The sequence below is a fragment of the Nicotiana tabacum genome, chromosome 8 (genome assembly GCF_000715075.1).
Source record: "Nicotiana tabacum cultivar K326 chromosome 8, ASM71507v2, whole genome shotgun sequence".
NCBI classification, from domain to species: Eukaryota; Viridiplantae; Streptophyta; class Magnoliopsida; order Solanales; family Solanaceae; genus Nicotiana; species Nicotiana tabacum.
In genome coordinates this window covers 140,344,751-140,416,839 of record NC_134087.1, presented here as the reverse complement: position 1 = coordinate 140,416,839, position 72,089 = coordinate 140,344,751, and positions in this window count along the sequence as shown.

Sequence of the window (72,089 nt, the reverse complement as noted above, 5' to 3'; positions counted from 1 at the left end):
TACTTTGCTTTCCTTTACTTATTCAGATATCGTTTAAGTCAATTCTTCTTATTTATTCCATATTTGATTATTAGTAACCCGAGTTCTTCTAAGAATAAGCTTTGACTGAAATTCCTATTTTCTGGTTAAACCAATTGGTTCCGGTACCGGGAATCTGATAACCTTCTTCTTTCCAAATCGATGCTTTATCGAAACAATCATGTCGAATGTCAACGACAATAACCAACAAAATTTACCACTCCAAGGAGATATACAACATCAGCTGATCTAACAAGGTGACAGAACTCTACCCCATTCGCCACAACATTCTCCTCGACAATCACGAGAGAGGACTCCTGACAGATCTGAATCAAATAAAAATGATCAAGCTATCGATGAAGCTTTGAAAAAATTAATTGCTCAACAGGTCAGCAATGCTCTTCAGGCTTTTACCAACTAGTTGCCATTTGTACCGCCAACACCAACACCAAACAACAACACCCTAGAAAATCCTCGCTCAGGACTCGTTAATTCAGGCAGTGGCGGAGCTCCCAGCGAATCTCGTGATGGAGAGCCAGGTAACCCAGTTAATTTTGATTTACAAAATTTAGTACTAACTTTGCAGAAACAGCTCAAGGAGCAAAGCAACTGCATAGAGAAAATACCTGGAGTGCCACCGGTGATCAAGGGAGTAGATATGGACAAATATTCACAACAACTTTGGAAGCCAAGTGCTACTACTCTACCAATTTCGGAGAAATTCAAGATGCCCGATATTCCAAAATATGATGGAACAACTGATCCACGGGATTACGTAACTGCATTCAAAAGGGCAACGACTTGACCAGGCAAGAAATTGAATCAGTATTGGTCAAAAAATTCGGAGAAACACTCACTAAGGGAGCATTAACATGGTACTCTCTTTTACTCGAAAATTCTATAGATTCTTTTGTTGAGCTTGCAAATTCATTTATCAAAGCACACTTGGGAGCTCAAAAAGTTGAAAAAATAATGGAGGATATTTCAAAATAAAACAAGGAGATACGGAGTTGCTCAGGAAATTCGTAGACAGATTCCACCGTGAAAGGATGATGTTGCCACGTGTACCTGATAATTGGGCGGCTATGGCATTTGCCAGTAATCTAAATGAAAAAAATTCAGAAGCCACGAGGAGACTCAAGGAAAGTCTACGAGAATTTCCAGCAACAACATGGAATGACGTTTATAACAGGTACAACACAAAACTGCGAGTAGAAGTGGATACTATCACTTAGTCCCGAAAATATGAAAGGGTAAGTTCAAGACGAGCTGAAACTGAAAAAAGGTCGGTAAAAATAGGTACGAGCCTTACATGGGACCAGCAGGAAGGGACTCGCGTTCAAAATAAGAAAGCACGAGGTACGATCATAGATCAAGAGATATAGAGTCAGGTTCATCATCAAGGTTCAGAAAAGAATGAAACACGCGAGAGATGCGAGATGATGATAGAAGCTCGAAGTAAAAGATCGGCGGTTACAGTTTTAATGTTAGCACATCCGAATTGGTGGCTATTTTAAGGAGCATGGGAGACAAGGTACGGTGGCCAAAAGAAATGAGATCAAACACGAATAGATGAAATCCAGATTTTTGGTGCGAGTTTCACAACGATCACGGTCACAAAATGGTGGATTGTAGATTGTTGCAAGGTGAAGTTGAACATTTATTAAAATAAGGATATTTAACCGAATTGTTTAGTGAAAAGGGAAAGCAAGCATATATGAAGAATAGGCAGGAGCCCCCAAAACCTCCTTCATCAAAAAGGACGGTTAATGTCATAAGTGGAGGAGAAGAGATAAATGGCATAACATACACGACAGCTAAGAAAGTGTCAAAAATAACAGTTACACACGGGAAGCGAGTTTGACAAGTTCTGGAAGAAGATAGTATTACATTTGATGATGCAGATGCAGATGGCGTGCTAATCCCAAATAATGATGCACTGGTAATATCTTTACTTGTACATGACACTAATGTAAAATGAGTTTTGATTGATCTAGGAAGTTCCATGAATATCATTCTGTTAAGAGTGGTAAACGAGATGCAAGCTGATGATAAGATGATACCCAAGGCACACACCTTGTCTAGTTTTGACAACTCGAGCATCGTAACAAAAGGGGAGATAATACTCACCACATTTGCAGAAAGAGTGGTCAAAGATACAAAATTTTAGGTGGTAGAAATGGATATGGCCTACAATATGATTCTTGGCAGACCATGGATTCACGAAATGGACGTTGTTCCATCTACCTTGCATCAAGTTATCAAATTCCCATCACAATGGGGGATACGACAAATCCGTAGTGACCAACAAGCTTCATGGAGCATTAATTCTGTGGCAGATTCGAATGCAAAAAGTGACGAAAAATAGCAACCACAGAATGCAGTTGAGGATGCATCGACACGAACCTCAACTGAAGATGGGCAAACAGATGTAGATTCGAGGTCCGATACTATTCAGGAACCAGAGGAAAATGAAAATATCAAAACAACGATCGAGGAACTGGAGGGTGTAGTGCTATTTGTACATTGTCCAGACAGAAAAGTCTATATTGGAACCAACCTCAGCCCGGAAATGAAACGTAAGTTGATTGAATTTTTAAAGGCTAATGCAGATTTTTTTGCTTGGTCCCATTCAAATATGACAGGTATACCACCGGAGGTAATGACCCACAAATTAAATGAAGATCCATCGTACCCACCTGTCAATCAAAAGAAAAGGAAGCAAGGCTCCTTCAAGAACTAGGTGATTTAAGATGAGGAGCAAAAACTTTTAAAAATTGGGTCTATCCATGAGGTAAAGTATCCAGATTAGTTGGCTAATATTGTTGTAGTACCTAAAAAGAATGGTAAATGGAGAGTTTGTGTAGATTACACTGATCTAAATAAAGTTTGACCTAAAGATTCTTTTCCATTACCACACATAGATCAACTAATTAATGCTACTGCAGGGTATGAATTGTTAAGTTTTTAGATGCCTATTCAGGATATAATCAGATTAAAATGAATCCTCTAGATGAAGAAAAGACTTTCTTCATCACAGACAGGCGGACTTACTATTACAAAGTCATGCCATTCGGTTTAAAGAATGCTAGGGCCACATATCAAAGGCTGGTGATAAAAATGTTCCAAGAACACTTGGGCAAAACCATGGAAGTGTATATAGACGATATGTTGGTTAAATCACACCAAACAGGAGACCACATTCAACACCTGACTAAAATATTTCAGATTTTTTGCAAATTTAATATGAAGTTAAATCTTGAGAAATGTGCATTTGGCGTCTCATCAGGTAAGTTCTTGGGATTTCTTGTTTCTAACCATGGCATTGAAGTAAATCCTGCGCAGATTAAAGCTATTGAAGAAATTTCGGATATACTCACGAGCAAAAAAGAAGTACAAAGGCTAACAGGAAGAATAGCAGCCCTGGGCAGGTTTATTTCCAAGTCATCAGAAAAGTGCTTCAAATTCTTTTTAGCTTTAAAGAAGCAAAACCAATTTGAATGGTTTGAAGAGTGTCAACAAGCGCTTAATAATTTAAAGAATACCTGTCAAATCCACCACTGCTAACTAAACTAAAAGATGGGGAGAAATTGCTTGTATACCTTGCAGTTTCAGAAGTGGCGGTAAATGCTGTATTAGTTCGAGAAGACCAAGGTAAGCAATCACCGATTTATTATGTTAGCAAATCTTTTCTCGATGCTGAGACTCGATATCCTTATTTAGAGAAACTTGCATTAGCTTTGATTATGGCATCTAGGAAATTAAGACCTTATTTCTAATGTCATCCTATTTCCGTGGTAACTGCCTACTCCTTACGTAATATATTGCATAAACAATAGTTATCGGGTAGATTAGCCAAGTGGGCTATAAAACTAAGTGAATATGACATTACATATCAATGTAGAACTACAATAAAGTCACAGGTTTTAGCAGATTTCGTGGCAGATTTTAGCCAAGGGATACAGTTAGAAGCAGAAAAAGAACTGCAGATATTTAACGGATCTAATCCAGGTACATTGACCTTATTTACTAACGGTTCGTCAAATGTAAAAGGAACAGGTCTGGGCATTGTCCTGGTACCACCTACGGGTGAAACCATAAGACAAGTAATAAAGTTCCATCTAATCACTAATAATGAGGCAGAATATAAAGCTGTGATTGCAGGTTTAGAGTTGGCACAAAAGCTCGGAATAGAGCAGGTAGTAATCAAAAGCGACTCGCAGCTTGTTGTTAACCAGATGTAGGGGACTAATACAGCCAGAGAGGTGAGGATGTAGCAATACCTAGAAAAGGCACGGGATTTGGTCAGGCAATTTCAAACTTAGAAAGTCATGCAGATACCAAGATAAGAAAATGCCGAGGCAGATGCTTTAGCTAATCTTGCGTCTGCTGCAGAAGTAACAAATGAGAAAATGCTTCTGTGATTCATTTGTTTCATTTAGTACTTGATCAAGACAAAAACGAGGTAAATTACAATAATCTAACTTGGGATTGGAGGAACGACATTGTCAATTTTTTGTAGTATGGAATTTTACCTGAAGATAAGAAAAAGGCTCAAGCACTTCGTAAAAAAGCTGCTCGCTACTGTTTAAATCAAGGCAATCTTTATTGAAAAATGTTCGGTGGTCTTCTAGAAAGATACCTCGGGCCTTCTCAAACAAAGTACGTGATGAGAGAAATACACGAAGGACATTGTGGAAATCATGCTAGAGGAAGATCTTTGGTAAAAACCATGATTAGAGCTGGCTATTATTGGCCAAAAATGGAAAAAGACGCGGAAAATTTTGTGGCTAAATGTGACAAGTGCCAAAGATACGGTAACAACATGCATCGACCAGCTGAATTATTACATTCGGTCATTGAACTATGGCCTTTTATGAAGTGGGGGATGGATATCGTAGGTCCACTATCACAAGCCAAAGGCAAGGTGCACAAATCACAGAATTTTTCCAAAGTTGGAAAATTAAACGGATCACCTCAACGCCTTACCATCCGGTGGGTAATGGACAAGTTGAATCAACAAATAAAGTCATTATCAACAACTTGAAGAAAAGACTAAAAGAATCTAAAGGCAATTGGCCAGAAGTATTACTCGGAGTCTTGTGGGCTTATCGAACAACAGCGAAAACAAGTACGGGGGAAACATCATTTTCACTTGTATACGGGGCTGAAGCCTTAATTCCTGTCGAGATAGGGGAACCAAGCACGAGATATACTCAAGCTTCTAAAGAATCGAACAAAGAAGAGATGCAGATAAACCTAGATTTACTTGAAGAAAGAAGGGAAGCTGCATTAATAAGCATGGCAACACAAAAATAAGTTATTGAGCGGTATTACAATCGGAAAGCTCATCTGAGATAATTCAAGATTGGGGACTACGTACTCAAGAAATTTTTTCAATCCACGAGGGCAGCCAATGCAGGAAAGTTAAGTCCAACTTGGGAAGGGCCTTATAAGATTCATGGTATAGCAGGAAAAGGAGCATACAAGCTTGAAACATTGGATGGCAAGATTCTACCTTCAAATTGGAATGCTGTTCATCTAAAGAGATACTACTTCTAAGGAAAGGAAATACCCACGGGCAGGTATCCTCACTAACGATTTTTATTTTTGAATTATTAAAATTTTACTAACGATTTTAGATAATAGGAAGAAAGCTAGCCCGCACTAAATGATGAATTACGATCTGAAAGACACGTGGAAAGAACATACTTCCCAGTCTAGGGTTACAACTATTCTGATGGAAATCTAAATGGGTTAAGCAGTCTTCATCTAAAATCATACCTCTGAGTACCGTATGTTTTTCCTTTTCAGGAAAAGGACCGCATGGAAGGAATAATCAAGTGCTCGAGATTTCATACTTCAAAGCTCAAACCCTTGGGGGACTATATAATATACATATGATATATGTATAAGAAAAGCAAAGAAGACTAAAAACAATTAAATTTCAAGTCAAGCCTAAAAGTCTACTTATCAAATATCAAGTTCAGAGCAAAGTCGCGAGCCAATAACACAAGCCAGATCAAAAAAACCTGTGAAGAATACACTCATGGATATAGATTTTAAAATCTTATGATGTTTAGGTTAAAGCCAGTATTTAGCCATGGGTCATAAAGAAACCATTGGATTTTTTCTTTTTTTGCAAATCTGTTGCAAAGAAAACAGTTATGGAAGAGTAATAGAAGATATTTAAATACATGTAAGATGTTATTTAAACTTGGCAAAGTTCGGATAAAAACTTTATCAAAGTTATTTCAAGAAACATGTGTGTTCCTATTTTTTCTTTCGTATGTTTACACCATTATGAAGTTGAGACATCTTCTTCATTATGTGTTGTATATAAAATGGCCCTTTTTATAAATTCATGTTTGATTCAAGGATCCATGAAGTTAATAAAGCATTTCTAAAGATGCAAAAAGTCAAAAGGGTAAGACAAAAATCCACGAATTAAAAAGCAAGACCTTGGACTTATAAAAAACAAGGCAAATTATTAAAAGAGTATAGAAGAAACTCAAAAGAATTAAGTTAAAATGAAAACTTAATAATATTAAGTTAAAACTAAGTATAAACTTAGTTATAAACTGATTGTCTTTTTACAAAAAGCCCCGAAAAGACCTGGAGACTTTCTATCACCAAAAATATAACCCACAAAATGGGATCAGGGGTAAAACCACCACATATTCCACCAAAAAAGAAAAAAAAGGAGAGTCAAACTTCACAAATAAACTTTCACTATGGAGTAGAAGAAGGGTTCAAAACGGCATCATCAGCAACAGAAGGCTCGACTTGATCTGAAGGAGCTGGAACATCCACCGCACTAGGGTCAGCTTCAATGTGCTCGAGAGTATCAGCCATGGGAGAAGAGAAACTTTGGGCTTGCTGAGTTTTTTCAATGGTCTCTTTAATCTTTTCTAACTCAGCATCCAAGTTAAAGCCTTCTTGGCTAACCTCCATAAGTGTATCATGGTGTGTGTTCAATATAGCCCAACTTACTTCGACAACATCTTTGTCCTCAAGAGCCTCGTAGTCTCTCTCCCAATGGTCAATTTCACTTTTGAGCTCCTCCCCCTCAGCTAAAACAACATCATAAGAAGACTGTAAAGGGGCAAGTAAACTCTCTAAAAATTTGACCTTATCAGAAGACACACGTAGATCTTCTTGGGTCTGGGTAAGTGTTTGAACAAGTTTACCTGCATAAACCTCTTTCTCATTCAACAAGGCCTTCAAACCTCTGATCTCCTCGGTGGCTTTGGAGAGTGGTTCGGCAAATGATGATTTGAGGATATGTTTATCCTTGCCTGCCTGGTTAGAAGAAGTTTTTTCAACTGCTAACTCCAAAGCCATAACCCTCAACTGCTGCTCTAAGGTACATTTGTTTCCTTCTTAAACTTCCATCTCAAGCTGAAGACTTTCCTATTGTTCTTTCCAATTGTCTGCCTTAATTTGGTAATCATGCATCAACTGCTCTGTACGGGAAACCCTTTTCATCATCTCCGTACCAATGAGATTGATCTAAAAAAAGAGGGTAAGAATCTTAGTAAAAAGAGAATGGAAGAAAGCATGAAAAGAAATTAATACCTTCAGTGATGACTACACGATATCATTCATCCAAGTCAAAGAACTATGACTTTCTAGTTTGGACTTTTCAACCGGACCAATTAAGGGTTTCAACCATACGTCAGCCCGACCTGACTTTTTCAAAAGACTACCATCGGCAGGGACTTCAATGGTAATCTTCTTCATTACTCTACTTCCACTTGAAGAACCAACTTCAGCGTGAGAAACAGTAGTAATGGGGACTGTAGAGGAAGTCATAATAACTTGAAGTGGGGCAGAAATAGCAGTAGTAGAAACAGGTAGAGAACATTCCATTGGGACAGACACGGGGAAAGAGGCAAGAGGTACTTCATCAGACACCAAGTCAAAAACTTTCACTATCAAATCCACATGAAAAACGTTGTTCCTCAGAGTCACGAGCTGCCATACGAGTATCATCGTTAGAACTCACTAAGGTGGCTTCAACAGGCTCGGTCACGGGAATAGAACGGGGAGGAGTAGCTTCGTCATCCGAAAGGATGCGTCTTCTGGCCCGCAACCTTCTAACCAAAGAACTTCCATCCCGTTCTTCTTCCTCCTCAGAATCTTGGGACACATCAACTTTCCTTTTCGACGAAGAACTCAAGATTATCTCCTGAGATCTTGCCAAAGAAACTCTGGAAGCTACGATTGAATCAGCACTTACACCACGAATAGGAAACCCTGATAAAAAGAAGGGTCAAATATATTCTAAAGGAAAGGTGGACAAAAATAGAAAGGAAAAAGTAAGGTTTTTACCATGAGTTTTAACCTTCCAACCAAACCTGTTCGAAAGGTATTTCCAAGATCTAACCTCCACTGGAGCAATGGTCAACAATTTCTCTACCCAACCACGAAAATTGGGAATCTCGTCAACAGTTCCCATGGTCGCTGAAAAAGAGAAGCGAAATAGTCATGGGAAGAACAAACCCTTTCTAAAAAATGGGGAGGGGGGGGGGGAGAAAAGAAAAAAAGTTGTAAAGAAAATATACGTGCAAAATTCCACTTTTCAGGGAATGGTATATTTTCTTTACCTACTAACCCTATGGTAGGAGCAACAACAAATCTGGCGTACCAGCCACGGTCCTTGTCATCCTCAAGGCTGACTAAAACCCTCTTACTCCTCGCCACCAAAGTAAAGATCCCATGTTGGAACAGCTTAGGGTAGTAGAGGTGGATCAGATGAAAAAAGGTAAAAGGCAACTGAGCCAAGTACCTTAGACAAGCAACAACCCTTTACACAATGGGGCCAATATTTCCTAAACAAACATTGAAAAAATGACAGAACTCGATGATAACAGGATCAATGGGGGGTCTAAAATTTAGTGTAAAAGGATATAAATACACCCGAAAGAAAATCCAGCCATGTAGGATATGATCCTTTGATTTGCATTAGGAATTATGATTGGGAAGTCAGATTTTCAATGGCAATCTCTACGAACAATAGAGATTAAACCTTCAGCAATCTGAGAAGGGTAAACATCAGCACGATCAAGAGAGGACATAGAAGAAACCTGATTTCTAATTGACTCTCTATCAGTATAAAAAGAAAGTTCAGAGGGGATAATTTCATCTACTATGGGTTCACGAACTGGTTCATTAGAGTCTCTACTTCTGGCTGAAGATCTATGTGGAAGAGAACCCTTAGTTCTAGAAGAAGAAGGAGGTGTAGAACTAAGTGGAGGCAAAGAAGCACCTCGAATAGATGATGATCCTAAACTTCATAATTTTCCCCCTCTTCTGCTTCTAACAGGAGCAGGGGGAAGTTCATCAACAATAGGAACTCTTCGGGGATTAGAGTTCGAAGAAGACATGGTTGTACGAAGAAGAAAACAAGAATGAATATTCAAAGATGGGAAACTTTTATGAGAAAGAAAAGACAAAGGTTATATTTATACTCAAAAGCAAGCGTCAAACAAAAAAGGTAATGATGGGGACGTCATAATGAAAACTGTCACTTCATGATTGATGTAAGTCGGGAAAAAGCCTCAAAAGGCGCGCTGAAGGGTTGCAGAATCAATCAAAAGTCACCATGTGTCACGTACATTAAATGGAAGTGACATGCGAAGCGTCAGTTTTGGAGAAGTTATAATGATATGAAGAATGACGGTAAAAATTCCCGCTTTAATGAGATCCACTTCCCAAATATTCAATTGATGAATAAATGGCAAGTGGTGGGACTATCTGTATTGGGAAAAATCAAGTTAACATTTGGAATTAATTATGTGCTGATACGCCAAGACACATGGATCATTAAAAGAATGACAGCTGGAAAAGAATAGTTGAAGAGATACGAGCCTTAACAGGCATGAGGCAAAGATTCAAGAAAATAGGAAGGAACAGTTACTCGGACCTCTTGGTGATTTGAAAAGACATCGGAGGAATGAACCTAGATAGCAAAAAGTATAGATACGTATTATCCGTAATTAATGAGCATAGAATCTTCACGAAACAGTTACGATTGCCAATTATAACGTTACACTAAATGTCATTAATTGCTCATAATGGCTCTGTTATGAGAGAAAAGAAACCTATTACTTAGAAATAGCTATAAAAGGAGAGAAATAACATTTGTAAGGGGACAAAATATTATGGGAATACACTGATTTACTTTGCTTTCCTTTACTTCTTCAGCTATCGCTTAAGTCAATTCGTCTTATTTATTCCATATTTGATTATCAGAAACCCGAGTTCTTCTAAGAATAAGCTTTGACCGAAATTCCTATTTTCTGGTTAAACAATTATCAACTTTAAACCACAAATAGGATGGACACTCCATTAACCAGAATCCTACCACCCAACTCAATCCAGGAGAACATTGCAACATGCAACAAACCTTCTATACCTTTTGAAGACATCAGTTTCAAGTCGTGGTCAAAGCCATCACAACTCCTCGAAACCTATTTGCATAACCAAATCATTAGAATTGTTCCCCATAACTCAATAGAGCGCAAACTGCCAAACCCAAGAGTATTGCCACAAAATAACTGTGAAGCCCTATACACCAAAGGAACCGATCATTTTTACTACTATGTTGACCCAAATCACTACTAAGCTAACTGAACTTCTTCTGGTTCCTTATGTCTTACATTCAAGATTACACTTCTCTTACCCAATAGACTATGGTCCTTAATCTAAGCTTGCCCAAGTGATCCTAACATGGAAAGACATCGTCCTAAGACCCATAAGCCACTTTATTCCCACTCATGCACCCAATAGTACCGCAAACTAAAATGCCCGCTCTGAAGAGACCTTCTATGAATCTGAATTTATTTCTTTCATCTCTCTAATACTGAAATGTAGAATCAATAATGATATAGAAATAGCAGAAATATCGGCACCATCCAATGCAAATCTCAGATCTTAGCCACACACAATTATGGAAATCCTTAAATACCACATATGAATCTCAAATCCATTATAACCTTCTTGAGAGACATTCACTCTGCTCTACTCTCCAATGCACAACCAATACGAGTTGAATGACTTGTGCTCCACCAGCACCTGAATACCCAAAAAGAAGTAACCAAACTATTCCTTTTCCTTGCACACCAAATTCATAACAAAAATATCAAACCTGAATAATCCCAAGATCTCCATATACTCATAAAGTATAGTATATCATGCATCCAATAATTTCCTTACTTGAGTCATCTTTGAAGTTATCCCTTTCAAGTCATAATTAATCCACAAGCATCCCCTTAGTCCAGAAACTAATATAACACATGACCATACAATCTTATCGTCTATAGTAGCCCCCACTTGACTCGAAGTCACAGAACCCATCATCTAATAACCCACAATAATCTTCCTTCATAACTGGCATTATCTCGCACTGTTATTCGGATGAATTCTTCATAAGCTCATTTGGCATTAGTTATAAAATACTCCAAATCATCTGCCAAGTGTATAATCATCCTTGTGATAGTCGTGCAAACTTTCTCAAATGACCTGAACTCTAATCATAGTGCATACATCCCATTGGATAAGGGGAAAACTCTTCATAGAAACCTTATATGAATCACACAACCTCAGACCTCCTTGCAGGAGATAACCAACATATTTACCCTCAAGCCTACATCCTCTATGACCCTACCATGTTTACAACCACTGTTCAATCAATTAATCTTCCTGAGTATATACTCGTCAATAATATAAAAATCTACTTCATTTCTCAAATGAACAACTAAAATATCCACCAACACATTCATACTTAAGTCTATAAAACACATCAAGACAAAAATCAAGAATTCATAGCCCTTTGCATCCTAAGAAAATCCTTCCCGTGATATCCAACCATATAGGCATAGCCCTCAGTCACATAATACTCATCACATAGCTATATGTCCTCTCACTGAGCCATCAATCCCATTCCTAGGGACACTACCAAACATATAAGTTTAAATGCATGTACTTACACAACTGAAACTGCTGAGCCCAAGTTGCAGTCTAAACTAACCTCAAGTCCTCAAGAATGGCCTACCTTCACAATACAAAAACAGATCTCGCACCTCATCCACGACATCACAAGTCGTCGATGCACATACCGAGTGCTAACCATCATGTATGAGTGAATAGAAGAAATCAAATATTTAGGCTTCAAGCTGAATCAAGGACGCACGATAAGAAAAGAAAGAAAGTGAAGTTTCCTAGAGGCCCTGTAACCTCTTGAAGATAAGTATAGACGTCATCATACCGATCTGCAAGACTCTACTAAATACTTGCTCATGAATCGTAGAACCTTTAAACCTAGATCTCTGATACCAACTTCTCAAAACCCAAAATTTTACCTAGTCGTGATGACACCTAATCCCAACATGATAGTTAAGCCAAAACTATGAATGATATAACTCAAATGAAAGATCATCAATAACAATAGATAAGAATATTAATATCCATACAAAACACCCCAAGGATTGGTAGCAAGTCATGAACCACTAAGATTTAGATTTACAAGGCTGGTGAAAAAAATAAATACAAAATTTATATACATAAATAGAAGTATAATTCCTAAACTACCAAGAATAACCGGTAGCTATATTTGGAACACAGGCACGTCTTCAATTCCTGCTTCCGTCATCCAAAGCAGCTCAACTCCAAGATCTACACGCAAGGTGCAGAATTGTAGTATGAGTACAACGTGTTACATCTCGCATTTTTGTACGTTAAAATTTTATTTTCAGTTAACCGTTGTGGACTCGGGGATAAGATTATCTTGAGGTTAACGTATTTACGCTATTTATAACAAGCGATAAATAAATGCCATGAAGGATAAAGGGTACACAAATTAAAGAAAACGAGCTTCGTTGAAAGTGGCTGATTTGGGATAAAATACGGGTCCAACGATAATACTCGATAATTATGAACTAGTACCATACAAGGTACCATATGACCACGGTAGTATAATGTATGAAGGATATAACAAAAATAAGTAGAATTTTAAGTAATTTGTGGTAATTTTTAAATTATGCGGGTAATTAATTAATTACCGAGTAACAGAACATTACCCAGTTAACTAATAAGTGGATAAAAATTAATAATTATCTCAAAAAAAATGTGGCAGCCAACCACTTTACAAACAATGACTCATGGTCATGTTGGAGTAGGTGTCTACCTAAGCATTAATTGAAATTAATAAGCAAGAAACATTTAAGCATTTCCTAATTCAACTACATTAGAGATTAGAAGTTAAGTTTCATCATTTGGACAAAGGAGACTAACATCCCAAAATCTAGAAAAGCAAGAAACATTTTTGAGATCAGAAGCTAATTTTTATAGTACACAAAAACGTTAGAAGCAGAAACAATTTCGTCTAAAATTTCAAGGAATCCAGAGCCAAATTACGTTCAAGGATTCAGAAAGCAGAAGCTTAATCTGATTTTTTGAGTTCTAAGTTCAATCAACGAAGGTTCTCCAACAGAATATTATACGGAGTTTTCCCTACTCCAGGTATGTTTAGGCCATCCCTTCTTTCTTTTGGCATGGTCCAAATTATACAGAAGAAACGAGCAAACGCACAGTTTCCATAAATTACTCTATTCATAGAAATAGTAGGGGTGTCTATATTCTTGATTCCCCATGAGAATTATTATTATCTTCTGTTCATGGGTCTCAGAATAATACGTAGTTGAAAAAGTTTATCCAAAAGGAATATTGAGATTATTACATATTTTTCATGCATTTCACCCATTTATACATGTGCATTGACCCATGACCAAATGGCGTTATATACACATATATATGTAAATATATGTATATGGTATATGGGAAAAGGTTACGACGTTATATACGCACCACCACCTGATCAGCTGGTATATGTTGATGATGTTGCCCATAGTGGCTGAGACGATATGATGGGATGCCCTTAGTGGCTTGATGATATTATGTACACCCATACCTATGCATGACACGACATTTATATGCACGTGCATGACATTATAAATGTTTTAGAATTTACAAAGTTACTCAAATTTAAAGATGTGTTTCTTTATTCCATGTTTCACCTATGTCTTTTACGTATTAATTTTCATGTCTTACATACTCAGTACACTTTTCGAACTGACGCTCTATTTCATGGGGCCTTCATTTCATGCCCGCAGGTGCAGGTAGGCAAGCTGACGGTCCCCCTTCTTAGGATCCCTGATCAGCGAGAGGTGGCGTGCTCCACTTGATCCAAAGTTACTTTTGATTATGGTACGATACATTTGTGTGTATATATATATATATAGGTATGACGTTGCTCAGTCCCATCTTTGTACAATTATGTTTTTATTAGAGGTCTGTAGACAGTATGTCTAGTTGGGTTGTATGTGGCCTTGTCGGCTTTCAGTTTTGGATGTATAGTTGTCGATAGCAGCCTTGCCGGCTCACCCATTGTATTCTGCATGTATACGTACATATGCCTTAATGGCAGGTTTCCTTCATGTATGTCAATTTCGAAATGCAGTAGACATTATATAGGTTCATATCCTAGACGCATGTTTAGAGGTATTTGATAGGTAGGTCTCAGGTACCCATCGCGACCCATCGGTTTGGGTCGTGACAAAATGGGTATTAGAGCCATTCTGTCCTAAGGTTGTCTATTGACCATATCTAGTAGAGTCTTGTTTATGGGTGTGTTGTACACCACACTTATAGACAGGAGGCTACAGGACATATAGGATGTTATCCTCTCTTTCTATCTCAGATCGTGCGATACAAGAATTCAAGTTCCTAATGATATGTTATATTTTCAGTGATGCCTCTAAAGAGTACGGTCGCCTAAAAGGGAAAGTCTGTGGTTGGTGAGACTATTAAACGAGCGCCACAAGTTACCAGGGCTCCGGGAGAGTCTTATAGTGAGGTTCCATCTCAGACTTCACATACTCCGCCCTTTCTAGAAGAGTTTCGAGGGGCACCAGCTCCAGCGCCCGTCCCTGTACGTCCAGCTCCTCAGCTAGATGCACCGGGTCAGGAGATGAAAGATGCTATTTAGTTATTGACCCGATTAGTAACCTGTACAGGCTCGACATTAGGAAATAGGTATTGGTCATGTAGATAGGTCCATCAGTGCGAGGGTTCGTGACTTCATTAATTTAGACCCTCCGGTATTTACTAGAGCAGATCTAAATGAGGACCCTCAGGTATTTATTGATAGAGTGTAGAGGACATTAAAGGTAATGAAGGCCAATGCGACTGAGTTAGTTGAGCTAGCTTCCTATATACTCTGAGATGTTGCAGTTAATTGGTGTGAGTTTTGGGAATTGTCCAGAGGTGAGGATGCCCCTCCAGCAGTATAGAAGGAGTTTACAAAAGCTTTTATTCGTCATTATCTTCCACCAGAGCTTAGATGGGCCAGAGTTGATAGGTTCTTGACCCTTCGGCAGGGTAACATGAGTGTTCAGGAGTACAACCTTTAGTTTGATTCGTTGGCTAGGTATACTCCCACTATTGTATCTAAGATGGAGGATCGGGTGCACCGGTTCGTGATGGGGTTAGAGCCTCACTTGCTTAATGATTGTATGTCAGTATCACTTCAGCTAGACATGGATATTTCTCATATTCAGGCATACGCTCAGGGTGTACAGGAGCGTAAACAGAAATAGAGGGATGGTCGTGAGCATGATAGGGCCCAGAATAAGAGAGCGAGGTCTTCGGGTCCTTCTAGTGAGTTTCGAGGTGGTTAGAGGTAGCAGTACCCAAGGTATCCAGCCCAGCCATCAGCTAGCGCACCCCCTCAGTTTGGCGGTAAGAGATTTGATCGTTCCTCATATTCAGGGTTTGGTCAGAATTTTAGGGCCTCAAGTTCACAGTATAGGGGTGATCAATCAGATGAGACCGCCCTTGCCATGATGTGCTCAATATGGTAAGCAGCATACCGGGCAGTTCCGTATGAGATTAGGTATTTGTTATACTTGTGGTTACTGGGCCACGTTATGAGGGATTGTCCGATGAGAGGTGATGCAAGCATATCTCAGCCACCAGGATCTGTAGCTGGTTCATCATCATTAGTATGCCCCCCTAGGCAAGGTCCCCAAGCACCAATGAGTCGTGGTAGAGGCAGAGGCGGAGCATCTAGCTCAAGCAGCCCTCAGAACCGCATTTATGCATTAGTAGGACGACAGGACCAGGAGTCATCGCCCGATGTTGTTACAGGTATATTATCAGTCTCCTCCTATGATGTATATGCACTGATTGACCCAGGTTCCACCTTATCATACGTTCCTCTGTTGGTTGCTAGTAAGTTTGAAATAAAACCTGAATTGGTTAAATCGTTTGAGGTGTCTACACTTGTTGGGCACTTGGTGATAGCTAAGCAGGTATATAGGGGTTGTATAATAGTAGTTCATGGTTGACCTACCGTAGCTGACTTAATCGAGTTAGATATGGTAGAATTTGATGTTATAATGGGTATGGATTGGTTGGCTTCTTGTCATGCCAACGTTGATTGTAGATTGAAGATAGTCCGATTTTAATTTCTAGGAGAGCCTGTTTTGGAGTGGAAAAGTATAGCATCGCCGAGAGGAAGATTCATTTCCTATCTCAAAGCAAGGAAGATGATCAGAAAGGGCTGTATTTATCACTTAGTTCAAGTTTAGGATGTGAAAGTAGAGTCACAAACCATTCAGTCCATCCCTATGGTGAATGAGTTTCCCGATGAGCTTCCAGGTCTCTCGCCAGAGTGAGAAATTGAGTTTGCTATTGACCTACTACCATATACTCACCCAATATCTATTCCTCCCTATAAAATGGCCCCCGCAGAGCTAAAAGAGTTGAAAGAACAATTAAAGGACTTACTTGAAAAAGGCTTTATCAGACCTAGTACGCCACCGTGGGGAGCACTTGTTTTGTTTGTGAGAAAGAAAGATGGTTCCTTACGAATGTGTATTGATTATAGGCAGCTGAATAAGGTGACGATCAAGAATAAGTACCCGCTCCCAAGAATTGATGATTTATTTGATCAGTTACAAGGTGCCAAGTGTTTTTAAAAGATAGACTTGAGGTCCGGGGTACCATCAGGTAAGGGTTAAGGATGAAGATATTCCGAAGACAGCATTCAGGACTAGATATGGGCACTTTGAGTTTCGAGTTATGTCATTTAGTCTGACCAATGCCACAATAGTATTCATGGATTTGATGAACCGTGTGTTCATGCCTTTTTTAGATCTGTTCGTAATTGTATTTATCGATGATATATTGGTGTATTCTCGTTCAGAGGCTGATCATGCAGATCATCTGCATACTGTGCTCAGAGTTTTACAAGAAGGGAAGTTGTGTGCAAAATTTTCTAAATGTGAATTCTGGTTGAACTCTGTAGCTTTCCTTGGGCATGTTATTTTGGGTGAAGGCATCCGGGTGGATACATAAAAGATTGAGGCAGTAAAGACTTATCCTAGACCCACAACACCGACGGAGGTTCTTAGCTTTCTCGGTTTGGCAGGTTATTATAGGAGATTTGTGGAAGGACTTTCTTCCTTTTCAGCACCTTTAACAAAGTTGACTCAAAAGGGAGCAAAGTTTCAATGGACTGATGCTTGCGAACGGAGTTTCCAGGCCTTAAAGGACAGGTTAACTTCAGCACCAGTTTTAACGCTCCCAGAAGGGACCGATGGTTATGTTATCTATTGTGATGCTTCGGGCATTGGATTGGGTTGTGTGCTGATGTATCATGGTAAGGTTGTAGCTTATGCTTCTAGAAAACTACGAAAGAACTACCGGACCCATGATTTAAAGTTAGCTGAGGTGATTCATGCACTAAAGATGTGGAGGCACTACTTGTATGGCATTCATATTGATATCTATATAGATCATAAGAGCCTCCAGTACATCTTCAAGCAAAAGGAATTGAATCTACGTCAAAGGAGATGGTTAGAGCTACTTAAAGACTATGACGTTGATATTTTATACCATCCAGGGAAGGCGAACATAGTAGTTGACGCCCTCAGCCATAGATCTATGGGTAGCCTATCGTATTTATAGCCAGAAAGAGGGGAATAGCCCATGAGGTTCATCAGCTAGCTAGTCTTGGAGTTCGATTACTGGACTCAGGTGACATTGGAATTACTCTTCAGGATACGACAACATCCTCTTTAGTAACTGAAGTAAAGGAACGCCAATACGAGGATCCTGTGTTAGTTCATTATAGGGATACTACCCATCAGAAGGAGAAGATGCCATTTGAATTAAGAGAAGATGGGGTCCTCAGATATCGAGGACGATTATGTGTGCCTAATGTTGCAGTGCTGCGTCGGCAGGTTATGGGAGAAACTCACTATTCTCGTTATTCTATCCATCCAGGAGCAACAAAGATGTATCATGATATCAGGGAAGTGTATTGGTCGGACTGAATGAAAAAGGATATAGCGGAGTTTGTTGCTTAGTGTCCTAACTGTCAGCAGGTTAAGATTTAACATCAAAAACTTGGTGGGTTATTGCAAGCTATGGAGATTCCGACTTGGAAATGGGAAGTAATCATTATGGACTTCATCGTAGGCTTACCTCATATCCAGTGTAAGTTTGATTCGATATGGGTGATTGTTGATAGGCTTACAAAGTCATCCTATTTTCTACCCATTAGAACTATATATTCCTTAGAGGATTATACGAGGCTTTATATTAAGGAGATAGTACGACTGCATGGTGTCCCTGTATCTATTATATCGGATAGAGGAGCTCAATTTACATCTAACTTCTGAAGGTCCTTCCAAAATAGATTGGGGACTCAAGTAAGTCTTAGTATAACATTTCATCCCTAGACAGACGGACAGGTTGAGCGTACTATTCAAACACTGGAGGATATGTTACGAGCTTGTGTAATAGACTTCAAAGGTAGCTTGGATGATCATCTGCTGCTTATTGAGTTCGCATATAATAATAGTTACCATTCCAATATTCAGATGGCTCCATATGAAGCTTTTTACGGACGAAAGTGTAGGTCGCCTATAGGGTGGTTCGATGTTGGAGAATCTGGATTACATGGGCCAAACCTATTCAGCAAGCCATAGAAAAAGTAAAGCTTATCCGAGATCGACTATTGACAGCTCAGAGTCGTCAGAAGTCATATTCTCACTTGCGGCGATGAGATTTAGAGTTCGGGGTTGATGATTGGGTATTCTTAAAGGTGTCACCATAAAGGGTGTGATGAGGTTTGGCAAGAAAGGTAAAATTAGCACACAATATATTTGGCCTTATAGGATCATTCGGAGAGTGGGCCAAGTAGCTTATGAGTTAGAATTGCCTCGGGATTGGAGTCTGTCCATATGGTTTTTCACATATCTATGTTACAGAAGTGCATTGGCGATCCTACCTGAGTGGTACCCACGAATGATGTACAGATTATAGAAGACTTATCATACGAGAAAGTTCTGGTTGCCATCCTAGACCGACAAATCCGCAAGCTATGGAATAAGGAGGTAGCCTCCGTGTAAGTACTTTGGAGGAACAACAATGTGGAAGAAATGACTTGGGAGGCCGATGAAGACATAAAGTCTAGATATCCCTACTTATTTCCTCCTCCAGAGAAGGGTCCGACTGAGATGTCATAACCATAAGGTACGTGTATAACTTCTTGTGTTAGTTATTGTCGTTGGTCATGTGAAGCCATTGTCGTTATTCATAATTATGGTCCTTTATGTCGTTGGGTTATTAAACTTCTACGGGGAGAGTTGGTAGTGGTGTTGTTACAGAGGCGACCTTGCCAAAGTTATATAGATCATGGGGAGTTGAATATTCGAGGACAAATGTTTCTAAGGGGGGAATGATGTTACATCTCGCGTTTTCGTACATTAAAATTTCATTTTTCAGTTAACTGACGTGGACTCCGGGATGAGATTATCTTGAGGTTAACGTATTTACGCTATTTATAACAAGTGATAAATAAGTGTCATGAACGATAAAGGGTACACGAATTAAAGAAAATGAATTTCGTTGAAAGTGGCCGATTTGGGATAAAATACGGGTCGAGCGATAATACCCGATAATTATGAACTAGTACCATGCAAGGTACCATATAACCACGGTAGTATAATGTATAAAGTATATAAAAAATAAGTAGAATTTTAAGTAATTTGTAATAATTTTTAAATTATGCGAGTAATTGATTAATTATCGGGTAACGAAACATTACCCAGTTAACTAATAAGTGGATAAAAATTAATAATTATCTCAAAAGAAGTGGCAGCCAATCACTTTCCAATCAATGACTCATGGTCATGTTGGAGTAGGTGGCTACCTAAGCATTAATTGAAATTAATAAGCAAGAAACATTTAAGCATTTCCTAATTCAACTACATTAGAGATCAGAAGTTAAGTTTCATCATTTGGACAAAGGAGACTAACATCCCAAAATCTAGAAAAGCAAGAAACATTTATGAGATCAGAAGCTAATTTTCATAGTACACAAAAAAGTTAGAAGTAGAAACAATTTCGTCCAAAATTTCAAGGAATCCAGAGCCAAATTTCGTTCAAGGATTCAGAAAGCAGAAGCTTAATCCGATTTTTTGAGTTCTAATTTCAATCAACCAAGGTTCTCCAACGGAATATTATACGGAGTTTTTCCTACTCCAGGATGTTTAGGACATCCCTTCTTTCTTTTGGCATGGTCCAAATTATATAGAAGAAACGAGCAAACACACAGTTTTCATAAATTACTCTATTCATAGAAATAGTAGGGGTATCTATATTCTTGATTCCCCATGAGAATTATTATTTTCTTCTGTTCATGGGTCTCAGAATAATATGTAGTTGAAAAAGTTTATCTGGAAGGAATATTGAGATTATTACGTATTTTTCATGCATTTTACCCATTTATACATGTGCATTGACCCATGACCAGATGGCGTTATATGCGTGTTTATATGTAAATATATGTATATGGGATATGGGAAAAGGTTACGGCATTATATACACACCACCACCTGATCAGCTGGTGTATGTTGATGATGTTGCCCACAGTGGCCGAGACGATATGATGGGATGCCCTCAGTGGCTTGATGATGTTATGTACACCCATACCTATGCATGACACGACATTTATATGCACGTGCATGACATTATAAACGTTTCAGAATTTACAAAGTTATTCAGATTTAAAGATGTGTTTCTTTATTCCATGTTTCACCTATGTCTTTTACGTACTAATTTTCATGTCTTACATACTCAGTACATTTTTCATATTGACGCACTATTTCACAGGGCCTGTGTTTCATGCCCGTAGGTGTATGTAGGCAAGCTGACGGTCCCCCTTCTTAGGATCCCTGATCAGTGAGAGTTGGCGTGCTCCACTTGATCTGGAGCTGCTTTTGATTTTGATATATATATATATATATATATATATATATATATATATATATATATATATATATATGGGTATGATGTGGCTCAGCCCCGTCTTTGTACAGTTATGTTTCCATTAGAGGCCTGTAGATAGTATGTCTAGTTGGGTTGTATGTGGCCTTGTCGGTTTTCAGTTTTGGATGTATAGTTGTCTATAGCAGCCTTGCCGGCTCGCCGACTGTAGTCTGCATGTATACGTACATATGCCTTATTGGCAGGTTTCCTTCTAGTATGTTATTTTCATAATTCAGCAGATGTTATTCATGTTCATATCTTAGACGCATGCTTAGGGGTGTTTGACAGGTAGGACTCAGACACCCGTCACGGCCCATCGGTTTGGGTCGTGACACAACTGACCTTAAGTAGTCAGTAAGTATCCTGACTAACCTCTATGAAGTAGTAATGAGGTCTCAAGTTAAGGATATTCACTTTACATAACAAGTACAACTCAATGACATATATATGTACCTAACAACAATATCGAATTTAAGCATGTAATACAGGTACAACCAATTAGTTCACATAGAGAAGATATGCGCATGTCTCTTAACAGTTGTGCACATCAAAATGATATGCATTTGATATCAGATAACACGTCAACAATTTCATAGAGAGACAATATGCACAAGTACTGTACCAAAGTAACAGCTCAGCATATAGAGAAGATATATGTCTAACATCATCACATCATTAAAGCTTGCATATAGAGAAGATATGCGTAAAATATCAAGTAATCCGTCAACAGTTGAATATAGAGAAGATAGTCATGAATTAAACAAGTCAAGTTACATGGATCTACATATGGCAAAGATATGTATCGTGAATCGTCTCATCAAGTAAAGTAGCATATAGAGAAGATATGCATAAAAGGCATGTATACATTCCAGATCTAGCATATAGAGTAGATACACTGTAAAAATCATGTATATATCCAAGGAGTTTGCATATAGAGAAGATACACAAAATCCAACCACTGGCCTGATCGCGGCGAACTCAACCTTACACAACGGTAGAAGGAGCGGGCGCTAATACTTTTACCCGAATAGTGGTATCGGGTTCAATTTCCACAGGGAGCTTGGAATGGAGTTGCGTATTTGCTTAGACTAGGAATACGTGTTTGCTCCTAATTGTACTTCTACCATTTTTTGGGTTTTTGTTTAATCACTACTATTATCAACTACAAGTTTAAGCTAATTTATGCTAAAAGGGTATGTTCTAAGTTGTGATTAATATAGAGAAAGGCACTAGGGTCGTGGCATCACCTAGGTGGTTAACTAACGGGTAGAGGTTACTAATAATAGATTGACATATTTGGGATCAATGTTATAACCGTGCACATTTGTACTCACTCTCACACCTCTCGGTAGAGAGAGCGATTTTGCCCAATTGACTCTCTCGAGATCAATTGGGTAGGCCAATTAGACCAAGCAACTAGGGTTCAAGTAGGGTGATTACTCTCTCGAGGTTTAACCCATTAATTGGGACTACTATTTCTCATGGATCCACCCCAATTCCTTGTTGGGTCAATTCTGGGGTCATAGACTCTCTTTCTCAAGAAAGGTCAAGACCCACTAAGCTAGAATCAATGTTTGCAACCATCAATCCTTAATTAAACCATAAGATTAACCCAAATAACAAACACCCAATATCAATCTATCAGTAAGAAGCAATACCCATTAATTATCCACACTAGGGTTGAGCCACAACCCTAGCTAATGGGTTTAGCTAGACATAATTAAAGCAGAAAATGAAGAAATAGAAGATGAAACAACCATATTAATTAATTGCTAATGCTAAACTACAATAATCTATGATGAAACTAAGCTAAAAATGCCCAAGATAGGCCAAAACATAAGTCTCACGAGTGCAGAAGCTGTCAGTCATACAAAACTTGACCTAAAAATGGTAAAATGTTCTATTTATAGTGGGATGGAAAAACTGGACAAAAATGCCCCTGCGGGGTTAGTGCGGACCGCACAAAGATGGCACGCGGCCGCACTGGGTTGTTTGACCTCTGAATCTTGCTCTCTGGAAATGGTGATGCGGACCGCACAAAGTTGGGGTGCGGCCGCATGAAAACTGGCGCGGACCGCACAAAGTTGTTGTGCGGCCGCATGAAAGGTTTTGCAGCTTCTCTAAACTTCTATGGTGTGAGCCGCGTGACCATAGAGTGCGGCCGCATGGGAGGGAGCGCGGGTCGCATGAAGTTGGACGCGGCCGCGTGGTTTGCTTCTAGAAAATAATACTCTCTGAACTTATTGACGCGACCGCATAGCAAAATTGTACGGCCGCATGAGTGAGACGCGGGCCGCATGAATTGGGACGCGGCTGCATGGGGCATGGCTTGTAAGTTCACAGTCTTTGAACTTCTATGGTGCGACCGCATGACATGATGGTACGGTCCGCACCAAGTTCTGAATGTCTTCACTCTACTGATCTTTGGAACTTGAGCAGGTTTCACTCCAATTTGAGCCGATCTTTGACGATTTGTCACTTTATAGCTCAAACCTGCAATCAAGCGCAATCTGTATGCTTTTTTGGGACTATTTTGTAGCAATTTACACTCAAAGCGCAGGAAAGTATGGGTATAAAACATGTTAAAATCCTACTTATCAACTCCCCCAAACTTAAACCTTTGCTTGTCCTCAAGCGAACAAAACAAAACCCACCCCTCAAAGGCAACATCCAAGCAATTTCAGCTTATCCTAAAGTAACCTCAACAAGCGTCAATTGGGACTAACAATTGCCCTCAATGCGAATGCATCATTAACATATTTAAACTTTGAAAGCTTGTGGATCAAGTGTGACACAAGAGCTTCAAGAGTTGACACATTTCATCAAAGAACTTTTCTCAATTACCTTGGCCATTGTGGAACCCAAACTCAAACACCCTCAACTCTCCCTAAGCGAGCCTCACTGTTTTGAGTATTATCACACAAACTGAGGTTGATGGATTTCCACTAATCTCTCTCAAGGTAGAGGCCACAAGTCCGGATCTAAGTACCATATGTTTGCCCCTTATGTAAGTATCCACTAATGTAGGTTCCCTTCAACTCAAAATCATGTAGGGCTTTTATGGAGTCATTGTGAAGGCTTTTGGGTAAGGGTAGGACATAGTTTTGTTCAAGTGGGTTCAATATTCCCTTAAGCACTTCTTTTGATTCATTTCGGCACACTTTCTTGACTCATTTGAGTATTCACTTCTTTTTCAAGGGGTTAGAGAGACACATTGTCACCCTTTTTTATGCAATTCAACACATTTCTCCTTTTTTACTTTTTCCACACCCTTTTTCACTTTTGTTTTCTTTGAATCCCCTTTTTGACCTTATTCAATTGGGTCTTTATTTTTGTCTTATCTTTTCTTTTTCCTTTTGCTTTTGTACCTTTTTACCACATTGTTTTCTTTCTTGTCTCCCCCCCAAACTTAGACGTTTGCCATCTACTCAAGGGAAGATTTGGGTGCCATGAGAGGGTATCGTTAAGAACGGGTATAGGCTTGTAGCTTCGGTTCTTGAAAGAAGAAGGTTCAAGGCTCAAAAAGGGTTAACTAGGGATCATTTCATTGGTAGGTCATGGAATTTTTCAATCTTAGCATTTTGGATCAAGGAGAGCCTACAATCACTTCTCAAGCCAAATTTCACCTAAGATTTCGCCTCAACAAACATTCGGGGCAAGTTCTAGACCATCGGCTCGGGACCTGGACTCGCAAATCGAATTCTCACCACACACACTCAAGGATTGCTAAAGATGTCGAGTCGAGGGCCCACAACGACCTTAGTTACGATTCAAGCGCACAATGGTTCAATATGACCACATGATTACTATTTGGTCAACACAAGAATCTCAAGTCCACGACTTTCACCATCCTAAGCACAACATTATGTCTTTGACCATGGGATCAAAGGCAAATGTGTTAGGCCCAAGTGAAGCTTTGCTTGAGGTATCCTTGACTGCAAAACTTGAAAATAAAAAAAAAATGAAAAATCAAAAACGGACTCAAACCCTTAAGAAGGTTGTCACGCCATCTATCATTGGGAAGAGCCACCCGGTTCGCACAACACTCTACCCTTGGAAAGAACCATGGCATTAAGAAAACCAATGGCTTATTGCAAATGCCAAAACAAAAAAAAAAGGCTACGAGCTTACTATGAAGCTACAAATGAAAATTTTTAACGAAAATAAAAAAAACCCGAATGAATATGTACAATAGGGGAGTAGAATATACAACGGGGGGAATGAATATGTACATAAAGTAGAAAAGTATCTAGAATGAAAAGTTATATACATGCCAACTATCAACTAGCAACATAAGCTAAGAATCAAATAAATATGTACAGTCATCCCAAATGTATCAACCATCAAAATACAAAATAGTAGGGCGCACCCCCACGAATAAAAGCTGGCATTGTCCCCAATGCCAACTACCAAAATAAGCATATAAACAGAGAAAGGATATAGAGTGGCTCCTCAAGCCTGATCCGTCGTCATGGGCTGATAAGTGGTCTCCTAGTCCTCTATACTGGGACAGGGGCCGAGTCATGGACTGGCTGAACATCTGATGGAGCACTGGAAGTATCCTTCTGAACCTGTGCTACCTCTATTACAACACCCTCAGTGCTAGGAAGCTTCCTCTTCTTCCTTGGGTGCCTAGGCTTCTCCTCCTGCTGTGGCTACTGTACAACTACTGATGGTGGAGGTGCTGACTCATCAAAGAACAAGTCTAAAGGCAGCTGGTCTTCCTTTAGCTTGTCAACCTCAGCTCGGAGCTCCTTCACCTCATCCTTGGATGCCCGGGATTTTCTCATCTTTTTATGTTCTCGGGCAAGCTCCTTTAGAGCTTTGCCCTGTGCATCAACTGCCTTTGTCAAGGCAGCCTGAGTAGCCAAAATCTTCTCCTGGTTGGCCAGGAGTGTCTTCAATGTCTCCTCAATGGACTGAGGAATCTCAACTGTGGCTGGAACAGACTGGGCCGTAAGTGTGGTAGCCAAAGTGGACAACTTGGATGTCGAGACTGACATCCAGTTGTTCAAACTGGCTAATGTCTTTGCTAATTGCTGGGCCGTGAGGGGGTTGGATTTGGAGGTGGGAACCACTGGGCCAGCTGAAGAACTGGGACCCGTAGAGGAGGATGGGATGTCCGGAACAGTAGTGGCAGCGGGAGTGGGTGGCTCAACAGAGGCTTCTATCGCAACTGGCTCCTCAGACTGGCCAGTCGGGGCAGAGGTGGATGATTTTCCCTTCTTATCCCCCTTCGGTTTGTCCGGCCCCTGAATATTAAACCATAAGAATGGGGACACCGGTCGGACTTCAACATCGAAGGGGTATTTTTTTACCTTTGCATCTTCAAAGTACATTGTGAGGGTGTTCGGGTAGGGGTAGTTTCTGTCCATATCAATGCCAATGGATGTGATCACACTGTACATAACATTCCTCACATTGATGGGGAAACCTGCCATGATGGACGTAATGAGAACCGCTCGGGCGATTGGAATGGTTTGGTCATGGGACGAAGGGTCCAACCTGTTGCATACAAAAGTTAACCATCCTCTCGCCTCAAAATTAAGGTCCTTTCTCAGTATTTTCTTCCTCACCTGAATCCATTCCGGAATGGTACCCGGCTGAGCTAAGAACTGTGCCACCCAAGGATGAGCTTCCTCTTTCAATGCTAATTTCTCTCTGTACAAAGCGTCATCCTCCTCGTTGAAACCCAAATATTCATTCAACGCCTCTGCCGAAAACACTATCGTCTTATCCCGCACTTTGGTTGCAATTGACCCTTCTTTGGTGTGGGCTACATTGTAGTAGAATTCCTTCACCATATGTTCATTTACATCGATCAGCTCATCTTTAAAGAAATCCCACCCCACTCTAGTAAGAAATTGTTCATAGACTCTGGGAAGGAAGGGTAACAAATCCCGAGTGACTATTCTTCTTTCTAGAATCAGCTTCTTTTTTGGCCACACTTCCCGAAATTTATGAAAAGCTACCTCGCTGACAAATATGTCCTGCCATACAGCTGAGTTTCTACTTCTTTCAATTCCCCCAACTCTAGGTACCCCACTATCCGGGACCTCCTCATCATTCTTATTTTTGTCTTCTACACTCTCCCCGGATCTTGAAGCTGTGGGGGAGGTGGAGTATTTGGTACTGCCTGCTTCTGAGCCCTCAGACAACTCAGGTTGTATAACAATTGGAGCTTTAGCAGGGCCTGCGGGGGCTTTCCGCGAACTCGTTGAGAAATCCTGGGAGGGGAGGTACTCACTCCCCGACTGCTCTTCATCACTCACCACATGCTTTCTTGTTTTTAGCTTTGATTGGGGAGTGAGTTTCTTCAATTTAGCTTTACCTCCCCGGGAGGAGTCACCTCCTCGTCCGGGCTGTTTAGCTCCACGACCTCGTTGTTTAACCATTTTCTGCACACAAATAATTCTAACATTGTTAGTTCATACAGTTGCAGAGTTTAAGTATAGAACAGAAACACAGATAAAGAATAGCTGACAATAGTGCGGACCACACAAACTAGGCATGCGGACCGCATTGACCAACTTTGGAATTCAACACCTCTCTGATTAGGGATCACGCAGACCGCATGAACAGGGTGCGCGGCCGCATGGGAGCCAACGCGGTCTGCAAAAACTGGTCATGCGGTCGCATTGGCCATACTATTGAAAAGTGGTTCCCTCTGAACCTCACCCATGCGGACCGCGCAAACATGTCATGCGGCCGCATGGAGCATGGCGCGGACCGCACAAACCCGGCATGCGGCCGCGCCGAGAGAATCAACCTTTGGGCTTAAGGTTTACGCGGATCGCGTAACAGACTGATGCGGCCGCGTGGGGTATGGCGCGGACCGCACAAACAGGGTGCACGACCGCGCTGAGCTGAAAATACAGGGGCAACTAGGGCTTTAATTACTGGGCTCAAATCTTTCATGTTTTAGCATCCTACTTTGTCCCTACTCATTTATAACATGCCCATCATTTCAAAGAGCAACAAGAACACTATAGAACTATTCTAGTCATGAAAAAATAAAAATCAAAAAGAAAAAATTGAAGAAGTTATGACTAGGGGAACATGTATAAAGTTTAAATTAATGCTAAGTATAGAGTAATATGAGAGATATGTTACCAGGAAAGCGAAGAAATTCCGTTGATATTAACACTAAGAAGGATCTCTGAAGGTGAACAGTAACTTTTGGGGCTCAGGAGTGAATTTTGGCGAAAAGTTCTACTGAAGACCCTAATGGTCTATTTATAGGAAACAAAGGGGGGCCCATCACTTATCGTCCAGTGCGGCCGCGTGAACACGACCACGGGCCGCACTGGGGTTTAACCTTTTTACCTGAAGCTACAACGAAAGCACGTGGACCGCATGAAATGGGATGCGGCCGCATGAGTACTACGCGGGCCGCACAAAGTGGGACGCGACCGTGTGAACACAGTTCAGAGACTTGGCAATAATATCTTTGGCCGGTACGGACCGCGTAAAGTGGGATTGCGGCCGCGTCGGTCACTGTTCAGAGACTGTTGTTTTACACAGTTGTTTTTGCACTGGTTCAATCGCAATTCCTGCAACATCTCACAAACCATTAGCTCAAAAATCCTAATCTACCACAGAAATCAAAAAGAAAGAAAAAGACATGGGTTGCCTCCCAAGAAGCACCTGATTTAACGTCGCGACACGACGCATGTTACCATCAAAGTCACTTCAAATGAATGAGTGCCACCACGGTACTGTCATCAAACTTTCCCAAGTAATGCTTGACACGATGCCCATTGACCCGAAAAACTTCACCATTTTTGTTTTTGAGATCAATAGCACCAAATGGGGTTACACCGACAACTTCAAATGGACCACTCCACTTAGACTTAAGCTTTCCCGGAAATAACCTCAACCAGGAGTTGAAAAGAAGAACCATGTCACCAACTTTGAATTCCTTCCCCCGGGCATACTTATCGTGAAGATACTTCATCTTGTCCTTGTACAAGGACAAATTGGAGTAGGCATGAAATCTAAACTCGTCTAGCTTATTGAGTCGCTCAACCCGGAGATTCGCAGCAACATCCCATTCTAAGTTCAATTTTCTCAAGGCCCACATAGCCTTATGCTCCAATTCCATCGAGAGATGACAAGCTTTCCCAAACACCAACCGGTACAGAGACATACCAATCGGGGTCTTGTAAGCTGTCCGATAGGCCTAAAGAGCATCATCTAGTTTCTTTGACCAATCGGTTCTATTGGCATTGACAATTTTGGACAGTATATTCTTGATCTCTCGGTTGGAAACCTCAACTTGGCCACTCGCTGGAGGATGATAAGGAGTGGTCACCTTGTGATTTACACCATACTTGGCAAGCAATGAATCAAAAGCCCGGTTGCAAAAATGAGAGCCACCATCACTAATGATAGCATGTAGAGTGCCAAACCTTGTGAAGATACTCTTTTTCAAGAATGCCACCATACTTCGAGCTTCGTTGTTGGGCAAAGCGACAACTTCGACTTATTTCGACACATAATCAACCGCTACCAAGATATAGGTGTTCCCACAAGAACTCACAAATGGCCCCATAAAGTCGATACCCCACACATCAAAAATATCTACCTCTAGAATTGTGTTGAGAGGCATCTCATCCTTTTTAGAAATCCCACCGGTTCGTTGGCATTCATCACATCTCTTGACAAAATCACCGGCATCTTTAAACAAGGAGGGCCAATAGAAACCGCAACTAAGCACCTTAGAAGCCATCCTCACCCCGCCATGATGGCCACCATAGGGAGAGGAATGACAAGCCTCCAAAATACTCAATTGTTCTTCTTTCGGGACACACCGGCGAATCACACCATCGGTGCAAATCTTGAACAAATATGGCTCATACCAATACTAATCCAAACTATCCCGCTTGAGCTTCTTCCTTTGGTTAAAAGAGAGCTCATACGGGATTATACCGGTCACAAGATAATTTGCCACATCAGCAAACCACGACATATCATGCATAGATATCGCAAGGAGTTGTTCATCCGGGAATGCATCATTGATTTCAAGGCCGTCAGAAGGCCTCCCCTCTTCTTACAAGTGGGACAAGTGGTCCACCACTTGATTTTCACTTCCTTTTCGGTCCACAATTTCGAGATCAAACTCTTGAAGAAGAAGCACCCATCTCATCAACCTTGCTTTTGAATCTTTCTTGGCCATCAAATACCTAAGGGCGGCATGATCGGTATGGATAATTACTTTGGCCCCCATAAGGTACGGTCGGAACTTTTCCATGGCAAACACAGTAGCTAGCAATTTCTTCTTGGTGACTGTATAGTTTCTTTGAGCTTCATTCATCATCTTGCTTGAGTAGTACACCGGATGGAACGTCTTGTTGATTCTTTGGCCCAAGACCGCCCCTACCGCAACATCACTAGCGTCACACATGAGCTTAAATGGCAAGCTCCAATTAGGTGCGGTAATGATAGGGGTTGTTGTCAACTTGTGTTTTAGAAGCTTGAAAGCCTCCATGCACTTCTCATCAAAAACAAATTTGGCCTCCTTCTCTAACAACTTGCACAATGGATTAACTACCTTAGAGAAATTTTTGATGAACCTTCGGTAGAAACCCGCGTGCCCCAAAAAGCTCCTCACCCCTTTGACAGAAGTAGGGGGAGGTAACCTTAAAATGACTTCAATCTTGGCTTTGTCAACTTCAATACCTTTCTTCGAAATCTTATGACCCAATATAATACCCTCTTCTACCATAAAATGGCATTTTCCCCAATTGAGGACTAGGTTTGTATCTTCACATCGGGCCAACACTCGGTCCAAATTTGTCAAACATTCCTCAAAGGAGTTTCCCACCATGCTAAAATCATCCATAAAGACCTCCAATATATCTTCCACCACGTCAGTAAAAATTTCCATCATACATAGTTGAAAGGTCGCTGGGGCATTACACAATCCAAACGGCATCCTCGAAAATGCGAATGTGCCATTGGGGCAATGAGAATTTGATTGTACCCCGAATACCCATCTAAAAAGCAATAGAACGACCGACCCGCAAGACGATCAAGCATTTGGTTGAGGAACGGCAACGAGAAATGATCCTTTCGAGTCACCTTGTTAAGATTTCTATAGTCCATACAAACTCTCCATCCTGTCACCATCCGAGTAGGAATCAACTCATTGTTGGCATTGGTTACCACAGTCATCCCGCCCTTCTTCGGTATGCATTGCACCAGAGAAGTCCATGAGCTGTCAAAAATAGGATACACTACACCGGCGTCAAGCCACTTGATAACTTCCTTTTTGACCACTTCTTGCATAGCTTCGTTGAGTATCCTTTGGTGTTCAAGTGAGGGCCTCGCATCCTCCTCCAATATGATCTTATGCATGCAAAAGGCGGGGCTTATGCCTCGTATATCCGCCAATGTCCATCCAATTGCCCTCTTGCGCTTTTGTAGAACCGCCAAAGTGGCGTCAACTTGCACGTTAGTCAAACAAGACGAAAGAATAACAGGCAAAGTGAAATTAGGGCCCAAGTATTCATACCTGAGGTGAGGAGGAAATGGTTTAAACTCCAACACCAGCGGCTCCTCAATAGATGGCTTGGTTGGGGGAGTTTTGCGATTCTCAAGATCCAAAGATAACTTCCTAGGCTCATAAGAATACGAGCCCATACCATGCAAAGCATTTACACATTCAACTCTCCCAGCATCATCATCAACATCCATGTTCAAGAGAACGACTTCAAGTGGGTCTTCAACATTCACCATTGCACTTGTGTCATCCACTATCACTGTCGTGACAATGTCAACAAACGAGCACACCTCGGTGCTATTCGGTTGCCTCATAGATTTGAATGCGTGGAACACCACCTTTTCATCACCAACACGGAAGGTCAACTCTCCCGCCTCGACATCTACCAAAGCCTTCCCAGTAGCTAGGAAAGGTCTTCCAAGGATCATTGGAACCTTAAAATCCACCTCATAATCCAAGATAATGAAATCGGCCGGCAATATGAACTTATCAACACGAACAAGAACGTCATCAATAATTCCCAAAGGTCGCTTCATTGACCGGTCCACCATTTGAAGCCTCATAGAAGTTGGACGAGGTTGTCCGATTCCCAAGGTTTTGAAGACCGAATATGGAATTAAATTGATACTTGCCCCCAAGTCACAAAGGGCTTTTGCAAAGTCGGCACTTCCAATGGTACATGGGATAGTGAATGCACCGGGGTCCTCAAGTTTCGGAGCCATAGAATGTACAATTGCGCTCACTTAATGGATCATCTTGATTGTCTCACACTCCATTGATATCTTTTTTGTAACCAAATCTTTCATGAACTTTGCGTATCCCGTCATTTGCTCAAGTGCCTCCACCAAAGGCACGTTGATAGTCAAACTCTTCATCATCTCAATGAATTTCTTAAATTGGTTGTCACCCTTTTGCTTGGCCAACCATTGAGGATAGGGCGGAGGAGGTCGAGGTAAGGGTGCTCGAGCTTGGGCACCACCGGCTCGGGCATATCAATCACGTGTTCCCTAGACGAGTTCACGACCTCTTGTGTTTCTTCCTCAACCTCATGAACATCAATCCGCACATCATCTCTCACACTTGGTTCAACTACATCTTCAACCACCAAAGGTATTTCATTATCTCGTAACTCATCTTCATCCACCGTAACTTGGTTTCCTCTTGAGGCATGCATATTACCGCCTCTTCCACTTCGCGTTGTCACTGCCATCACATAATTATTGTGCCCACCCTTGGGGTTTACTACCGTATCACTTGGTAGAGCACCCTTTGGGCGAGTATTTAAAGACTGAGAGATTTGGCCTAATTGCACTTCCAAGTTCCAGATAGATGTGTTATGCGAAGCTAATTGGGCCTCGGAATCTTGGTTCTTTTTCATCATTTGCTTGAACATGCTTTCAATTCTCCCCATCTCGCTTCCAGACGAACTCGAACCTTGAGAAGGAAAGGGGGGTGGATTGTTCGGTTGTTGGTACATGGGGGGCCTTTGAAAGCCTTGCCCCCAGTTGCCTTGGTTCATGCCATTGTTCCACCCTCCTTGATTGTTGTTGTTGCCCCAATTATTGTTATTACCATGCCAATTTCCTTGGTTGCCTTGATTACCCCAATTGTTGTTTTGGTTGTTGTTATTCCAATTACCTCCGCCTTGTTGTTGATTGCCCCAATTACCTTGAGGACGCCATTGTTGGTTTGAAGAGTTACCTCTATTCCCTTGATAGTTGTTGACATATTGGACCTCTTCGCTTTGATCATCATAGCACTCATTTGAATAACCACCACCATCATTGTTGTTGTCATATTGTTCACAATTAGCTTGAGGTTGTTGTCCTCTTTGCCTCCTTTTCAACATAGAAACACCTTCCATTGCGTTGACTTGGCGTGGGTTTTGGACTTATTGCAATTGCGCCTTTGCCAATTGATTCATAGTTATTGTAAGCTCGGCAATAGCTTGGTCGTGATCGTGTAATTCCTTGTGCAAATGGATGACCGTGGGGTCACCTTGGGGCACGTTTGCTCGGCTTTGCCATGCCGAAGAGGTGTCGGCCATTTCATCAAGTACATCTCATGCCTCTTGGTAAGAAAGTTTCATAAAGTTCCCTCCGGTCAATTGGTTCACGATGCATTGATTTGTGGTGTTGATGCCCCGATAAAAGGTTTGTTGAATCATAGCCTCGGTCATATCGTTATTAGAGCACTCTTTCACCATTGTTCTATATATTTCCCATATCTCATGCAAAGGTTCCGTTGGCTCTTGCTTGAAAGCTAGAATTTCATCCCGAAGAGCTGCCATATGACTTGGAGAGAAGAACTTGGCAATAAATTTGTCCGCCAATTCATCCCATGTTGTAATAGAATGATTGGGAAGCCTTTCTAACCAATCCAATGCTTTACCCCGAAGAGAAAACGGGAAAAGCCTCAATCTCAACGCATCCTCAGACACGTTTGTCTGCTTGATACCCCAACATGTATCCATGAACCCCTTCAAATGCTTGTAGGCATTTTGATCGGAGGCACCCGTGAAATAACCTCTTTGCTCGAGCAAGGTCAGCATAACATTTGTGATTTGAAAGTTTCCCGCCCGGATTCGGGGAGGAACAATAGCACTGGCGTATCCTTGATTTGGTAAAACTCTGGGAGCCACTCTCGGCGGTGCCGGAGGAGGGTCTGGAATGTTGTTGTTGTCATTTGCATTTATATTGACATGTCGGCCTCTCCGTGGAAGTTAAGGTAAAACCTCATCTTGTTCTAGATCCTCTACCTCCTCCCCCGCTATCACATTGCCGAGAGGGTCATTTGCATTAAGAGCCATTGTACCTGATTGATCGACACAAACAAAATTAGTAAACAAGAAGGAAAGAGAAGCAAAACACAATTCTAGCTACACAAATAGTCAACACCGTAAGCTCCCCGGAAATGGCGCCAAAAAGTTGATCGCGGTGAACTCAACCTTACACAATGGTAGGAGGAGCGGGTGCTAATACTTTTACCCGAATAGTGGTATCGGGGTCAATTTTCACAGGGAGCTTGGAATGGAGTTGCGTATTTGTTTAGACTAGGAATGCGTGTTTGCTCCTAATTGTACTTCTACCATTTTTGGGTTTTTTTTAATCACTACTATTATCAACTACAAGTTTAAGCTAATTTATGCTAAAAGGGTATGTTCTAAGTTGTGATTAATATAGAGAAAGGCACTAGGGTCGTGGCATCACCTAGGTGGTTAACTAACGGGTAGAGGTTACTAATAATAGATTGACATATTTGGGATCAATGTTATAACCGTGCACATTTGTACTCACTCTCACACCTCTCGGTAGAGAGAGATTTTGCCCAATTGACTCTCTCGAGATCAATTGGGTAGGCCAATTAGACCAAGCAACTAGGGTTCAAGTAGGGTGATTACTCTCTCGAGGTTTAACCCGTTAATTGGGACTACCATTTCTCATGGATCCTCCCCAATTCCTTGTTGGGTCAATTCTGGGGTCATAAACTCTCTTTCTCAAGAAAGGTCAAGACTCACTAAGCTAGAATCAATGTTTGCAACCATCAATCCTTAATTAAACCATAATATTAACCCAAATAACAAACACTTAATATCAATCTATCAGTAAGAAGCAACACCCATTAATTACCCACTCTAGGGTTGAGCCACAACCCTAGCTAATGGGTTTAGCTAGATATAATTAAAGCAGAAAATGAAGAAATAGAAGATGAAACAACCATATTAATTAATTGCTAATGCTAAACTACAATAATCTATGATGAAACTAAGCTAAAAATGCCCAAGATAGGCCAAAACATAAGTCTCACGAGTGCAGCAGCTGTCAGTTATACAAAACTTGACCTAAAAATGGTAAAATGTTCTATTTATAGTGGGCTAGAAAAAATGGACAAAAATGCCCCTGCGGGGTTAGTGCGGACCGCACAAAGATGGCACGCGGACGCACTGGGTTGTTTGACCTCTGAATCTTGCTCTCTGAAAATGGTGATGCAGACTGCACAAAGTTGGGGTACGGCCGCATGAAAACTGGCACGGACCGCACAAAGTTGTTGTGCGGCCGCATGAAAGGTTTTGCAGCTTCTCTGAACTTTTATGGTACGGGCAGAGTGCGGCCGCATGGGAGGGATCACGGGCCGCATGAAGTTGGACGCGGCCGCGTGGTTTGCTTCTGGAATATAATACTCTCTGAACTTATTGGACGCGATCGCATAGCAAAATTGTGAGGTCGCATGAGTGAGACGCGGGCCGCATAAATTGGGACGCGGCCGCATGGGGCATGGCTTGTAAGTTCACAGTCTCTGAACTTCTATGGTGCGACCGCATGACATGATGGTGCGGTCCCCACCAAGTTCTTAATGTCTTCACTCTACTGATCTTTGGCACTTGAGCAGGTTTCACTCCAATTTGAGCCGATCTTTGACAATTTGTCACTTTATAGCTCAAACCTGCAATCAAGCGCAATCTGTAAGCTTTTTTGGGACTATTTTGTAGCAATTTACACTCAAAGCGCAGGCAAGTATGAGTATAAAACATGTTAAAATCCTACTTATCATGGCCCATTTTCCATAATCCGCGTGTACGTCATCAAGGAGAAACATAAGAGGACGACCCTAGGAGAATGGATCCTTATCTACACATTGTATGGACAAATTGCATGCATAATTATAACGACTACACGGACAACTCACGTGCCCATATCAGCTCAACCTGCACAGACAACTCATGTGTTGCAAATCTAGTCTATCACACAGAAAACATATACAAGAATGTATGTATAAAATCAACGAATAAAAAATGATGTACTCATTGGATAATAAATAGCACGTTAAGGTGTATACATATGCGAAGTGTACAAGTACAGCTCAGGCTAGGTAGCTATGCCATATAGCAACGAATATCATGTTCAAATAGGGAATCAATATCAACACATGATTTCTAGCATGATACACAGAGTTCACATAGTCATACAAACATATAAAGCATAATAGCAAGGAGCACAATATCCAAATTAAGGCATAGTACAACCTAAAGACTACTCTGGTCATGAATCATACTTATCACTTGTATATACGCTCATCACCTCCCATATATGTCGCTTGTCACACATTTCATATAGTTAAACAAAGTCATATCCTAAGGATTATTCCCTCAACAAGATTAGCAAGATACTTACCTCATCCAGGCTAGCCTTCAACCTCAAATCGTGTAGAAACCTCACTCTATCCCTCCAATCATGCAATTCGAGCCAATCATCAACCAAGAAAGTCAAACAATGCTATAGAAAGGGATCTCAATCCATAAAGCTTTGATCTTTAAAGAATTTCAAAAAGTCAACAAAAGTCAACCCGGGCCCGCATACCTGAAATCCTAAACCAATACCAAATGTCGATGAATCATAACCTATCAAGTCCAAAAATGTGATTAGATTCCAAAATCGAGTCCAAATCAATACACAAATCCTCAAAACATGCTCTCTTTAAGCAAACCCCAAATTTCATCTCAAAATTCCATATTTGGGGTGTTAATAATTTATGTAGATTATTAAAATAATACTATAAATGAGTAGAAATCACTTACTCCAAAGTCTTGTATGAAAATCTCCAAGCAAAATTTCCCCTCTCCAAGTCTAGGGTTCAAAATGTGAGAGAATGAGTCAAAATCCTGAAATAACATCTTAAATAAATCTGCCCAAGCAGTACCCTTTGTCACACCTCCTTTTTTACCACAACAGTAAGGGAGTGTATAAGGGAGTTTTTCCAATTAAAGGACAATCAAAATGGGATTTATTTATCTAAAGATTCAGAGTCGCCACTTGGGATAAAATATGGTGTCCCAAGTCACCGGTTTTGAATCCCGAATCGAGGAAAGGATTGACTCTGTTTTATAGTCCGCGAACACAGAAATCCAGGTAAGGAATTCTGTTAACCTGGGAGAAGGTGTTAGGCATTCCCGAGTTCCGTGGTTCTAGCACGGTCGCTCAACTGTTATATTCAGCTTAATTATCTGATTTTAAAACACTTTCAAACCTATGTGCCTTTTAGCTTTAAACCGCTTTTAATTGTTTTAAGGAAGATTTCAACGTCGTTTAAAACGTGACTTTGGATCGCGCCACATGAAATACACCCGCAATCCTAAAAATATTTTAGTCAACATTTTAAGATTTGGATTTGGGTCACATGAAATGCACACCCGAGTTTAAGGAGATAATATTATTAAAATACATGTCTAAAGCAACTACGCGTTTTACTTTGTGAGGGCCATGGAAATTTGCTAAATGGCGCGCCTCGAGTTCTAAGGATCAAAAATAATTAAATGAAGGTCATGCGTTTTGAGATTTTATTTGGCGCGGTACACCTCGAATCCAATTTTTAAAGGGAACTCGAACTAAGCTTTTGAGGGCCAATATCTTACTTAATATGGCATGCCTCAAATCTATTTTTAAGATCCCAACTAATAAATTAAGGAAGGCTTAATGGAATTCTAATTATTTTTAACTAAAGGTTCGACCTTACTTATCAACTAACACGCATCGTATTGAATGGCCAATCGATTAAAGGAAGGTTGCTTCGGCAACAACAACTAGACGAGCCTATTTGCAAATTCCTTCACGCTTGGGCCCAAAATGAGCCCAATTCTTAACGGGAGAAGGACATCCAAAGTAACATACAATCGAATCTAAGAATGAAACTTTCATTAACTGGGCCATCATTAGGCCCAACTTTCAGAACCAAACAATTGTACAAAAATCGATTAAATGCCAATCAACCAAGACAGTGTGAAACATGAAATTGAACTAACATTTTACTTCTGAATTTTTAACTATTTAGGCATAAATCCACTAGCTGGACATTCTGAATTTTAAACGCCAATTCCCAACTTAAACATGTTCAGAGGTAAATCAATGCATGCCTTTACTCTTAAAGTAACCTAGACCATTTTTCTTTTACCATGACTCTATGCTAACTACCACTTAAGAAAACAATCAACTGCCCATTGCATGAACACAACACTATGTTATAACATCCAAATGAATTACATAGCAGGAAGAGGTCTAATACATCCTACCCTACTTAACATGATTGAACGCAGAATCTAACTACTGATTCTATTAAACAGGTTTTCACCAAGCTTTTGTGACAGTTCAAGATCAAATACAATAATAAGAATTCAATTGTCAAAAACCAACATCTAACTATAAAATGCTTCATAGAAAATTTAGATTCCCACTAAGGTATAAACCAAATACAACTCTTAGAAGAGTATTATGAGCAACTGGCAAAATACAATGCATCAAATAAACTTTATAACCTCGTGATTCAGGAAAAAATGAAGCTAAGCTATGAATCAGAACATGTTGAGGCTATGTTTAAAGCTCCAAATTTCCATTTCATGCTTCAAGTCAAACCTTACATGAGGTAGAATTCAGAAACATGTACCTGAGTATAGCAAAATAGATCAGAAATTTAGTTTGAGATTAGGAGGAAACAACAACAGCAGAAAACAACAATGTAGTAGTGCAGAAACCAGCAACTCAAGCCAAGCCTTTTAAAACCCCAAACTCAAGACCATTTTCAACCAGCAATACCAAACAAAAACCCACCTACTTGATTTTAGTCTTTCAGAAATTCTGATGAACCAGAAGAAACAGAACCAGAAACCAGAAAACCAAATTTTCAACAAAATTTCACTGTTTTTTTTTCTCGAGCTGGGAAAAGACCCTCCACCGTTTCTTAATCTCCACCCTTTCTGAATAATCTCCCTTGAGCTTCAAGTAACAATGCCTTTATAGGCAAGCTTCTAGGGCCACAGAAAAAGTTCAGGTTTTGCACTTTTACCCTTTTGAAATTTTCAATTTTGTTGTTCAATCCTTAGTCTAAAAATCAGTTTTTCAGATTCATCCCAACACCCACCTTCTAGGCAGCTCCCCATTCAGTTATTAAAGATTCCCTAACTTAGAATTCCTAAAAGAACCCCCAGACCCTCTGTTTTTACCTCATCATACCAAGCAGATATAGGTGAAATTGAACCCAGGTTCAGCCGGACATGGGCTCAATCCTGACCCAATAACCTAAGCCACTCTTCCGAAGTGGGGTCTAAAAAGGGCCTCAAAACCCAAACAACAAGCATGACCCAAACTAAAACAATGTTTTATGACAAAGAAGAAAACAAAGCTTGAATGATTTCCAAAAACTAAACCTAAGCTAAGTGACTAATTAATAACACAAATAGGCATGGAATTGACTAATTTGTTAAATCTAAATGACCTAACTAAATTAAACTGTGTAATCAAAATAGAAGGCGAAATCAAAGGTTTAAAACATGACATTAATAAAATTAAGCAAATCACTGAAAATCAGAGAACAAAGTTTTTAAGATTTGAAAAAGAAAGCTAAATTGAACAAACGAACGCCACTCAATCTAGGCTCAGAAAATTGGTCGAATTTTAACCAAAGAAAAAGGAGAAGAAAAGAAGAGGAATAAAAGGTGAAGTAAAACTAAAACGAAAAAAAAATATGAAGGGAACTCACCGACTAGGCTCGAAGTCGATACTGGCATTCTGAGTTAGCCCAAAACAATGTCAATCACTTGTTCTTGGTCAAGAACAAGCGAACGTCATTATTTTGTGATAGAACAGCCTTGAACAAACAGGGAATTCGGAGTAGTAACCTTGCATGCATAGGTTCGACTTTAAGCTCTTAGGGCTCGACTCTTCGATTTGATATTCGAGGAGTTCCAGAGGTGTTTGAAGAAATCGGAGTGAGGATTTAGGATAAGGGAGAGAGGACAGTCCTAGGGTGTTAATTTGGGGTTGAACAGAGGTGGCGCCGCCACCGGAGAAAACGAGGGCGGCGCTAGGGTTTCGAGTTTTTATCTGAAATTCAGCAAATTTTGGGCGGATTTGAGGAGGAGCGTTCGAGGATTTGGACTATGGAGGGGGAGTAGAATACTTGGTATTAATTTCAGGGAGTTTGGACGTTGACCGGTGATTTTAGGGCGGAGTTCGGCGGAGTCTCTAAGGAGATGGGGTGAGATGAGGGAGATGCGTTTGATGGGGGATAGGCTTATGTCTGTTTTATATGAATGTGGGGTTCAGTTCCGGACCGTTTGATCAAATGAGATCAACGGTCCAGATCATGGGTGGTTTAAACGGGGTCGTTTGGTTTATTGGTAGGGCGGACCAGGTTGGACTCGGGTTTTGGGACCAATTTTAACGGGTAATGGGTGTTTAACACTTGGGCCTGGGAAAATTCAATTGTAGCAGCCCAAAATCGGGTTTCTTTTATTTTTCTTTTTTCAATTTCAAATCCTTTTCTTTTCAAATTAAAATAAAACCTAAATTAATTTTTAAACTAAATTAACCTACCCAATTAGATTAATCACTCATCCTAGTATTTACAATAATTAATTAAATCCTAAATTTAAAGAAAAACTATAGTTAAAATGCAAAAATGAACTCCTTTTTTGTGATTTTCATATTTTATAAAACAAACTAATTTACTATTTAATCTAAAAAATGTAACTTTAAATCCTAAATGAAGTGCTTGATATTTTTGCTATTTTCATGATTTAAATAAAATTAATTATGCACACAAATGTAAACAAATATGAAAATCGAGCAATTAATTCCTAAAAAAACAAATAATAAAAAGAAAAATCCTAATTTTGGAGATTCTGTAGGAGTAATTCATATAGGGCAAAAATCACGTGCTCACAGCTACCCCTCTTTGCTCGAAAACACGAAGAGTTTTCGTGCAAAGATAAAGTGAGCGAATACGAGCAATTTTTGCCCGTTTGAATACTCCGTGGGAAGCATTTTGAAAGGTTTGACCGCACCCTGCTTCCGAGGTTGCCTACATATCCTTGGCTATAAAGGAATCAAGTCAGTGTAGTTCGGGAAGTTTTGGTAGCTGGGACTACCATAAAGCTGTGATTTCACTGTTGCTGCTACTGCTACTGCTTACTGAACTCCCTTATTACACCATGATAAAATGAAAAAAAGCTAGACTAGACTATGATCTATGCATTACAAAAATCTTATCTATATCTTCAAACTTGATCTTGCAGTTCTTGTTGCCTTGTTGACTGGTATTCTCCTGGTGGAGCCCCCTTGTTGCCGCCTTAAATTGTAATCAGAGATGTTTTCCCTTTCTCAAGGTGGACGCCTGATTGCTGAAAACTTGAAATGTGTTCCCTTGTTTTTCAGGTGGGCGCCTGATTGCTGAACTTGAAAATGTATTCCCTTGTTCTCCAAGTGGGCGCCTGATTGCTGAATTTGAAAAATGTATTCCCTTGTTCTCCAGGTGGGCGCCTGATTGCCAAAACTTGAAATGTATTCCCTTGTTCTCCAGGTGGGCACCTGATTGCTGAACATGAAATGTATTCCCTTGTTCTCTAGGCGGGCGCCTGATTTCTACAAAATAAACAAAAACAAAGAAAATTCTCTGCTCCAGTTTGGTAGATGGGCACATATGTGATTGTAAACTAAATCATGTTACCAAATATCAGTAAGAACTTGAAAGCTAAAACTTGAATTGTACTCCCTTATTTTCCAGGTGGGCGCCTGATTGCTGAAACTTGAAAATGTATTCCCTTGTTCTCCAGGTGGGCGCCTGACTACTGAAACTTGAATGTATTCTCTCGTTCTTCAGGTGGGCGCCTGATTACCACAACTTGAAATGTATTCCCTTATTCTTCAGGTGGGCGCCTGATTACCAAAACTTGAAATGTATTCCCTTATTCTCCAGGTGGGCGCCTGATTACCAAAACTTGAAAAATGTATTCCCTTGTTCTCCTGGTGGGTGCTTGATTACCAAAACTTGAAATATATTCCCTTATTCTCCAGGTGGGCGCCTGATTACCAAAACTTGAAAAATGTATTCCCTTGTTCTCCAGGTGGGCGCCTGATTACTGAAACTTGAAATGTATTCCCTAATTCTCCAGGTGGATGCCTGATTTCAACAAAAATAGACAAAAACAAAGAAAATTTTCTGCCCCAGCTTAGTGGATAGGCACATATGTGAGTGTTAAACTAAATCATATTATCAGATATTACTGAGAATTCGATCCCATTATCCAGGAGGGTCCTGGCAGCTTCCAGTTAAACGACAGTTTTACATCTAAGGTATTACTTTCGCTACATCTTGTTATCTAAGAAGATCTTAAAACTACACCCCATTATCCAAGAGGGTCCTGAAAATCAAAAATCAAGTCTTATCTTAAGAGTGACAACTTTTATGGCTGAATTATACTACCCTACAGCAGAATTTACGCTAAATGTTGTTATCTAATCGAAATCTTAAAGGTAAGTCCCATTATTCAGGAGGGTCCTGAAAACTCCTAATTGAGTCCTATCTTGAACATGCAAACTTCTAAGGCAACTTATATTCCTTTGGGATACATTTATGCTAGATTATGCTATTTCTGAATTTTACACTAGGTCCATTTTCCAAGAGGATCCTGAAGTCTTTAAATTAAACCCCATTATCCAGGCGGGTCCTGAAAATATAAAAATAAACCCCCTTATCCAGGAGGGTCTTGAAAATTTAAAACTAAATCCCATCATCCATGAGGGTCCTGACAGCTTCCTACTTGAATCCTATTTCAAACATGCAAACTTGAAACCATCTTGCATTCCTTGGGGCGCACTTATGCTAGATCTTGCTACTCATGATCGTTTTGAATTTTAAACTAGGTCCCATTTTCCAGGAGGGTCCTGAAAATCAAAAATCAAACCTGTTTGTGACTGCTTTTCTTCACGGAGGGTTTCTTCGAACCAACCGAAATCTCCTGCCCCTATTTTAATCAAAGAAAAATTTTGTCAGTTTAAAATGTGGTGGTTAGTTAAGGGAATTCTTGCTGAACCGCTTGACTTTCTGACTATCTTTTAAACCCCATGACCCTGGATGACCCGAGTGTTCTAGATCCGAACCGTTGTTTCACACCTCTGACCCCTTTAACTGAACCTCTGCATCTCCCATGAAGTTACTAAATCATTCTGCCGATGGAACTTTTGCTGGCACTTTATCCTACTTTACATCAAGCTATATTTGGTATGCTCTGGCCGCACTGTGCTTTGCAATTGTGAAGCTGGTGGTGAGCTTTGAAATTCCTTCTTATTTGCTTAAACAGAACTGACATTGGGGACATCTTAGAGAAATAAACCCAAAAGAAATGAAATGCAATGACTTTCAGAGTTAAGGATAAGAAAATCCAAAACTAGAAGACTATCTGAAGGGGAAAAAGAAAAGAGACTTATCTGAGTGGAGCAGCTGGCAGCAATGATCATGACATGCATTTCGGATTAATCGGCCCAATCTGTCCGACCAATCAACTTTCAGTTGCTATACTTTGCTGCCCCGGAGTTTCCATAACCTGATTTCTTCACCAAAACTTTGACCTTGTTCGGCCTGCGGTGTCCTGAAGGGTTTTCTCCAACAAGCCTTTCTCATTTGTTCATCTTTCAACTCACTTTCGCCTTACGACGCCCGTGAGGGTTTTCACCAATAAGACTCTCTCATTTTTAATTTCTCTCAGCTCTCGTCGCCTTATGGTGCCCATGAGGGTTTTCACCAGTAAGACTCTCTCATTTTTATTTTTTCTCAGCTCCTGTCACCTTATGGTGCCCGTGAGGGTTTTCACCAATAATACTCTCTCATTTTCAATATTTTCTGCTTGGACCAGAGTGTTGCCCTTGATACGAATCACCTCCACTTGCTTGACTTGGAATCTCTCGAGAACTGATCGGAAGGTCTTTATTTGGACTGTAACGTGGGCTTTTGGATAGGGTTAGAAAGAAAGGATATCAAAGGCTCAAAACAATTCAAATGGGTTCAAAATTACAACTTTCGGAATTGGATTTCTGACAACAACCACAACTTCTGCCCCCAGTTTCTTGTTTGGGGACTTTTGGATTTTTATTTGATGGGACCGAACCGTGAGGCTACCTACGTATCCTTAAAAGGAATCAGGTCGAACGTAGTTCATGTCATAGAAATTACTTTGTTGTTGTGATTTTCTCTTTTCTCTTTCTTTTCTTTCTCTTTTTGCTTTCTTTTCTCTTTTTGTTGTTTTTTTTTCTTTCTCTTTTTCTCTTCTTCCTTTACTTATCTTTCACGTTTGTGTTTCTAATATTTGCTACTGATTCCGAAAGAGGGGTATGAAAGAAAATAAATAAGGCTCAAAGGGGGGTAACAAAGGATAAAGTGTTTAGATAGCAGAACAAAATGCCTTCGTCATTCCAAATCTTCAAAAATATGCCAAGTACAAATAAATATAAATTAACCAAAGAAAATCATACATAGTATCTCTTGACCGTGTCGAAATTGATGTCCATTTCTACACACTTGCCTTCTATATCTATTAAATACAAAGCTCCATTTAACAATACTCTAGTTACGATGAATGGCCCCTGCCAATTCGGGGCGAACTTGCCTTTGGCTTCAGCCTGATAAGGAAGAATGCGTTTCAATACTAACTGACCTACTTTAAACTTCCGTGGACGCACCTTCTTATTGTAGACTCTTGCCATTCTCTGTTGATACAACTGGTCATGACACACTGCTGCCAGTCTCGTCTCATCGATCAAACTTAATTGCTCCAGACGGGTTTTGACCCACTCATCATCATTAATTTCAGCTTCGACGACAATCCAAAGGGATGAGATTTCAATTTCTGCGGGTATTACCACCTCAGTGCCATATACCAACAAATAAGGAGTCATCCCTACTGAAGTACGGACAGTAGTGCGATAACCCAGCAATGCAAACGGCAGCTTTTCATGCCACTGCCTAGAACCCTCCACCATTTTTTGAAGTATCTTCTTTATATTCTTGTTGGCTGCCTCGACTGCTCCATTCGCCTTGGGGCGATATGGGGTGGAATTGCGATGTGTAATCTTAAACTGTTGACACACCTCTTTCATCAGATGACTATTGAGATTAGCCCCATTGTCTATAATGATCACCTTTGGTATCCCAAACTGGCAAATGATATTTGAGTGCACAAAATCAACCACCGCCTTCTTGGTTATAGAATTGAATGTTTTAGCCTCTACCCACTTGGTGAAATAGTCTATGGCCACCAGAACGAACCTGTGCCCGTTTGATGCTGATGGCTCAATTGGCCCAATGACATCCATGCCCCACGCAACAAAAGGCCACGGTGCAGACATCATGTGTAATTCAGATGGTGGAGAATGAATCAAATCTCCATGCACTTCGCACTGATGGCATTTACGCACGAAACTGATACAATCTCGCTCCATAGTGAGCCAATAATAAGCTGCTCGGAGAATCTTCTTTGCCAACACATACCCACTCATGTGTGGTCCACAGACTCCGAAATGTACTTCGGTCATGATATCCGTGGCCTGTTTGGCATCTATACATCTTAATAACCCGAGATCTGGAGTTTTTTTGTACAAAACTCCTCCACTGAAGAAAATACCGCTTGCCAACCGCCTAACTGTTCTCTTTTGATTACCTGTGGTTTGTACTAGATACACCCCCATCCTGATATATTCCTTGATATCGTGAAACCAAGGCTCCCCATCGAGCTCTTCTTCCACCACATTATAATAAGCATGCTGATCGTGGACTTGAATATGCAAAGGGTCCACATAAGCCTTATTCGAATGATGTAACATCGACGCCAGAGTAGCCAAAGCATCGGCAACCTTATTGTGGATCCTCGGAATATGCCTGAACTCTATTGATTGAAACCGTTGACAAAGATCATGCAAACATTGCTGGTACGGTATGAGTTTTACATCCCGTGTTTCCCATTCTCCTTGAATCTGGTACACCAGAAGGTCCGAGTCCCCCAAGACCAAGACTTCCTGGACACCCATGTCTATGGCTAACCTCAAACCTAGAATGCACGCCTCATACTCAGCCATGTTGTTAGTACAATAGAAACGAAGCTGAGCCGTAGCAGGGTAGTGATGCCCTGTTTCAGAAATGAGTACCGCTCCTATCCCAACGCCTTTCATGTTAGCATCCCCATCAAAGAAAAGTTTCCATCCTAGCTTTTCAACCTGTTCCAACTCATCAATGTGCATTACCTCTTCATCAAGGAAATAAGTCTTCAAAGGTTCGTATTCTTCATCCACAGGATTCTCAGCTAAATGGTCGGCCAATGCCTGTGCTTTCATCGCAGTCCGAGTCACGTAGAAAATGTCAAATTCTATGAGCAAAATCTGTCACTTTGCGAGCCTTCCCGTGGGCATAGGCTTCTGGAAAAATACTTCAATGGATCCAATAGAGAGATGAGGTAAGTAGTATAAGATGACAAATAATGTTTCAACTTCTGGGCTACCCAAGTTAGGGCACAACATGTCCTCTCAAGATGAGTGTACTTAACCTCGTAAGATGTGAACTTCTTGCTAGGATAATATATGGCCTGCTCCTTCCTGCCAGTGATATCATGCTGGCCCAATAAATATCCAAATGAATTGTCCAAGACCGTCAAATACAGAATCAAAGGTCTCCCTGGCTATGGCGGGACCAACACAGGTGGGTTTGACAAGTACCCCTTTATCTTATCAAATGCTTCCTAACATTCATCTGTCCACTTGACCGCAACATCTTTCTTTAACAGTTTGAAGATAGGCTCACAAGTTGTCGTGAGCTGAGCAATAAACCGGCTGATGTAATTCAATCTCCCCAACAGACTCATCACCTCAGTTTTGTTCTTTGGGGGTGGCAGCTCCTGGATAGCTTTGATCTTTGACGGGTCTAATTCAATACCTCAGCGGCTGACTATGAATCCCAACAACTTTCCAGATAGAACACCGAACACGTATTTTGCAGGATTGAGCTTGAGGTTGTACCTGCGAACCCTTTGGAAGAACTTTCTCAGATCTCTGACATGGTCAGACTGCTTTCTAGACTTGACAATTACATCATCCACATAAACCTCGATCTCCCTGTGTATCATGTCGTGGAATATGGTCGTCATTGCCCTCATATAGGTTGCCCCAGCATTTTTCAAACCAAATGGCATAACCCGATAGCAGTACGTTCCTCATGGCGTGATGAATGCCGTCTTTTCTGCGTCTTCCTCATCCATTAAGATCTGGTGGTAGCCCGCATAAGAATCCACAAAAGAACCAATCTCATGTTTGGCACAATTATCGATCAATATATGGATGTTCGGCAATGGGAAGTTATCCTTGGGACTTGCCTTGTTGAGATCTCGATAATCAACACACACCCTGGTCTTACCATCCTTCTTCGGCACAGGCACAACATTGGCTAACCAGGTGGGATATCGGGTGACCCGAATGACTTTGGCCTTAAACTGTTTGGTGACCTCTTCCTTAATCTTCATGCTCATATCAGCTTTAAATTTCCTCAGCTTCTGCTTGACAGGAGGGAATGTCGGGTCAGTAGGCAATTTGTGAACCACCAAATCAGTGCTTAAACCTGGCATGTCGTCGTATGACCATGCAAAAATATCTTTGTACTCAAGTAATGCTTTAATTATCTTTTCCCTGGGTTGAGGTTCAAGATGGATACTTATCTTAGTTTCTCTAATATTATCTGGGTCCCCTAAATTGATTGTTTCTATGTCACTCAGGTTAGGCCTGGGTTTTTCCTCAAAATGGCTTAGTTCTTTACTAATCTCTTCAAAGGCATCATCCTCATCATATTCCGATTCATCATCCCACTCTATTTCTTGAATTACTATTTCAGAATTAGATTGACTTTTAAAACTAGGCCGGAGATTCCTCATGCATGTCATATCATTGAAGCCGGCATAAAAAGAACTGTACAAGAAAGAAAAGAAAAAAACAAAAATAAAACATCAGGAAGGAGGAAAAGGGAAATTTCATTTCATTGAAATTAAAGATAACAAGGTTTATACATCCAAATGGACGGAACATAGAATCTGAATTACAACCCTGGAATAATCCAGATAAACTGAAGGAAAATCAAAGCAAACTACCAAAACTCCTTCCTGGTGGGGAGAGGAGTAGTTTCCCAATTGTTAATCTTTGCACTGGGCCCCACAAACTGCACATCTGCTTTACTCGAACCCTCTCCATCTTCCAACATGTTCACATCGGTGAATAACCTCTCGAATTTTTCAATCAAATCTCCATCCACATTAACCACTGAACTGGAAACCGTCGTCACTGGGCGCTTTCTGGTACCAGGCCTGACAAATGATCTGGAAAGACACGGGCCCGGCTTTGGAAGGGCCCATGCCTTCTGTTTCATTTTTCTGGCTCTTCTTACATCTACGACTGTGGGCTTGAATCCCAAACCAAATGTATCCAAGTTTTTAGGAAGAGAAACTGGCTGTACGATACCTTGTAGAGATGCACCCAAACCCTTGCCCGGTACAAAACCATTTTCAACATTTCAACGGCTACCATGACTGATGTAGCAGCTACCCTTGGAGTTGGCACGCATTTCCCTTCCGGAATTTTCTCTATCGATACCGTGTCAAAAACCTGATAAACCCATGGCCTCTTGTCGTCTTCAAACTCTATGAACGGAACAATGGCGTCACTGGGAACACACAAATTATCTTCTCCATGCACAACAATTTCCTGTCTATCCCATTCAAACTTGACCATTTGATGCAAAGTAGAAGGGTCCGCTTTAGCAGCATGAATCCAGGGTCGACCTAGCAGCAGATTGTAAGAAATAGCCACATCAAGCACCTAGAATTCCATAGTAAATTCAACTGGCCCTATTGTAAGCTCAAGCACTATGTCCCCGACTGAATCTTTCCCTCCACCGTCGAATCCCCGAACGCAGATACTGTTCTTGTGAATTCTTTCATCATCCTCCTTCAACTTGTTCAGAGTGGAGAGGGGGCAAATGTTCGCACTGGAACCATTGTCAACCAGTACCCGAGTAACCACGGAATCTTCGCATTTCACCGTCAGATAGAGGGCTCTATTGTGCTCAGTACCCTCCACGAGCAACTCATCATCAGAAAAAGTGACTCTGTTTACTTCAAATATCTTGTTAGCTATCTTCTCCAAGTGGTTTACTGAGATTTTGTCAGGAACGTGGGCCTCATTCAGGATCTTCATCAAGGCCCGACGGTGCTTGTCTGAATGGATCAATAATAACAATAATGAAATCTGAGCCAGTGTTTTCCTCAACTGCTCCACAATGGAATAATCCTGCACTTTCATCTTTCTCAAGAATTCCTCTGCTTCTTCCTCGGTCACAGCTTTCTTCGCCAATACTGGGTTATATTTAGAGGTCCTAGATTTTCTCAACTCTTCGGGGGCAAAGCATCTCCCCAATCGAGTCAAACTATGGGTCTCACATACTTCTTCTTTAACTTCTTTCCCCTTGTAAGTCACTGTCACTCGTTCATAATTCCACGAGACTGTCCTACTGTTGACTATTGGTAATTGAGTTACTGGCTTGATAATGACAGGGTCTATGTGGGCACCTTCCAAAATTACCACAGGCTTGTTCGCCATTCCTGGCACAACCACTTTCGCTCCTTTATGTTTCCCTGCAACGTCACTTGAGGACCCTTTCTTGACCACCACAGATGGTTCACTTTTTGTCCTGTTCAACTTGATCACAGACTTCTCACTTGTCAACTTTTCAAACGGCCTGACATCACTGGACCAAATCATCATGACAGTTTGCGAAGGCTTCTTAGGCTCCCCTCCCTTATGCACTATCTCTATCATATTTGTCTCATGATGGGCTGGCAATGGGTTCTGGTTAATATTAGGTGCCTCCTGAGCTTGGACCTCAATCCGATTAGTATCAATGAGCTCTTGAATAGTTGTTTTCAATAGCCAGCACTTCTTTGTTTCGTGACCCAGAGCACCAGAACAATATTCGCAACTCACAGAGTGATCAAGATTCCTCGGGGGAGGATTTGGCAATTTTGGCTCGATCGGACTCAGCATACCCAATTGTTTCAACCGGTGGAATAAACTGGTATAGGATTCTCCCAATGGAGTGAAAGTCTTCTTCTTCCGCAATCTCTCATTTTTGGTGGCCTGATTGGGCCTGAAACCTGTTCTAGGGGGGTTTCTGTAGGCTTTTGGGGGTGGATAGGTATTTTGTGGAGCTGGGTATGTATTTTGTGGGACTGGCGCACGCCATTGTGCGTGCGCGGGAGGTTGAGTGTATGTTTGTGCGTGATGGACAGAAAAATGGGGATCTGGCGGTGGGTAGTAGTGTCGTGGTGGGCTATATGGAGTGTGGTGGTAAATTTGGTGATAGGTTCGAAGCTGGTTGTAGTAATGTGAAGGGCCCCTGGATCCGGCCCAAGCTCCCGACTCAATTGTTGTAACATCCTCTTTCTTCTTCTTCCTGAGTACACCCCCAGTACCGTTTTGAATGGCCTGGGTGGTTGCTTTAATTGCTGAGTAGCTCATGATTTTATTAGACTTGAGTCCCTCTTCTACCATGCCTCCCATTTTTACAACCTCATTAAAGGACTTGCCTACTACTGACACCAAGTGACCAAAATAAGTGGGCTCCAAGGCCTGCAAGAAATAATCAACCATCTCGCTTTCTTTCATCGGAGGGTCAACCTTCGCTGCTTGCTCCCTCCAACGGAATCCATATTCCCTGAAACTCTCACCAGGCTTTTTCTCAATCTTCGTCAATGACAAACGGTCTAGGATAATCTTAAGATTGTACTGAAAATGACAGGCGAAGGCTTGGGCCAAATTGTCTCATGTGTACCACCGATGGTGATCTTGTCTGGTATACCATTCCAATGCCGATCCGCTCAGACTTTGGCTGAAATATACCATCAATAATTCATCTCTTCTGCCTGCCCCTCTCATCTTACTGCAAAATCCTCTTACCCAGGAATGCCACTATGAAAGCTAATCCTCTCCGAGCTTCCCACTTGTCTTGGTTTCCCGCGTGAGTAAGACCGGTATCTGGCATTTCAAAACCACGAGGATTCCCGTAACGTCGATACAAAAAGTAGAAGGTACAGAATCCTTTGGCCAAATTTCCGACTCGAATGTCTCGACTGATGCTTAACAAGTCCAAAAATTTGTGAGGGGTTACTGTTCTCAGTGCCACCGAGTATTGACTTCTAAGATTCCCTTCGAAACCGGCATAGCCTGCTATCTCTTCCAGTGTAGGAGTTAACTCGAAATCAACAAAGTGGATTACATTATGTGCTAGGTCCCAAAATGGTATCAAGGCCTCAATCACGTCTTTTCTTGGCTTAACCTTCAAGAGCCCGATAAGACCACCCAACGCTTTTGTAACCACCTTTATGCTATCTTCCCCCAAATCATGCCACCAAATATGTAGCTCCAAAGGGATCTCTTCGCGGACTGAGAAAAGTTCATTTTGAATTGTGCTCATCCTGCACATTTATTAAGATGATTTTAATTAAAAGAAAACTATGACTCATTTTGACTTAAGAGAAATGACCATTTTTTTTTCAAACTTTTCACAAAATATCCGGCCTTGCCAATACGGCCTTTCAGCACTTCGAAAACGAAGATTTTAAGGATGTGTCGGCTAACCAGCCAAAACCTTTAAAAGTGACTAAAGGTGGTTGTTCTTGCAAAAACAGCCTTCCGGCGCCCTTTTAGGGACATTCAGCTATTTCTGACAAGAATGGCATCACCCTAATTATTTTCAAATTAAAGTAAAATTTTGTTCTTTTGGGCTATTTTTGCAAAAACGAAGTTGGACCCGATGGGGGTTGCCTACGTATCTCACACCCTGTGAGAATCAAACTGGTGTAGTTCGGGCAAATAAAACAAACTATTTTTGAAAACAAAACTCTTCTTTTTTTTCATTTGTAATTTCGTTTTTTTTTTCAAAAATTCGGCAGAGTTTCAGTACTATCCGAACATTGGTTTTTCTCAAAACAGGTGATTAACTCTCTTAACCCTCTACACTGCTATTTCTCTTTTCTCGACTTTTTCCAATATTAATAAGTCAGTCAGCATGCAAGTCTGAAGCAAATAAATGCACAAGTAGCAAGTAAGATGCATCAGGATGGTCTTTTTCATTTTTGGTATACCTGTCCTAGACAGACCCAACCCCTGTGTTGAGTCTCCGAAGTTAAATGCGCATGATGCAAGCAAACGTTCCTACTAGGGATCCGACATGAGGTCTTATTATACTAGGTTCAAAACCTGGGTTTATTGTTCTAGACCTGGCTTACCCGAGCGGACAGCTCGAGCCGAGAGGGGGAGCGTATCGGGAATACAGAAGCTTCACCGGCTTTGCAACTTGTCCGAACCTCGTTCTAAATTTGGGATATGACTCTAACAGAAAAGAAGTCACACGAAGTGCACACTTCTTCATGAATTAGAAGACTCAGAGAGAAGAGGATTTTGCAACAGTTTATATACAGTTCACGGAATATCAAAGCAATAAAAGCAATCAATTAGCACATTAGGCCCAAATCATATAACAAAATTAGATAATGGATAAAGCCAACTATAACAATTATTCTAAGCTCGAATTCTTGAACCCTGAACCAGAGATTCTGGGTTCGATCCCCAGCAGAGTTGTCAGAGCTGTCATACCTCTTTTTTTACCACACCCGTAAGGGAGTGTATAAGGGAGTTTTTCCAATTAAAGGACAATCGAAACGGGATTTATTTATCTAAATATTCAGAGTCACCACTTGGGATAAATTATGGTGTCCCAAGTCACCGGTTTTGAATCCCGAATCGAGGAAAGGATTGACTCTGTTTTACAATCCGCGAACACAAAAATTCGGGTAAGGAATTCTGTTAACCCAGGACAAGGTTTTAGGCATTCCCGAGTTCCATGGTTCTAGCACGGTCGCTCAACTATTATATTCAGCTTAATTATCTGATTTTAAAACACTTTTAAACCTATGTGCCTTTTAGCTTTAAACCGCTTTTAATTGTTTTAAGGAAGATTTCAACGTCGTATAAAACGTGCCTTTGGATCGCGCCACATGAAATGCACCCGCAATCCTAAACACATTTTAGTCAACATTTTAAGATTTGGATTTGGGTCACATGAAATGCACACCCGAGTTTAAGGAGATAATATTATTAAAATACGTGTCTAAAGCAACTACGCGTTTTACTTTGCGAGGGCCATGGAAATTTTCTAAATGGCGCGCCTCGAGTTCTAAGGATAAAAAATAATTAAATGAAGGTCATGCGTTTTGAGATTTTATTTGGCACGGTACACCTCGAATCCAATTTTTAAAGGGAACTCGAACTAAGCTTTTGAGGGCCATAACTATATCTTACTTAATATGGCACGCCTCAAATCTATTTTTAAGAGCCCAACTAATTAATTAAGGAAGGCTTAATGGAATTCTAATTATTTTTAACTAAAGGTTCGACCTTACTTATCAACTAACACGCATCCTATTGAATGACCAATCGATTAAAGGAAGGTTGCTTCGGCAACGACAACTAAACGATCCAATTTGCAAATGCCTTCATGCTTAGGCCCAAAATGAGCCCAATTCTTAACGGGAGAAGGACGTCCAAAGTAACATACAATCAAATTTGAGAATGAAACTTTCATTAACTGGGCCATCATTAGGCCCAACTTTCAGAACCAAACAATTGTACAAAAATCGATTAAATGCCAATCAACCAAGACAGTGTGAAACACGAAATTGAACTAACATTTTACTTCTGAATTTTTAACTATTTAGGCATAAATCCACTAGCTGGACATTCTGAATTTTAAACACCAATTCCCAACTTAAACATGTTCAGAGGTAAATCAATGCATGCCTTTACTCTTAAAGTAACCTAGACCATTTTTCTTTTATCATGACTCTATGCTAACTACCACTTAAGAAAACAATCAGCTGCTCATTGCATGAACACAACACTATGTTATAACATCCAAATGAATTACATAGCAGGAAGAGGTCTAATACAGCCTACCCTACTTAACATGATTGAACACAGAATCTAACTACTGATTCGATTAAACAGGTTTTCACCAAGCTTTTGTGACAGTTCAAGATCAAATATAATAATAAGAATTCAATTGTCAAAAACCAACATCTAACTATAAAATGCTTGGTAGAAAATTTAGATTCCCACTAAGGTATAAACCAAATACAACTCTTAGAAGAGTATTATGAGCAGCTGGCAAAATACAATGCATCAAATAGACTTTATAAACTCGTGATTCAGGAAAAAATGAAGCTAAGCTATGAATCAGAACATGTTGAGGCTATGTTTAAAGCTCCAAATTTCCATTTCATGCTTCAAGTCAAACCTTACATGAGGTAGAATTCAGAAACATGTACCTGAGTATAGCAAAATAGATCAAAAATTTAGTCTGAGATTAGGAGGAAACAACAGCAACAGAAAACAGCAATATAGTAGTGCAGAAACCAACAACTCAAGCCAAGCCTTTTAAAACCCCAAACTCAAGACCATTTTCAACCAACAATACCAAACAAAAACCCAGCTACTTGATTTTAATCTTTCAGAAATTCTGATGAGCCAGAAGAAACAGAACCAGAAACCAGAAAACCAAATTTTCAATGAAATTTCAGTATTTTTTTTCTCGAGCTTGGAAAAGACCCTCCGCCATTTCTTAATCTCCCCCCTTTCTGAATAATATCCCTTGAGCTTCAAGTAACAATGCCTTTATAGGCAAGCTTCTACGGCCACAGAAAAAGTTCAGATTTTGCTCTTTTACCCTTTTGAAATTTTCAATTTTGCTGTTCAATCCTTAGTCTAAAAATCAGTTTTTCAGATTCATCCCAACACCCACCTTCTAGGCAGCTTCCCATTCAGTTATTAAAGATTCCCTAACTTAGAATTCCTAATATAACCCCTAGACCCTATGTTTTTACCTCATCATACCAAGCAGATATGGGTGAAATTGAACCCAGGTTCATCCGGACATGGGCTCAATACTGACCTAACAACCTAAATCACTCTTCCGAAGTGGGGTCTAAAAAGGGCCTCAAAACCCAAACAACAAACATGACCCAAACTAAAACAGTGTTTTATGACAAAGAAGAAAACAAAGCTTGAATGATTTCCAAAAACTAAACCTAAGCTAAGTGACTAATTAATAACACAAATAGGCATGAAATTGACTAATTTATTAAATCCAAATGACCTAACTAAATTAAACTGTTAATCAAAACAGAAGGCGAAATCAAAGGTTTAAAACATGACATTAATAAAATTAAGCAAATCATTGAAAATCAGAGAACAAACTTTTTTAAGATTTGAAAAAGAACGCCACTCAATCTAGGCTCAGAAAATTGGTCGAATTTCAACCAAAGAAAAAGGAGAAGAAAAGAAGAGGAATAAAAGGTGAAGTAAAACTAAAACGAAAAGAAAAAATGAAGGGAACTCACCGACTAGGCTCGAAGTCGATACTGGCATTCTGAGTTAGCCCAAAACAATGTCAATCACTTGTTCTTGGTCAAGAACAAGCGAACGTCATTATTTTGTGATAGAACAGCCTTGAACAAACAGGGAATTCGGAGGAGTAACCTTGCATGCATAGGTATGACTTTAAGCTCTTAGGGCTCGACTCTTCGATTTGATATTCAAGGAGTTCCAGAGATGTTTGAAGAAATCGGAGTGAGGATTTGGGATGAGGGAGAGAGGACGATCCTAGGTTGTTAATATGCGGTTGAACAGAGGTGGCGCCGCCACCAGAGAAAACGAGGGCGGCGCTAGGGTTTCGAGTTTTGATCTGAAATTCGGCGAATTCTGGGCGGATTTGAGGAGGAGCGTTCGAGGATTTGGAATATGGAGGGGGAGTAGAATACTTGGTATTAATTTTAGGGCGTTTGGACGCCGGTCGGTGGTTTTAGGGCGGAGTTCGGCGGAGTCTCTAATGAGATGAGGTGAGATGAGGGAGATGCGTTTGATAGGGGGTAGGCGTAGGACCGTTTTATATGAATGTGGGGTTCAGTTCCGGACCATTTGATCAAATGAGATCAACGGTCCAGATCACGGGTGGTTTAAACCGGGTCGTTTGGTTTATTGGTGGGGCAGACCAGGTTGGACCCGGGTTTTGGGACGGGTTTGGGCCAATTTTAACGGGTAATGGGTGTTTAACACTTGGGCCTGGGAAAATTCAATTGTAGCATCCCAAAATCGGGTTTCTTTTATTTCTTTTCTTTTTCTTTTTTCAATTTCAAATCTTTTTCTTTTCAAATTAAAATAAAACCTAAATTAATTTTTAAACTGAATTAACCTACCCAATTAGATTAATCACTCATCCTAGTATTTACAATAATTAATTAAATCCTAAATTTAAAGAAAAACTATAAAATTCAAAATTAAAGAGTTAATATGCAAAAATGAACTCCTTTTTTGTGATTTTCATATTTTATAAAAAAAACTAAATTACTAATTAATCTAAAAAATGTAAAATTAAATCCTAAATGCAGTGTGTGATATTTTTGCTATTTTCATGATTTAAATAAAATTAATTACGCACACAAATGTAAAAAAACACAAAAATCGAGCAATTAATTCCTAAAAAAACCAAATAATAAAAAGAAAAATCCTAATTTTGGAGATTCTGTAGGAGTAATTCATATCGGGCAAAAATCACGTGCTCACACCCTTCGCGAACACGACTACTGCTCCACGTTCGCGAAGCACAAACCATAACTAGTGAACATACCCTTCGCGATTACGAAGGCTAAATACTTTGCCAACTCTAACTCCATGTGAACACGTTGTCCAATTATGTAGATTATTAAAATAAGACTATAAATGAGTAGAAATCACTTACTCCAAAGTCTTGTATGAAAATCTCCAAGCAAAATTTCCCCTCTCCAAGTCTAGGGTTCAAAATATGAGAGAATAAGTCAAAATCTCGAAATAACATCTTAAATACATTGCCCAGTAGTACCCTTCGCGAACACGACCACTGCTCCACGTTCGCGAAGCACAAACCACAACTAGTGAACATACCCTTCACGATCACGAAGGCTAAATACTTTGACAGCTCTAATTCCACGTGAACGCGTTGTCCAATCGCAAACGCAATGCTCCTATAACCAACACTATACGAATGCGACTCTATTTTGCAAACGCGAAGGGAAACAGACCTACCACCCAAAAAACACTCTTCGCGAACGCATAAATTTGACCACGAAAGTGAAGAACACGACACCAGCTAAAAACCAGCAACTCCAAACATTACCAAAATGGTCTAAAATTACCCCGAATCACACCAAAGGCCCCTGGGACCCCATCCAAAAAGTCCAAATACATTATCCAAAGGCTCGAAACATTATAAATAATATCAAAACCAAGAATCAAAGTTCAAAATCATTATCTTAACTTCAAACCTTCAAACTTTGCCGAACGCGTCTAAATCACACTTAAACATTCTGGATGGCAACCAAATATTGCACACATGTTTCAATCAACTAAATTAATCCAACCAAGGTCTTAAAGCAATAATAGGAGTCTGATAACACTGAAGTCAACTATCGGTAAAACCTATAAACTATACAATTCTTCAAATTTTCAACTTTTGACAAATAGAGCCAAAACATTCTAGGACATCCAAATTCAAATACAAACATACACACAAGTCCAATATCACCATATGAAACCTATTTAAATCATCAAATCACCAACCCGAGGTCGTTTACTCAAAAGTCAAATAATGGTCAACTCTTCCAACTTAATTGAGAATCATTCTATCTAATCAATCTCGAACCTTGCTAACATCAAAATCAAGCATATACGTAGGTTGAAATACATCATGTGAAGCTACTCAAGGTCTCAAACGACAGAACGAAATGATAAAGCTCAAAATGAGTGGTCGGGTCGTTATAGTTAACCAAGGTACTTACCTCTTTTCAAAATAAATCAACCCTCCAATACCGCTTTTCCCTTAGCACAAGCCTCAAATCACTCGAATCTAGTCAAATAATGCTCATACAAGTCAAAATAAGCTTCAAAAACTACCCTAGTATCAAAAAGGTTTGATCTTTAATATATTTTAAAAAGTCAACAAAAAGTCCTCGGACCCACTTGGTCGAAATCTGAAATCAAATCCAAATCCTGATTATCCATTCATCCCCCAGTTCAAGTTTGTGATTTATTTCGAGATCTAACCTCAAATCGAGCTTTAAATCTCTATGTGATGACCTGAAAGGTCATCTTAAGATTTAGAACCCAATTCTGCACTTTTAAGCTTTAAACACCTCATCTTATCCCTCCTCGATTTGCATGCATATTTCGGTCATATTTTTGGAAAGCTTTTATGTTAAAAGTTGATAAAAATAAGATTTTTTTTGCCTAAAATCTTCATTTGAGTTGATTTCAATCAACATTTTTGGTAAACGGATCCTGATTCATATTTTGACGGTCTCGGTGGGTCCGTATCGTGATTTGGGACATGGGCGTATGCCCGAAATTGAATTTGGAAGTCTCTAGCCCAAGATATCGTACTTTGTCGAAATTTGAAAGTTGAAGGCTCAATGAAATAAAAATGTTTGACCAAGGTTTGACTTTTGGATATCGGGTCTGTATTTTGGTTCCGGAACATGGTATAGGTTCAATACCATATTTATGACTCGTCTGTGAAATTTGGTGAGAAACGAAGTTGGTTTGACGTGATTCGGACGTCTATGAAAATAGAAATTTCAAAGTTTTCTTAAAAATTTCATTTGATTTAGTGCTAAATTCGTACTTCTAGGTGTTATTTTGGCAATTTGATCATGCGAGCAAGTTTGTATCATATTTTTAGACTTGTGTGCACTTTTGGTTTAGAGCCCTGAGGGCTTGGATGAGTTTCGTATAGGCCACATAGTGAAATTGGACTTAGAACATTTGTTGGTATCTGCAATTTCTGGGAACTGGCCTTTGATCTCGCATTTGCGAGATAAGAGTTCGCAATTGCGAACATATCAGTCTCGCATTTGCGAGTGACTCATCGCAAATACGAAGAGTAGCTGGGCCATCTTATGTTCGCATTTGCGATATATTCTTCGCATTTGCGATGGGGACTGGGAGGGGACATTCTTCGCATTTGCTATCAACCAGTTCGCATTTGCGAACTTTTCTTCGCAATTGCAAGGAAAGCAAAAATGTGGGAGTCTTCACAAATGCGATGGATTTCTCACATTTGCGGGCTTCGCATTTGCGAAGCTCATGTCGCAAGTGCGACATCTGCAGTTGGGTAAATATGACTTGGATAGGATTTTTGATTCATTCTTCAAATTTTCAAACTCAAGAACCCTAGAGGTGATTTCCAAAGTACTTTTCTTCCCCAAATCATTGGTAAGTGATTCTAAACTAGTGTTTTTCAATCTTTCGCTACTTTTAAGTGATTCTAAACTACTTTCTTTCAATCTTTCGCGAATTTTCTTTAGATTTCAACCTAAAATATAGAGTTTTCATGGTGAAATTGGGGGTTTTTGGGTAGAAATTGGGGATTTAGACATCAAATTAAGGTTGGATTCCAAAACAAATTACATAACCGGGCTCAAGGGTGAATGGGTAATCGGGTTTTGGTCCGAATTTTAGGTTTAAACCAAGTAGGCCTGGGTGTTGTCTTTTTCAATAATGACCTAAATTGAATTCTTTACAATCGTGAGTAGTTCCTAAGGCTTAATTTGAATTATTTGGTTGGTAAATTGATATATTCTATTGGTTCGGAGGCTTGTTTGAAAGGCAAAGCGATGGTTGATCTTTGAGTTTGGTTTTTAGAGCGAGGTAAATGTCGTGGTTAACCTTAACTTGAGGAATTAGGACTTATTTACCTATTTGCTACGTGTTTAGATGTTGGGTGCAACGTATAGGTGAGGTGACGAGTACCTATGCGGTGTTGTCAGGTAAAGCATGCGGTGGGACTTGGTTTCTTATAATTATTGCTTTTCTTTGATCATGTTATCCATGTTTAGACTAGTATAATCAAGCTGATCGTTCTTATCATGTTTACGGATATTTTGATGATAATTGAATATTGATTTCAAAGTTGAGGTTGGTATTGTGGAACCAAATGTTAAAGTAAGACTTATTATTATTATGTCTGTCTCCCTTTTGTCTTTTGTTCATTGTTTTATGGTAAGGGAGAGTGTTAATGCACGAAGGGTAATACCGTGCCATGTTATGAGAGAGAAAAAGCACGAAGGGTGATGTCGTGCCATGTTATGAGAGAGCAAAAGCACGAAGGGTGATGTCGTGCCATATTGCGAGTGTTAAAAGCACGAAGGGTGATGCCGTTCCATGTTATGAGAGTTAATGCATGAAGGGTGATGCCGTGTCATTTCTATTGATTATATGGTGAGTCTGAGAGTAAAAGCACGAAGGGTGATGCCGTGCATTTTCCTTTACTGTGTTTACTTGTTCTTAATGGTTCAATGTATATTGGTTGATCAAGTTCTCATTACTACTGTGATTCTCTATCTTGTAATCCCCTCAGCATGTCCCCCTCCCGTTATTCCTGTCTATCTTTTACCTGTTGTTATTTTGTACATATACTGTTAAATTGCATAGGTTTATTATGTAGGTGTCTTGTCATAGCCTTGTCCCTACTTCGTCGAGGTTAGGCTCGATACTTACCAGTATATGGGGTTGGTTGTACTGATACTACACTGCACTTCTGTGCAGATTATGGTACTAGCCCGAGCTAATCGTGAGGCTAGCCGCTGGATTGATTGACTGGAGATCCAAGGTATATCTGTTGGCTTCCACATACCCTGGATTCTCTCTTAATCTTGGTGTTTTACTATTTCTTTCCTTCAGAATAGTGTATTTCCTTTTAGACTCTATTTGTAGTGAATCATAGTAGCTCTTGAGTTGTGACTCTGAATCCTATATGTTTTAGATATTTCGGGTTTATGTTATTCCGCAAAGCGGTATTGGTTTTTGTTTAGCTTAACTGTTCTTATTATTGAAATTGGTTAAAGTTGGTATTAAGAACTCTCTATCATTGGCTTGGCTAGCAAGTGAAATGTTAGGCGCCATCACGGTCCTGACGGTGGGAATTCCGGGTCGTGACAAAATCTCTAATATATAAAATTTTAAGTTTCTACCCAAAAACCATGTTTCTACTCTATGAAATCTTAGATCAAGGGATGAAAATCTATGGATAGTAATAGAAATTAATGAAAAACAAGTTATTCTCTCCAAATCGCCTCCCACAAAGTCTAGGTCTCAAAAATAGAATTAAATGAGCTAATCCCGAAATCCCTTATTTTTACCAAACTGGAGATGTCACAATTACGAACAAGGCCCTTAAGCCTCAGAAGTCGCAAATATGACACTTGCATCACAATTGCAATCTTCACAAATGTGATCCCAGCTTCGCAATGCAAAGCTGTCCTCCCTACCCCTACTTCTCAAATGCGAGGTATACTTTGCAATTGTGAACCTTGCATTTTCTAGTAGATCATCGCAATTGCGATGACTACAACAACATCAATTCCAAACTTAGCAAAATCAGCCCGAAACCAATCCAAAACTCAATCGAGCTCATTGGGCCCCATTCCAAACATACATACAAGTGTATAAACCTTACACAAACTTGCTCAAAACATCAAAATAACATTTACAATAAAGAATCATACATCAAAACTCAAGGATTTTCAAGTGTTCATAAGTTCAAATTCCAAACTTTCAACAACAATTGTAAAGTTTCAAAATCAAGTTTTTTTTCTTTGTAAAAATACATCTAAATTTTCTGAAAACCGAAACAAATCTCACATACAAGTCATAAATCACCAAATAAAGCTATTCAAGGTCTCAAATCACAAAATGAAAAGCTAGAACTCAAAAAGACCTATCGATTTGTTACATTCTCCACCTCTAAAAGAAACGTTCGTGTTTGAACGGACATAAAAATGCACTTGAACTGGTAAAGATATGAGGATATATACTCCTCATATAGGATTCAGACTCCCAAGTAGTCTCCTCAGTCAGTTGCCTTTTCCAAAGCACTTTGACAGAAGAAATATTCTTATATCTCAATTGTCGAAGCTACTGATCTACACAGCTACCGGTTCTTCATAAGTCAAATTCTCATCAAGCCCTTCATATGTGAGACTTTCAAAAATACCTTCTCGCCCTCTGTAAAAGCCACATCACAGACCTTCTTGTCCGCATAACTCTTCTACCTACTTTGTACTATCTGAAGATGCTCCTGAATCAATTTCACCTTATCTAAGGCATCACGAACTATGTCCATATCCAACTTTCTAGCCCCACAAGGCTCAAACCAACCGATAGGAGAATGACACCGCCTACCATATAAATCCTTATACAGTGCCATCTAAATGGTGGACTGGTAGCTATCATTATAAGAAAACTCCACCAATGGTAGCAACTAATTGTGCTGGCTCCAAAATCAATAAAACATAGTCCATCAACATATCCTGAAGGATCTAGATAGTCCGTCTGCGGGTAAAATGCAGTGCTCAACTCCACATGTATGCCCAACTCTCGCTAAACAACTCTTCACAAGTGCAATGTAAACTATGTGCCACGATTTGAAATGATAGAAATAGGTACACTCTTGCTCCAAAATGCACACGCAAGTATACATGGTCGACAAGTAATATAGGATTGTAAGTCTAGATATCGTACCCACAGGGACTTGTGATTAACTATCAACTAAATTAAACCAAACAATTAATCTATTCAAGCGAATCCTAACATATGAATATTTAACTAAAATTACTCTAGAGTAACAAATTAAGAGATTAAAGAAAACAAGTTGGAAAATTATAGAGACGAATTCAATGTGAATGAATATTCTAGAGATATGGGTTAGCTAACAATCCCATTGAGTTTTCCACTTAAATCGTCTAATTAATTTATCTGATTTATTGGTTAGCAGGGTTAATATTGCTCGTAGCCTTCTCCCAAAGTACAACTCGCCTATTCAAGCTAATCTAACGCCTATATTCCTATGGAATTAGAATTAACAAGAATGCATTAATAATTCCTGTATAGTAACCAAGCAAGGTGATTAGGTATATTCATATCCTAACCGTAAATCCGCCCCCCACTCAGAGTTAAGATTTTGCTTTACTCAGTCTTATATGCAATCTAGAATTCCCTATCCCAAGTTCAATCCTAGATTCGTAGATAATATTCAATTGGTGATCAAGCAATCAAATAATTAAGTGCAAGATTGAGTAAATAAAGCAATATAATAAAATAATAAGAAAAATTCAAGCTTCAAACTACAACGTTCATGTAGCACCCAAAACTCTAGAACTAATAAACTATAAGATTGAAGGAAGAGAAGAGAAGAAAAACTAGTTAGAAGCCGCTCCAAGCATGGAGTGTGTTCCTCTACGTAAATTCTCCTTCAATGTATGTTAGATATCCTCCAAATTAGGTTTAAGATCCTTTTTATACGAGTTTGGGGGGGTCTTGGGCTGAAATAACCTTGTCCTGGGCGATGTTGGACAAAAATTACACCACAAGCATCCATCCTAGCTCTAGGCGCCGTCTCTGGTGCTGGTAAATTGCACCTCCTGTCTGGGGCGCCATAGGTAGTGTGGGTCACTGCCTGTCGCGCTGAAAATGCCACCTACCCTTGTTTCGTCCGTTTTGGCTCTAATATCGCACCTTTCGCCCCCAATTGCTCCTTGATCATTCCTACACATAAAAATACCTCAAATATAGTATAAATCAACATATTTTACATCCTAAATCCACGAAACAAAAGTAAAAAATGAGGCAATATACATATAAATATATATATACTTTAAGCTAAACATCATATACCGTACAAACGAACAATCTCTCTGATGTAGATCTGAGTTAACCTCTCTGAAGTGTAAGAAGTCATCACCAAAATAAAATACATAGATTTGGTCAATTTATCCACAATGACCCAAATAGCATCAAGCTTCCTTAAAGTATATGGTAACCCTACCACAAAGCCTATAGTAATGCGCTCATACTTCTATGCTCGTATCACCAACCTTTGAGTCAACCAACTTGATTTCTAATGTTCATACTTCACCTGCTGGCAATTCAAACATCATGAAACATACCCAATAATGTCCATCTTCATCTTATGCCACCAGTAATGATGTTTCAATTCACGATACCTCTTCGTGACACTTGGATGAATAGAATACTGTAATTTTTGAGCCTCCAATCTCACAAATCTATTTTCCAAAGCCTAAATATCCATAGCTAATGGCCTCTCCTCAGCTGGAATAAGTAAAAAATGACATACTCTTTGCCTTACTCAAGGCATCCGCTATCACATTTGCCTTAGTCGAATGATATAAGATGGTGATAACATAATCCTTCAATAACTCTAACCACCTCCACCACCTCAAATTCAAATCCTTCTGTTTAAACAAATATTGAAGACTCCGATGATCAGTGCAAACCTCACATGACATACCATACAAGTAGTTCATCCAAATCATGAACAAGATAAGTTCTTCTTATGAGTCTTCAACTGACGAGATGCATAGACAATCACCCTACTATACTGCATCAAAACCACACCAATCCTAATGTGTGAAGAATCACAATACATTGTATAAGGCCCTGATCTTATGGGAGAACCAACATTGGAGCCGTACTTAAGGTAAACTTGAGCTTTTGATAGCTCACAGAACACTCATTAGATCATTTGGAAGGAGCACCCTTCTGAGTCAACTTGGTCAACAGGGCTACAACAGATAAAAATCCCTAAGCAAAGCGATAATAGTAGCTTGCCTGACCCAAGAAACTCTGGATCTCTATAGGTGACGTAGGCCTGCGATAGTTCTATACTTTATCAATCTTCTTAGGATCAACCTTAATACCATTGCTAGATACAACATGACCCAAGAATACAACTAAGTCCAACCAGAACTAATACTTCAAAAACTTGGCGTAAAGCTGACGATCCTTCAAAGTCTTAAGTACAACCTACAAGTGTTGCTCATGCTCCTCTCTACTATAAGAGTGAACCAGAATATCATCAATAAACACAATCACAAAAGAACCCAAATAAGGCTTGAACACTCGGTTCATCAAATCCATGAAAACCCTTGTAGCATTGGTAAAACCAAATGACAATACCAAGAACTCATATTAACCATAACGTGTCCTAAAAGTTATCTTAGGGACATCTAAAACCCTAATCTTCACCTAACGGTAGCCAAATATCAAATCAATCTTAGAGAACACCATGGCACTGTGTAGATGATCAAACAAATCATCAATACGAGGTAGTTGATACTTGTTCTTGATTGTAACATTGTTCAACTGTTGATAATAAATGCACAACCCTATAGAACCATCCTTATCCTTCAAAAAATACTCGCGCACGCCAAGGAGAATCACTCAATCTAATGAACCCCTTACCAAGCAAATCTTGTAGTTGCTCGTTCAATTCCTTCAACTCAGTTGGATCCATATAGTATGGTGAGATATAAATGTGCTGAATGCTCGGAACCAAATCAATGCAAAAGTCAATATTTATATTAGATGGCATGCCCGATAAATCTGTAGAAAATACCTCCGAAAACTCTCTCATAACCAGTACTAAATCCATATAAGGGACCTTTGCACTAGAATATAGAATGTAGGGCAAATATGCTAAACACACCTTCTCAAATATGCACTGAGCCTTCATAAATGAGACCACCTTACTCGTGGAAGGGCCAAGGGTCCCTCTCCACTCTAATCTAGGCAACCTTGACATAGCTAATATCATAGTCTTGGCATGACAATCCAAGATAGCATGATACGAGGAACCAATCCATGCCAAGAATAATATCAAAATCCACCATATCCAATAATAGAGGATCAATTATAGTATCAAAACCATTAATAATAATAACACAAGACCGGTACACCCGATCAACTACTATAGACTCCCCAATCATTGTGGACACAAAAGTAGGAATATCAAGAGAATCACGAGGTATCCTCAAGTACGATGCAATATATGAAGACATATAAGAATTGCAGAACCCGAATCAAACAACATTGAAGCATCTCTATGACAGACTGAGATAATACCTATAATACTACATCAGACGAATCCGCCTCAGGCCTACCCGAGAATGCATAACAATGGGGCTGAACCCACTAGCATGTCCTTCACCTCTACGACGACCTCTACTTGGATGACCTCCACCACTAACTGGCTGACCCCTATCCATAGCTTGCTAGGCAGGTGGTGTAGCAACTGGTGCAGGAATGATAGCACGAATACCCAGTTGTGGCATACTACTCTACGACCTTGGACAAAAGCTCGCGACATGCCTCAAATTCCCACATACATAGAAAACCATTTGCTGACATGGTTGTTGAACCTGAAATTGTCCCTTATTACTTGAATAACCACCATGGTAACTTTGTATCAGAGGTGCGCTAATGGGAGCTGGAAGTGCTCTAAATGTTGGATGCTCAGAACTAAATCCATAAGCATTATGTCCACCTGATCTACTATGGAAACTTAGAGTGCCGACTGTACTGGTCAAATAGCATGACCTTTATCAAAGTGACCCTTGCATCCAGACGAAGCATCACTGAAACAACCCAAATGACGAGGCCTCTTATCATATATCGCCTCCTGTCACGACCCAAACCAATGGACCGCGACGGGCACCCAGTGCCTTACGCAATCGAGTACCAACATAACATATCTTTCTTATCATAATATTATGGGTAAATGAGCTAGAAAGGCCGTCATGAGATAAACAGAATAAAACAGAAGGGAATACCTGACATAGGACGACCCAACATGGTATACAAACTTATACATGTGACAAACTGGCCTATAAGACCGAAATGGTCATTTGTACACTCAAAACATAGGTGGACATACAATCATCCATATGCATGACATCTGTATACAAGCCTCTAAAAGTACATAAAAATCATAAAGGTCGGAACAAGGCCCCACCATACCAATCAATACATGTCCAAGGAAAACTGACCAAATATGTAACTTCGGAGCAAGTGAAATGTACCAACACATTCTGCTGAGCTAATAGCCTACTAGGAGGATCATCAACCTATCTATCGGGACCTACGGGCATGAAATGTAATGTCTCTAATCAAAAGGGATGTCAGTACAAATAAAGTGTTGAGTATATAAAGCATGAAAAGTAGTATATAAAAGACATGAAAGAAATATAGAGTAAAGGACTCAACTTGTAAGTCTAAATAGCTCAGTGAATCATGGAGAATTTATAGTGTCATGTATATGCGTATAAATGCCATATCATGCATAGGTATTTGCATACATAACTTCATCAAGCCTCTGAGGGCATCTCATCATATTATCTCGGTCTCAATGGGCGAAATCATCAACATATGTCGGTTGATCAGGTGGTGGTACGTATATTATGTCGTAACCTTTCCCTATACCTCATATACATAAAATATGCGTGTATATAATGTCATCTAGTCATGGGTCAATGTACATGTATAACAAACGCAACGCATAATAAAGTAAGTCAATAACATCTCTCGAAATGTCATAAGATCAATATGCCTTTGGTTAATATAATAAAATAAACTTTATCAACTTACATAATTTTTGAGACCCATAAACAGATGATATAATAATAGGATACATGGGGAATCAAGAACATAAACACCCCTAGTACTTCTAAGAATATAGTCATTTGTGAAAGTTGACCGTTTGCTCATTTCATTTGTATCATATGGATCATGTCAAAAGCAAAGAAGGGATAGCCCTAACATACCTTATCACAATTGTCCAATAACCATGTTGAAATCATCTTATCACACTTTACTCTACAACAACGATAATAATGATATCGTTAAGATAATAAAGATGCAACTATCATACAACGAACGACAAGCTTATTTTATATTAAAACGGGCAACATCTCGCTTGTTTTCCTTGCTTTCCCCATGTTCATAAAAACAAAAAGAACACATACAACCTTCAAATATATGATTTCAGCACCACAATACACCTAACATCCCGACAAAACAATTCACTCTACACAACAACAATTGCACAAATGTCACCAATAGAACTACTATTTAACACGACGAGCGGCAAGCTTGGATTGGAAACAACCCCAACTCTTATTCCTATATACCATGTACTTACAACACCATCAACAGGTCCAGCATATAAACATATATATTGACATGACATTCCAACCTTATATCCATCATAAAAGTAACATCAAATAACCCAAAAATATATAACAACAACATGGACAACTTCTAGGTATTGTTTGGTTACTTATTCTCCTATTTACAATATCATCAACATACTTAATATATTTACAAGCATAAAAACAATAATAACATTATAACCAAGCTATTCCCCATGATTTCTAGCCATATAAAGTCATATACACAACTCCAAAATAGTCCAATAAGAGACAACAACCTCTTATACAACTTCAAGTTCTATCTTGTAATTCTTCATCCAAATAACTTAATCAACACATAGATAGGCTTAAGCCCAAGAAATAGGGTGTTACACATACCTTAAATAATCAGAACAAACTCAAACAAAAGCTTACCTTAGCTTACAAGCACCCTTAATGACATCACAACACCATAGATATTCTCTTCTTCACTTAGTCTAACTTTTGATGTTAGTGATAACTAGGGATTTTGATATCTTTTATACTCCATCTTGCTTAAGTTTTGATTAGAAATTTGTACAAAATAGTCCCAAAAGGCTCACAAGTTATGATTGATTGCAGGTTTGATCAACAAAGTGACAAGATGTCAAAGATCAGCTCAAAAGGAGTGAAACTTGCACAAGTGCCAAAGACAAGACAAGCTCAGGCAAAGCAGGCCCAGTGCGGCCTCACACCATTCTATGCGGTCCGCACTAGGAGATTTAGAGAGGTTGATTTCCAAGCAAAGATGCAATGCAGACGCACTAGGTTTTGTGCAGTCCGCACTGAAGGCAATGCGGTCGCACTCGATTTAGTGCAGTCCGTAGAACCCAAGATCAGAGAGGTGCCTGATTTGAGGATTGAAGCCTATGCAGTCTGCGATCCATTTTATGCGGACCGCACTAGAAGCCTATGCGGCCGCAGTCCATTATGTGCGGTCCGCATTGCCCAAGTTCAGAGAGTTGTATTTTCAAGTTCAGAACCCTAGTGCGTCCGCACACCATTTTGTGCGGTAGGCACTAACCCCGCAGGGGCACTTTGTCTAGAATTTTCAGCTTAGTATAAATAGATTCTTTTCCCATTTTTAGGGTATCAGATAGTTTTGTAACATAGTTGCACTCGTGGGTTCGACCTTCTTAGCCATTTTGGGCAATTTTATCTACTTTTTATCATTGAATCTTGTTATTTACCTTAGTGATTAATTAATATGAGTTGTTCTTCATCTATTTCTTGCTTTTCTTCTTTAGTTATGAGTAGCTAGACCCATAAGCTAGGGTTGTGGCTCAACCCTAGTATGGGTAATTGATGGGTCTTGTATTTTAGGGCTAGATTGACTATGGGTGTTTGATATTTGGGCCAATTTCATGGTTAATTGCTGAATTAGTGGTTGCAAACACTAGTTTGTGTTTAGTTGACTAGGGCTCTTCTTGAGAAAGAGAGCCTAAGCCTCCGAAATTGGTCCAACAAGGAATTGGGGCATACTCAAGAGATTGATAGCCCCAATTAAAGGGTTAAACCTCGAGAGAGTAATACCCGACTTGAACCCTAGTTGCTTGTGAAAATTTGCATACCCAATTGGTCTTGAGAAAGTCAATTCGGGCAAAATCACTCGAACCACCGAGAGGTGTAGAGTGGGTAATATCGTGCAACAGTTATATCATACTCCTCAATTATGTCAATCGTGTCTTAGATTCAATTACCCGTCAATTAACCATCTAGGTGAAAGTCATTACCCTAGTGCCTTTTAAACAATTTGAACAAACCTTTTTAGATTAACTCTTAGCTTAATCTAGATGCATTTACCATTTGTAGTTGATAATAGTAGAAGTAAAATGAAAACCCCAAAAATGATTAGAAGTGTAATTTGGAACACATACACAATCCTAAACTAGATAGATACTCGATTCCAAATTCTAGCTCTCTGTGAAAATCGATCCCGATCCTAAATCGGGTAAAAGCTGCTCTGACCCTCTCTCGCTACTCAATAGTAGTGCGGAGTAGGCCGCAATCACTTTTTGGCACCATTGTCGGGGAGCTAATGGTTTTGGCTATCTATTTAGTTAGTTTTGCGTATTGTTCTTCTTTCCTTCTTTGTTACTTACTTGTTTGTGTCGCAACTTAGGTACCAAATGGTAGCGAACAACGCTAATAACCCTCTTGGAAATGTGATTGCGGGGGAGGAGGTAGATGATGTCGGAGATGATGAGGTGCCTCTTGTACCTCAAGGATAACGTAGAGGCCGCAATGCCAATGCTAATCCCAATGACAATATTCCAGACCCTCCTCCGCCACCTCCAAGAGTGGCTCCCAGAGTACTTCCAAACCAGGGCTATGCGAGTGGTCCTACCCCGAATCTGGGCGGGCAATTTTTAGATAACCAATGTGATGTTGACCTTACTTGAGTAGTGTAGGTATATCACATGCGTTGCAACTCAAAATGCCTACAAACATCTCAATGGGTTCGTGGATACATGCTGGGGGAGCAAGCAAACGAATGTGTTCGAGGATGCTCTTAGGTTGAGACTCTTCCCATTCTCACTTTGGGGGAAGGCATTAGATTGGCTCGAGAGACTTCCCATCCATTCCATCACAACTTGGGATGAGTTGGCGGATAAATTCATTGCTAAATATTTCTCGCCGAGACATATGGCGGCATTGCATGATGAGATATTGGCCTTCAAGCAAGAGCCCACAGAACCTTTGCATGAGATTTGGGAGCATTACAGAACGATGGTGAAGGAATGCCCCAACAATAATATGACCGAGGCTATGATCCAACAAACTTCTACTGGGGTATTAACACCACAAACCAATGCATAGTGAACCAACTAGTTGGGGGCAACTTTATGAAGCTGTCGTATGATGAGGCATGTGATATACTTGATGAGATGGCTGACACTTCTTCTGCATGGAAAAGTAGAGCAAATATGCCCCAGGGTGACCCCATAGTTACTCATTTGCACAAGGAATTGCATGACCATGGGCAAGCTATAGCGGAGTCGACAACTATTATGAACCAATTGGCTAAGGCATAGTTGCAACAAGTCCAAAACCCTCGCCAAGCGAATGCCATGGAGGGTGTCAATATGCTTGTCAACAAGAGAAGGCAAAGAAAGCAACAAAACCAAGGGAATTCTGAGCAATTTGATG